Raw genomic sequence first — 72,089 nt, forward strand, 5'->3', positions numbered from 1 at the left:
TCTTTTAAGAGCATATTGCTACACTTGTTTAGAGGAGAGGTCTACCCTCTGGAAGCTGGGTCCAAGGTGGGTGGAGGACAGCAAGACCCCAACCAAGCTGTAATGCTGGAAGTGGGGACTACAGTGCTGATGGTGTCTGGTGCGGTGCTTGTGGTGCTCGGTAAGCACTAGGAAGCATCGATTGGCGGAGGCACCCAGTTGGGGTACCAGGAGATCCGCCACATGCCACTAATGAGATATTTGCACATCCCAATAGTTAAATAAAAGTTTGCTGTGGGAGGAGCTTTTATTGTCCTAAAGATTTCATTTTTTAAAAATTTTATTTACATAACATGCCTTTGTAGGCACAGCCTGAACATCATGTAAATGAAACTTATATAGTACTTAGACTAGTGTACTATTGAAGGTATGTCTGGGTGCACATCCACCTATTATGGCATATGTATGCAGATGCCTGGGACTTGCTTAGAGCATTTTGGGTTACTGTTATCATATACGAAGAAATGCTATGGAGGTAAGTGCGTTTTATACTTGACTCCACAGCACTACTCACCATAGTAAATGTGAGCCTTCCTGAGAAGTTACAGTCACACTTTAAAGTATCTTTGTGGTTTCTTCATTAATATATATTGTGCTTTAACCCGACACTTGCTTAGTTAAACAGTGTATTTTTTATGATGGAGAAAGATATATGTGGTGAAAGATTGTTTAATACAAAACAACTCATGCATCATTTTCCCACAACCTGTTGTTATGAGAGTTTTAAGTATCTGCACCATGAGCCGACCACAGCTCAGCACAGAAACTGCCTTCAGGGGAAAACCTCATGTTAATATCTCTACATCTTCTCTACTTTGAGTTTCTATGGTGACCACCATACTCTACAAACCACTGTGCAGTTTCCTGTCTGTGAGCAATAACAACTCCATAATACTCTTACTGTTTAATTCCAATGTATCAGGCAATTTCAGCTACCAAGGCTTCAGCACAACACTTGAACTCTTCAAAAAAGTTTACATTTTAATTTTTGGGATGAAAATGTTTTGTAAAAAATTGTTTCAAGTTTACAATCGGCAGAAATATTGACAGTAGTGGAGCGATAGAAACATGCGACTGATGGGAAAGGCACTAGTTTGTCTGAGGCACTTGTGGTGCATAGACAGGCGATAAGTACTCGAGCTTAATTTGACAGTGCAAGTTCATTATTTATATTATATTATAGATTTTTCCCCCCATATTTTTTCTTTTTAGACAAGTGTCAATGCACACATAAATTAAGGGCATAATAGAGAGCAGGTAATAGGTAATATCGTGTTAATGAACGGTATTTGTGCTATGGAGATTGGATGCCACTTTAGGAATAGGTTGAAATTAAGATTTAGCATTGGAGGGTTTGGACACCCTTCCACATTGCATTATGGGCACTGAAATGCCAGTAATGTAAATACCTATGGCATAGTACTGGGGATCAGCTCTATTGTACAGCTCTATAGGTAATAAGAATCTCCTTTAGCAAGGAGAATCCTATACAGCTATGAAGCTAAATGAAGAAAATTAGGATGAGACTCTCAGAAGAACAGTACTTCATACAGTATCTGCAAGTCAAAACAGCTCAACCACCCTTATGCATCATGCTTTAAAAGTAAAAAGGGTCATCAAAATGCACTGTTCTTACCAGTCATATTTAGTGGTAATCAGACAAGTAATATGAACAATACGGCTCACAAATTAATCTTTATTTTTGGAAGCAAAATAAATCAGATTTAAAATGAAGCTAAAATATGAATTACACAAAAAAAAAAAAAAAAAATCAAGAAATATTCCCAATATGACAGGTCAGAGAAAGAAATAAAATATGTGTTTTATTTACTTTCAGCTAATATATTATTTCCTACTTATGTTGGCACATTATTTGTTCAACTGCTTGGAAAGAAAAGGCAGATAGATTTTAATAACATATAAACGATATTGTAAAGCTAAAAGAATATAACAAGTTATGATTTTGCTAGAGATTCTATTTTGGTATATTGACTTGGAATTTGTTCTGATATACAAATTAAAAAAATATTTAAACAAAAATATCAGCCAATTATTTTTTCACATGAAAACCCAGTGCTATTTATGAAGTATTTAGCCTTTAAATATAATATATAGTAGCAGATTAAGCTTTTCTGTAGGTTCGTGGTGAAAATGATCTATATAGATGGACAATATGGCTGATGTTCAATGCCCTGAGTTTAGGAACCTGCAAAGAAAGAAAAGTGAGATTAGCATTCAATCTAGAAATGTCTGCAAAAAACAAGTTTGCAAACAAGTACACATTCTATGATTAATGGAATTAAAAGAAAGGTGATCAAAAAGTCATTGTATCATAACAAAAGTTCTGCTCTAAGAAGTCGAACGTTACTGCTGCAAGTTTTTAGATTCAGCTGTAAACTGTTTGCAGCTATATACATGTAATAAGAGCATCCCACTGTTTGGTTAAAAGGAATTTATAATCCTGAAAATAACATTTTTGCAGTTGTAAAAATGTAAGATTAAAAAATATTACTCACCCCCTCCTTAGTGCTGAGTCTCACATGCCACAGCCTCCAGTTCAGCCTCCAGTGATGTCACCATCCGAGCTGACATCACCTGCGATATCCTCCAATCCATTACTTCTCATAGAGAAACAATGTACTGGAGATGTGCATGCTCCTCCAATCAAAGGCTGCTATCAGAAGCATTTGATCCCTATACCGTTTTACTTGGTTTATAGGAGAAAGCCCTTCTAGCAGCTTTTGGGATGACAGGCGCTAGAGGTGGATTTCTAAAATGTTTTAATGTTTTACATTGCAGGGTTAACGTGACAGGACCACTGCACATGCACCACTTCAGTCACATGACGTGGTCTGGGTGACTATAATGTCCCTTTAGCTTATTCAGCACCACAGCAATTCACATTGCTATGTCGGTACACCTGAGAATTGCTAATACAGAAGTACCTGTATATTCATTAATATAAAGAAATCACTTATACATACATTTTGTTTTGGGGATATCACAAAATACACTTCTTTGTATACTTAAAGGCTTTATGTAAAATAATTCTCATACTAGTTATGAAATATAATTAATAAAAATTGAAAGTAAAAAAAAAAAGCCTTATCAGTTTTTGAACAGGCACTCCCAACCAACAAAGTAAAAGCAGAATGTGAATCAGGTAGTATGTGAATGTTGAGGATGTGAGTGCAGAGTGCATGATGTGAGCGCTATGTACTGGGTATGAGTGCAGTATGCATCATGTAAATTCTGCATATACATTGTGAATGCAGTGTGTAAGGTATGAACACTGCGAGTTGGATTTGAATTCTGCGTGTAGCGTTGAGCGCAGAGTAGGAATATCCACCAGTTGGTACACCTGGTATGACACAATCAGAAGCTGAAGCAAATTTCTGACCAAAAATAAAATTCTGTTTTGTAGTTCCAAAAGAGGCACTGTGGTAGAGAAGACCCCACAGGCAGCTGCCTCTTCTGTCTACTGGCTACTGAGTTTTATCACTGTGATCCGTTACTGAAAAATACATTAATATGTGTGCGTACATTATTGTGAGTTTTATCACTGTGATCCGTTACTGAAAAATACATTAATATGTGTGTGTACATTATTGTGAGTTTTATCACTGTGATCCGTTACTGAAAAATACATTAATATGTGTGTGTACATTATTGTGAGTTTTATCACTGTGATACGTTACTGAAGAATACATTAATATGTGTGTGTACATTATTGTGAGTTTTATCACTGTGATACGTTACTGAAGAATACATTAATATGTGTGTGTACATTATTGTGAGTTTTATATTATTGTGGAGCTCCATAATGCATTTACAAACATTCATTTTGTTGTAAGTTTTATTAGTGTGGAGCTCAGTGAGTTATTCATACACCCCGTGCATGAAGTTCTAATAAAACCCAACATTGTGCGTGCCTGGAAAAGAGATCCACGAAGATGAAAATAAATCATCGTTACTGAAATTGCTGCAGGAAGAGGTCACAAAGTCTAGCCAGACTATTCTCTAACTGCATTATATCCATGACATTCCAGGAATCTTGAAGTGAATTGAAAGTTTATGGAAAAGTACAATAATGAATCTTATACTCCTCACCTTACTTAAAACAAAACCATTATGGGCGGCAGACACTTACCTTACATGATGAAGAACTTTGCACTCAGAAGCAGATTAAAAGCCACCGTTTTGGCAAACAGGACTCTCATCCCCAGGACAGTCACACTCCGCAAGTTAACTCTTTCACTTCCTTGTGCTGGAAGACAGAAAAGTCGTGAGTTGTTTGCACACCGGATAGAGAGCTGATGGAAATTGAAAACTAAATTTTAAAGTTTATGTAAGATAGTTAGATAGTTTAGCTGGAAAAAAATCCCTTTTTTAACTTGGCTATTTCAGTTAGTTTATACAATCTGATTTTCAGTTTGTCACAACTCTTTGTGTAGTGAATTAACACTCCTGTGTCCTGTAGATTTAATACAACGGCTCTCAAATCAGCTCAGTTAAATATTGCTATTTTATAGTGACTTGTTTTTTTGTTAAAGGAACACTCCAAGCATAATAACCACTACAGCGCACCATAGTAACTTTCTTTAACAAATCTGTGTCTGTATGTATATATATATAGAGAGAGAGAGACAGAGAAAGAGAGAGACAATAGGTAGGTAGGCAGGTAGATAGATAGATAGATAGATAGAGATAGATTTACATTCTTCAAGCTTTTTGTGACATGCATTATGTTCACACATTTTTTGTTACATTCTTCTGCACTTAATAGACTCTTTATCGTTTACATTTCTGGAAAAAAAAATAGATTTTGCTTCACTAACCAGGAAGTTCCACAGTTTGTTGGTCGCATTGCTTCTGTTCTGTGCCACCTGCATCAACATTTTTGTCAAAATGTACTTCTTCTGACAAATACAAAAAAAATAAGAAATTACAAATAAACAAAAATAATCCCCACACAACCAAAACCAATAAAACAATGCCATACAGTTAACCTATAAAATAGCAGCAGCAAAGGGTGAATACATTGCAGTCAGTAAACTGGAGGAAATAAGGTACTGGATATTGAATAAAAGGCTATTTCATGTTTAAACATATGCTGCCAATAATGAAATAAATCTAAATAAATTATGAATTATTTTATTATTCTAAAAATCACTAAATCTCACTGTAGAACTAATGGTGCAAAGAGTCTGTGCACGGCACCCCCAAGTTGGTGTCAACCCGTTTTTGAGTGGTTTGATAAAAACTGGGGCTCTTCCATTGACTACAGCATGACTCCTCTACTTCTCCCATAAGGCACAAGTGAGCCCTTTAAAATTTGGATAGCTATAGAAATCGGATAGCCAAGCAGCAGTCAAGAGACTTGGCTTTAGACTACAAGAGAGCCCCCATTTTTGAAAACTGCATCAAAATGCTGCCCCCTGTTTATTTTCAAACCACCCCAAAATGTTTTGGCACAAGCTATTGGTATGCTGCAAACTGTAGTTATGTGGCTTAGATTGCCATTTTAATTAGCAATAATATAATAATAATATCTTTTTTATAAATGTGTAATAACAAAATTGGAATTTATCACTTAACATAGAGTTACTAAACTTTTCCCCAGCTACTGTTGGACTTCAGCAACACATATCATAAACACATATCATCTGGAAGAGTAATGGGGGAGCTGCAGTTGAACATCTTTTTTTGCGTGTTAAAACACTAGACTTAAAATATATGAAGAAATTTGTGAAAGTTCAATTTTTTTAATATAAGCAAAAGTAGAAACCTCATTGACTATACATTAAAGCATATATACGGTAGATCTGTCTATTACATATATACATATATATATTTTTGGGGTATAATTATTTCTGTATTTTTTTACATGAAATAATGGACTTATAATATATTGGGCCATTAACATATAAGTAACAATAAATCAGTTTACTACGCCATTGTTCATATTCCACAAATGGAAGGACGTTTACATTCGTCATAATACCTTCTTTATTATGCCTATTATATTTCTAAAGCAACTGTAGAGTAATTCGTACATTGTCAATTTCAAATTTCATCATCTTATTTTTGCAAAACTATTTTATCATCTTCCTCAGTTTATGATTGTATGTGAACTAGCAGCTGCAATTGAGATACCTTTTTGGTTCGAAACACCATCCTGTTCTGTCACCCATCTGCCTTGGTGCTTTGCATGGCACTGTACATCCTCTGCTCCCAACCCTTCAACATAAACTGAGCTGTATCTTCCCTCTGGAGAGAGGACTGCATTGGTCTTCACTGGTCCAAAGCTTTTCTGGCTGGAATTCATATAGATTTCCACATCCTTGGGATAAAAGTCTTTTGCCAGACAGGCAGTAATGGAGCCAACAGTCTGAGGTTTCAGCACAAACACAGCGGGTGGAGAAGGCTGATTGTCACCTAGTGCAGGCAGAAAAGTGTGATAGCTGTATAATTGTATTTATGATCATAGTTAAAATCAGAACTTAGAGCAAGTTCATGTTCCATTTTCTTCCTTACTATTTAACAGTAAAGGTATAAATAATCATTTACATTCATCTTCATAGTTGGTAGCAGGAATAATTAATCATTACAACTCACAGATTACAGGAGAATAATTTGCTTTCTACATACTCTTGTGTCAGTGATCAAAATAAAACATAAAACCAAAATAAAACATCACATGACGCACACAGCTTTTCTATTGCAATATGTTTTTAGAGTAATGAGCTAGGGTTGGGGCTAGTGGCCCTCAGTCAGATCAAGTCTCTGTACTTTCTGTAATCCCAAGACTGTTATGCGACTGTCTGCCGTTGTCCCCAGTGTCCATCAATTTTTATCAAAGCACATTATTGTTGTTCAAATACAACCTACAATAAACAGAATTGCAATGTCAAATATGAGGTATAAGCAAAGGGTTTCATGTGTGCCCATGCACACATTACCAAGGGACATTTTCATATCATTGTTATGTTTAGTTTACTATTGGAACTTTTATGTGACTGTTTTTTTTGGGGGGGGGAGTGGTGGAGGAACAAATAAAACATGACTGTCTTTATATAACCGGGCAGTCACTAGGCAATAGATGATTCTTTTAGTTTTTTTCATTACTACATTTTTAAGTAAAGTTTATAAATAAACTTTCTCTGGGTGCACACCTTAATGTAATATGCTGTACACTTCGATGGGGTTAATTCAAAATCTGAATGGCTAAAAAACCCAAACTGTGACTTTAGCTGATTTATAAAAAAAATTCAAATCAGTTATTTTAGCCTACATTTTCTGATTTCAGTTCTCTAACATTCAATATTTAGCGAATACATTGTTGCTAATATTGTCACTTGAACTTACAGTCTCAACTGAAATGATCCCTAAGATAAATGAGCTTTGTAGAACTCGGAAACTGGTTTTAGTTTAGTTATCTTTGTCATCTGTTTTTAGTTTAGTTATCTTAGTTATCTGTTTTTAGTGTGGTAACATTTTGAATACTGTTTGTTTACAAGTTGAAAATATTCCGCAATAAAGTTATTCCTACGAAAACTAACTTTTCTGAAATTGAGATTGTTATACTTTTGGTTTATGAGATTTTATCAATATTAATTGGATGACTTATTTAGATTACAAACAAATAGTGAAAAATACAGAGAGCCGTGTTAATGAAACGTCTGTTATTTGACAGACAAAGACAAACCGGTACAGTAGATTCCAAATTATTTTTTCTATAGTAGCCGTGATATCCTCTGTATAAATATATTCCAGTGTTGAACATATTTTCCTATTCACAGTCTCATGCATTCTAGCTCCACGGCCCTAGAGTCAGTACAGCAATGTTTATAATGTTTGGCTCACCTGCTTCCACCGTCAGTTTACTGCCTGATCCAAACACCAGCGATCTTGTGTATGTTGCACCAACATGCACAGTGACTCACTGCTTTGTAAAAAAAAACAACAACTGACTTATCTGATTCCACAACTAGCAAGTAAAACACCAGAGCCATGTTTATTTTTCTTTTTAGAAACGTCTTATCTTTTTTTTTTTCTGGTCGGTCAATTATATATTTTATATGTCACATTATGTTATTACAGTGACAGAATCCCAAAGAATTTCAGCACCAAACAGTAAAAGGTTTAAAGTGTTTTTTGTTTATTGGTTTTGTGAAACACGAGTGAGACATGGATGCCTGAGAGTGCAATGGAGATAACCAAGCAGTAACTATATCAGTTATTTTATATCCTGTAAATACAGTAAGTCACATGGAAGCTTTGTGTGGTTATGAAAAGTTCTATTCCTTCCTGAAGATCAGACAGTTATATGTCAGGAAACTGGGGTTATTGTGCAGGAAGTTGCTTACCTTAAACAGTCTTATGTTCCCCTGATACCAATAAAAACAACACATTTTCAGGTGCCTTCTGATGAAAAAAAAAACTATTTGGTGTGTATGCCATGTTAGATTTAACCCAACCTGTCCTGATTTATTTCACCTCTTAATCGCAATATTAAATGTTAGGTTTTATTTTTAGAAATACCTAGCCTAATTGGTTGATATTTGCCACTCCACCAGCGATACAGGTATTATTCCTCGCTCTCTCCTGGCAGTTCTCTTTTTTCTCATTTAAGGTGAGTTGTACTAGCTTTTTAACACTATAAGGTCAGAAATACATGTTTGTGTTCCCGACTCTCTATTGTTCCTTTAAGGAAAATAAGAATATAATGGCCTATATTAAATGAACGAATGTCTTAAAAAACAAATTTTCAAATATCAACCACAAATTTTCAAACACCAACCTTCTGTAATTATTGTTTTTAGGCCATCATCATGGGTTGACAGACTGTATACTGATACAGGGCCCAGCTGTGATCTGTGGCATATACGCTATGAAGTCTGTTTTTGAAGATATATATGTCCCCCCCTAGCATTGGTGGACATTGCAGGCCACATTCCTCCATAGCGGCACAACACTGGGAGATAGTCAAATCACTCCCTCCTGGTGTGAGAAAGCCCGGCAGTGCTTACCTAAGAGATTATTTGCTGAAACCAAGCGTGGTATCTGTGCATGTGCAGTCTTTCTATGTTTATGGCATGGCGTCTGTGTATGTAAATGTGTGTCAGTATGTATCTGTGTATGTGTATCTGTATGTGTGCAGCAGCTTGTCTTTGTGTGGAACTGTGTATATGTGTGTTACTGTATATGTGTGTATCTGTGTGTAGCAGTGTGTATCTGTGTGTGTTTATTGTGGCAGTGTGCATCTGTACTTGGAGTGTGTGTCTGAAAGGCATATTTCTGTGTGTTTGTGGGAATGTATTTGTGTATGAGTGCACATTTGTGCCTGTTAGTTTGCTTTTGGGGTCCCAGACAGGGGTTTTGTAATGGACCCCAAGTGTACTGATGTTTTACCTATGGACAATAATATAACAAATAACAGGAAGCAAGGTGAATGGTTAGAGTTAGGATCCACCTAGGGGGGTCTGCCTTGACATTGGCAGGTGGGCTCATCCTCTCATGGCCATTGGAGGCAACTAAAAAACCTCCATTTGTTTAAAAATACATAGGGATTAAGGAGAGAGCGCAGGTAACTTGTTTTTCTTTGGTTTACTATATATACTTATATATTACTATATAATGGGGCTGATGTGTACTGTAGTCATTTGCAGCCGCCCAGTGATGGGAGTGAGTGCAGGACTTATCTTTCTGCATTTGTACCCATTTTTTGTATCACTCAGCCTTGTTACAATGCAGCCTCCCATCCCATGTGTTCCCTATTAAGGGTTAATAATGTATAGGGGTGTATATAAAAAATACCCCTTTCTGTCTCAGTAGAGATTTTTGCCAGAGGCTCATGGAAGCAAGGTGAATAGTTAGAGTTAGGACCCACCTAGGGTAGTCTGCCTTGACGTTGGCAGGTGGGCTCATCCTCTCATGGCCATTGGAGGTAACTAAAAAATCTCCATTTGTTTAAAAATACATAGGGATTAAGGAGAGAACGCAGGTAACTTGTTTTTCTTTGGTTTTTACAATATAACAAATAATATGACAAACCTCCCAGTGGTCCTTTATTCATTCGGACTGTACCAGTTTTGTGGTCTATTCAAACTGTTCTAGGTTTGTTCCATGGTTTTTCTAATTTGGAGGAAACCAGGGAAATGCCCCCAGAAAGCACTGTACAAGCACATTAATAGATACACTTGTATATTGTGCTATGTAGAGTAATCTCAAAGCGAACCCCATGTATAAAAGAACTAAACTTAGTTTCATCATTGCATAGTTATCACTCTTTCTTTGCTGTACAGCAACCAAAATGGTTCAAGCACATATTGAAATAAAACATTGTTGTTTATGCTAAATAGAGATTTAACAGATGTAATGTTAACAGTGAGGACGGGACTATCAAAAGTAAAGTTACTGTATCTGTTTATGGATATTGGGATTAGACACCTCAAACATTTTCAGTGCAATAATCTCAATATAATGTATATTATATATTTTACTATTCCATTGTGTTTTGTTTGACACTTTTTATATAGGCAATTCAATACAATTTAAAATTAATGCTATTAAAGCTATGAATGTTATAAAAGTGTAAAAATGAAAAACTAAAACAATTATAAAAAATACAGAAGGATCTACCTGACATCTAACATCTTGCACGTGACTTTATTCCATTTTATTTTTTTTAAATATGAGTTAGGTCATGGAACCGATGCACGCACGTGATGGTTGTCTCATAGGAAGGTACTGTGTGTTGGAGTCCATGCACCCTCTCATGAAAGTACACTAATATGTGATTCACGTACAGTAGAACGCTTGCAGTAGTGTAGAAATACTATTGTATGTTTGTCTATTTCAAATATTGACTTTGAGCTTATTGTAAATTATCCTGATGCTACATTTGCTGCATACAGTAAAACCAAAGTAAAACATTTACAAACATGACTTATTTCGTTAACAAAAATGCTTTAAACTGAAGAAATATAAATGTTTTTATTAAATGAGTTATGTTTTATATAATTTTTTTCTGCATCAATCAGTAAGTATTCAATAAACTAGAAATTGTGTAGAGCAGACAAGTGAAGTGTAAATGTATCAAAACGTTTAAACTATAAAAATATGTGAGATTAATTTTCTCAATATATGTTGTCTTTGAAAAGTTGCAATTCTCTTGTCATTTATCTGCATTCCTATTTTAACTACTAAAACCCAAATAGTCAGTTCTAGTTCCCATCTCATGGTATTTACCATGTATTTAATAGAACAGGCATATAAATAACGTTATTCATGCAAATACAAAAAATATACAGTATGTATACAAATATAGCTTTGCTTATAACCTTATCAGTTGTAAATATTACTCAAACAAAACTCACTTACTTGGTAGGACTTGAAGATATGTTCCGCTTCCAAAAATGAGTGGATCACAGTCTAACCCTTGTGACGAAATATTGCTTTTATCACTTTAATTTTAAAGCCATCAATGAAAGAACATAATGAGAATCCACTGAGTTTATCTTGGAATGAAGATGAAGTCAATCTATGACATTGGAAATAAAACTCAAATAGGTTTCATATATATAATAAAAACATTATATAAATTAGACCAATTATGTTTGAGTTGTGAGCTTTGTGCTTTCTGTAAAATATAGGATGGTGAATTAAGATGGATTGGTATTAGGATTAATTTGAGAATATAAATATTGCAGTTAAAAGATGCATTTGAGGTTTTTTTTTCATATTTTCATTAGATAAAATATTGCAGGTTTTTGCACTGGTTTCAATAAAATATGTATCACCGTGTGCTCCCAATCACTGTGAAATACATCTGGTCAAATACACTAGTTCCATAGAAGCCTGAGAAAGGATGTGGATAGGCACAGGTGGGAGCATAAATGTATTTGAAATATAAGATTTTGCTGTATATGAAACGATGAAACCACTTTAAACACAATATATATATATATATATATATATATATATTTATTTATTTGTAAACATGTGTATATGTATGTGTATGTATATATATATATATATATATATATATATATATATATTTATATAAATATATATTGTGTTTAAAGTTTCGTACACAGCAACATCTTTTATTTCAAATATATTGCCTATCCACATCATTTCTTGGGCTTCAATGTATATAGTATGTGTATATATTAATTACATTATACATAGTTTCTGAATTAAGTCATTAGAGATTTACATTTCGACTTACTAGGTGGCATAGATATCTACGCCGTTGCTGAATAAATTTAATTTGGAAATAAGCTTAAAGAATTTATATATTTACTTTGACATATTGTAGACTGACTTCTGAGATCTTAGGATGTAATCTGCTCAGCTCTCTTAAACTACTGGATTTGTTCATCTTAAACTTAAATAGCTTTTTTTTTTTTTTTACAAAAAAGTGGATTTCTCCAAAGTGGCCTCTTCTCTATCACATGAACTGCAGGTGGGCACGTAATACCAAAGGTGACTCAGGAGATGCCCAGTATCCTGGAGCCCAAAGGGGTTAATCCTGTAATTCCCCCCTTTAATAAACTGTGACCCTCATAAAAGGCTCAAGAGGCGCCAGGTCTCATGAGACCTATAAATTAATTGTCCCCATAAGGAAACTGTAGTGAGGCTATTGAGTAATAGCAAGTTCAAGTTGTGCTCATGGTGATCACTCATATACTGTTCTTCATGAAGGCGCCCCAAGGCTAGACAAGGTTTATAAGCATAGCGATCACTGGGGATGGCTGTCCACATGAAATGCTTGCCTTCAGGAACCAGCTCTTGTTTTGTGAGTGTAGTTCCATTTTTATACAATTTTTTTTTACTGGGTTTTTATTGAGTTGTTTTTTCTGTTTCCATATATTACATGTGAGACATCCATATAAGAGCTGACATTGGCTATATCTCCATTCCCGAAAAGGATCTGACTGTCCATCCACCCTATATCCTCTGCAAGGATTATATTACCATAAGCCGTCGCATGAGAGCCAAAATATAGCTCCTTCCTTGTGAGTGTATTTCTAATTGCTTTACTTTTTACCTTTGGTTTTACAATATCAATATATCTTTTACAATATGCAATATAATTTAATAGCATTTGTAACCCCTAGTAACACAGAGCCGACACATAACAAGCTGAATCTTTAGGCTCCATCCCATGTGTTTTTTTTTTACTATATTAGTCAGCTGTTGTTTCACTATCTACACTATTGGCATATTTTCCATTTATTTGAGGATCCCCCAAGTGGAGTGCCTTCAACAGAGAGGTATGGTGGAACTTTTCAGATACCAACTGCTTCTGTTTTTAGAGCCAGATTTAAATGGCTCTGGAAAGTGTGAGTGTACACCTTTAAATTTACAGATTTTATTCCACTAATAATACAGTATACACTATGTTTTGTATTTCTCTTTTCTGCTTTTTTTGAGATCTGGAAATATTTGGACACTAATACAAGGTTTGTTATTTCAACTGTTTACCACAATAAATTAAAGTTACAGTTAAATAATGAATATGGGCTTAAAGTGCAGTCTTTCAGCTTTAATTTGAGGACATTCACATTCAAATTGGAGGATATTATGTAGCCCCCTTGTTTTAAAGGGAACAAAAGTAATTGGGCAATTGACTCAAAAGCTGTTTCGTGGACAGTTGTGGGCAATTTCTTCATTATTTCTTCACAAATTAAGCAGGTTAAAGGTCTAGAGTTCATTCCAGGTGTGGCATTCACAATTGGAAGCTTTTGCTGTGGTCAAAGAAGCCCTCAATGCAAGTGAAACTGGACATCCATGGAAAACAACATTGATGGTTGATCGTAGGATCCTTTCCAAGGTAAATAAAAAACACTTCACAATATGCAGCCAAGTGAAGAACACTCTCCGGGAGGTAGGCATATCATTATCCAAGCCTGCCATGAAGAGAAGCTTTCACAAGAGCAAATACAGAGAATTCACCACAAGGCAAACCATTCAGAAACATCAATAATAGAAAGGTTGGATTCAAATTTGTCAAAAAACATCTAAAAAAGCCAGCCCAGTTCTGGAACAGCATTCTTTGGAAAGATCAACCTGTACCAGAATGATGGGAAGAAAAAAGTATGGACAAGGTAAGGAACTTCATGATCTGAAGCATACCACATCATCTGTCAAACAGAAAGAGTGTGATGGCATGGGCACTGGGTCACTAGTGTTACTGCTTATTGATGACGAGACAGAAGCAGCTGTATGAATGCTGAAGTGTATAGGGATATATTGTCTGCTCAGATTCAGCCAAATTCAGTGAAGGTGAATTTATTTTACAGAAGGACAATGACCCAAAACATACTGAAAAAGCAATCCTGGTCGAGCATGCATTTCACTTGCTGAAGACAAAACTTAAAGGGAAACTCCAGTGCCAGGAAAATAATCAGTTTTCCTGGCACTGCAGGTTCCCTCTCCCTCCCACCCCAATCCCCGGTTGCTGAAGGTGTGAGAACCCCTTCAGTAACTTACCTGAGGCAGCGACAATGTCCCTCGTCGCTGCTTCCTCCTCCGCGCCGCTCCTCCTTCTGACTCCGTCGGCCGGTGGGCGAGACTGATCCCGCCCACCAGCCGAGGAGACCTACCGCGCATGCGGATTAGCGCTCCCCATAGGAAAGCATTGAAAATGAATTTCAATGCTTTCCTATGGGGAAATGAGCGACCCTGGAGGCCTTACACAGCATGAGGACGTCCAGCGACGCTCTAGCACAGGTCTATGAAGGAGGAAGTTCCCTCTAGTGGCTGTCTAGTAGACTAGTAGACAGCCACTAGAGGTGGAGTTAACCCTGCAAGGTAATTATTGCAGTTTATAAAAAACTGCAATAATTACACTTGCAGGGTTAAGAGTAGTGGGAGTTGGCACCCAGACCACTCCAATGGGCAGAAGTGGTCTGGGTGCCTGGAGTGTCCCTTTAAGGCAGAAAGACCCACGAACAAACAACAACTGAAAACAGCTGCAGTAAAGGCCTGGCAAAGCATCTCAAAGGGGAAAATCTAGCTGTGGTGATGTCCAAGCATTCCACATTTGCCTGCAAAATAGTCTCAATAAAAAAATTAAGATTTTAATTATGATTGTGTTTTTATCCAATTACATTCGAGCCCTTGAAATAAGGGGACTGTGTATGAAAATGGTTGCAATTCCTAAATGTTTTATACAATAATTTTGCTCAACCCTTTCAACTCTAACTGACAGACGCACGCAGTCACTGACCAACACACACACATTCACTGACTGACACAGACACACATTCACTGACAAACACACACACATTCACTCACAGACACACACACACATTAACTTAGACACACACACTTACAGACACACACACATACACACTTACAGACACACACACACTTAGACACACACACACATTCACTCACAGACACACATTTCCACCAACACTCACAATTTTTTTTTTTTTAATTTTATTTTAAATCCACCCAGCCTTCCAGCTGGAGTGAATTACTTACCTGCCGTCCAGTGGGCAGGGGGCGGACAGGCTGAGTAGACGGCGAGGGAGCTTTAATCTCCCTGCTCAGCTCCCTCACGCACCGCTTAGTGATGCCGGGAGCTGGAGTGACGTCAACCTGGGCCTATGGCCATTGCGGCTCACAGGGCATTAGCAAAAGTACAAACATTTATTGAGATACAGCATAAAAATCCTTTGCTCTACAGGCATCAAAAGAGAAGGATTTATGTAGCTTGTGTCAGAAAAAATATATAATTAAATTGTGGTTTAAAGAGCGGCATGGACAAGCACCTTAGCCGTATCAGGTGTTAAATAGGGTCAGATGCTGCTATGTTTTTGAGATGGAAGCGGCAGGATTTGGCGATTGATTGGATGAAGTAGATGATGAAGTTGAGGGATGAAGTAGAGGTCGGAGTCAATGAAAACACCTAGGCCGCGAGCCTGCGAGGTAGAGCAGATAGTAGTGCCATTGATTTGGAGAGAAACTGACAAGAGAGTAGTTTATCTACTGAAGTGCCCATGTGGATAAAAAGTGCACATGTGGATAAATTTACGTGGGTGAAACCAACCAGTAAATGCAAGACAGATTTTCCAAACATAAGTCCACCATAGTATGGGTCCTTTAGACTTAACTATTCCTGCTCCCTACTACAATTTAAAATAATTGAACATATACTTGAAACTAAAAGAGGGGGAGACAAAGTAAAGAGGTTGAAATTGCAGGAGGCCTTTTTGATTAGGGAATTGGATGCACTGTCCCCAAAAGGCCTTAAGCAGGAATATTATTTGTCAGATTTCATGCGATTTGGTGCTGTATGTTTTTTTTTAATCTTGATTGTTTTTATTATTTTTTAATTATTTAAAATTATTTATTATTTTTTAATTATTTTTAAACCAACCGCAATTTTTTTTTCAAGTACATCAATTCTAAAAAAACAAAAAATGAAAGTGTAGGTACACTGGAAACAGAGTTGGGTTTATTAGCTAATAAAGACCAGAAAAAGCTGAAATTTTAAAGAACTATTTTTCTTCAGTATATATTAATGAGGATGCTATGGCAAGAGATATGCAAATGATTGCTGCAAAAAACTTGCAAATAACTTGTGATTGGATAACTCGAGACAAGGTGCTACAGCTATTAAAGAAAATTTATGTAAATAAAGCTCCGGGGCCTGACGGTATTCACCCACGAGTACTTAAGGAGCTAAGTGAGGATATAAGTAAACCTCTGTATTTAATTTTTCAAGATTCTTTTGTTTCAGGTGTTGTACCGGAGGATTGGAGGAAGGCAGATGTTGTTCCTATATTTAAAAAGGGTTCAAAATCATTGCCTGGAAATTATAGACCTGTGAGCTTAACTTCTGTAACTGGGAAAATATTTGAAAGGCTATTAAGGGATAATATTCAGGAATTCATTGGGAAGAACTTTGTTATTAGCAATAATCAGCATGGTTTTATGAAACATAGGTCATGTCAAACTAACCTAATTGCATTCTACGAAGAAGTAAGTAGAAGTATAGATCAGGGTGTTGCAGTGGATGTGATCTACTTGGATTTTGCCAAGGCATTTGATACGGTTCCTCACAATAGATTAGTCTTCAAACTAAAATAAATTGGTCTACATGAATATTCTTGTTATTGGGTAGAACATTGGCTTAAGGATAGAGTACAATGAGTTGTAATTAATGGTAAATTTTCAGGCTGGACAAAAGTGGTAAGTGGTGTCCATCAGGGTTCTGTTTTTGGACCACTTCTATTTAACATATTTATAAATGATCTTGAAATAGGCATTGAAAGCCACGTATCAGTGTTTGCAGATGACACAAAACTTTGTAAAGTAATAAAATGTGAGCAGGATATTGCTTTGCTGCAGAGAGATTTGGATAGATTGGGGGACTGGGCACTAAAATGGCAGATTAAATTTAACGTAGAGAAATGCAACGTTATGCACTTCGGGGTTAAGAATGCACAAGCAACTTACACACTAAATGGTAGTGAATTAGGGATAACCACACACGAGAAGGATTTGGGAATTGTTATAGACAACAAATTAGGCAGCAATATGCAATGTCATTCTGCAGTTGCTAAGGCCAGTAAGGTTTTGTCATGTATAAATAGGGGCATACATTCTCGGGATGAAAATATAATTTTGCCTCTTTCTAAATCGCTGGTAAGACCACACCTTGAATATGCTGTGCAATTTTGGGCGCCTGTTCTAAAGAAAGATATCATGGCTCTAGAAAAAGTCCAGAGACGAGCTACAAAATTGATAAAAGGAATGGAGCATTTTAGTTATGAAGAAAGGTTAAAAAAATTTAATCTGTTTAGTTTGGAAAAACGGCGCCTGAGAGGGGAAATGATAACTTTATACAAATATATTCGGGGCCAGTACAAACCTTTATCTGGAAATCTATTCATAAACAGAGCAATACATAGGACACGAGGTCACACATTTAGGCTGGAATAAAGGAGATTTCATCTAAGGCAAAGAAAAGTTTTTTTTACAGTAAGAGCAATAAGGATATGGAATTCTCTGCCTGAAGAGGTGGTTTTGTCAGAGTCACTACAGATGTTTAAACTGCAATTGGATAAATACTTACAAAAACATAACATACAGGGATATCATTTCTAATTAGTGGGGTAATAGCTGCTTGATCCAAGGAGACATCTGAGTGCTATTTTGGGGTCAAGAAGGAATTTTTTCCTAGTTTGTGGCAAAATTGGAAGCGCTTCAGACTAGGTTTTTTGCCTTCTTTTGGATCAACAGTAACAACATATGTGAGGAAGGCTGAACTTGATGAATGCAAGTCTCTTTTCAGCTATGTAACTATGTAACTATGTAACTAAATGTGGATCAACTATATGTATAGGATGGAATGGTTTGCATGCATTTTATACATTTCTAGATTTTTGTTTTCAATGTAAGTAAGTGAAAGTCACTCTTTGTGGCTCTTTATTGATTTTGTACTTCTTTAATAAGTTCTCTTTTGCTAATTAATTTTCTCCAATATAAAATTATATATATATATATATATATATATATATATATATATATATATATATATATATGTTTTTTACAGATTTCGCATATAGCTATGATATATAACAGATATACACTGCATCAATTGGACTCCACACTTGACTGTACAGGCACTTTAATGTCTGCAGGCTACAGTGGTGCTCTGCATGAAAACTTGTTGCAACATAGACACTTTATTTTTTAGCACTTTAATATATAATTTCTTGAGTCTATTACTTGACACTGTTGTTATATTAGTTTTATTACTCTGGCTCTTATGAACCTTTTTTTGATGGCTGAATGATGTGCTTGTATTATATTTTTATTGCACAATATTTCCATGATCCTATCTCTATGATACAACCCAAAACCCTTTATGAGCCAATCTTGTACATTTTTGATAACCTTCTTTTTTAGCAAATCAATTTTTACTAATCTGTTTCTCGATTATTATTTTTCCAGATTTCACATATAGCCATGGAATCTAATAGATTGACACTGCATGAATTGAACTCCTCACTTAACTGTACTGGCACATTAAATAATTTTAATTTCTGGCTGCACGGGGGACATAAAAACTTGTTGCAACACAGGCACTTTATTTTTCAGCACTTTTAGCACTTTAATACATAATGTTTTTAGTCTAATACCTGGCACTTCCGTAAGATGAGTTTTATTACTCTGTCTTTTATGGCCCTTTTATTTTCTTGATAGTTGAATGATGTGCTTGTATTATATATTTTTTTATTTGCTCAGTATTTCCATGATCCAATTTCTATGTGGTTGAATTTGAATTTCCTCTAAATGTTAAAATACTAGGTTAGTGTTTTGAAATGTATTGTCACATATGTTTTCACTTTATCAATTTACTCTTAATTGTTATTTGGGATGGTATTTATATGGGTGTTTACACTGCTTTAGTCAGACTTGATAGGGGCTCAGAGAAGAGTCTCCACTTTCTTGTTTCTGTGTGTGTTTCAGTATTTCTGTTAGTATATGTCTGTGTGTGTCAGTATATCATTCAGTGTATGTGTCTATGTGTGTCAGTATGTCTGTGTGTGTCAGTATATCATTCAGTGTATGTGTCTATGTGTGTCATTATGTCTGTGTGTGTCAGTATGTCTGAATGTGTGTCAATATGTCTGCCAGTATATATTTGTGTAATAAACAAAGAAAATCCAGCGCACGCCATTATCCCCTAAACAGCAATTTCAGTGCTGACAGATTTAGTTTGTTTTTTTAAGGTTTTTTTTTTTAAAACATCTAATCCAGGCAAAAAATAACGGGGGTTTAGTTGCCTTATATGACCATACATTGCATAAGCCAGCCACAACGTCAATGAACCCCATCTTTGGCAGCTCCTACACTACCAGCCTAGTGTCTGCTTCATGAGCTACTTACTTGGGGGAAAAAAATCCGTCTAGATTTCTCTGCAGTACAAGGCTAAATAGGATGAGGTACCTGTGACAGCATCAGGGAGGGGTTTCAACGCCAAGGAGTTGGCTAGACTATCAAATATATATACGAGAAAACAGGGGGCTTGCTACACTCACCTGAATATGCATAAATAGGGTGCTGCTGGGAGCCAATTAATATAATAAATTATATTATTATTATATTAATTGGCTCCCAGCAGCACCCTATTTATGCATATTCAGGTGGTGTGAGAGCATGCTGGGGCATTACTGTAATATTCCCTCTGCTCCCTGATCCCTATTATCTCCCCCATAACTATAAATCAGAAAGAAAGACCTACCCGAGAAGGAGAAAACCTTAATATGGCTGCTCCTTTTATGGTGTGGCATGTCTCTGGAGCTCTATTTGTGGTAATTGCTGATGTCTGCTGCAGCACCCACGCATATAGGGACCTCTTCCTCATTGCCACAGCATTCAGAAGTGGATTGGCTGGAGTAGGGCCAGGTGTATGTGTGAGCCGTGGCACACTGAAATGCAGCAGGCACCATCTTAACTTAGGCCCCGTGCACAAGTGTTTTTTTAACCCCTCCAATGACATTCCTTGTATTAAATGACCCCCAATTTGGACTAAAAATGTTTAGAATTGGAAAAATACAGTACTTTCTTCAAGTCGTACTGTTTCATACCTGAATGAGCACTGTGAGAGACCAAAGTGGCCAACTGATACCCTCAGCCAATCAAAGCCACTCACTGCACCTCAAGCTAATGTTTCCCCAGGCTAGGGGTGAACGAGTTGCTGGGAACTCTTGTATAGCATTATAGCATTAAAAATGGTTCAACATTAAATGATAGGATGGCGCTAGGTGACTCCAAACAATTTAGCCACTTTTATTAGATAATGCAGTTACAGTACCTAAAGTGTCTCCAAGTCTTCATTACTGAGACTGAAAATGCCAGAACTTTTGACATATATCTGCATGATATAATACCACAGAAAAATTGGAACTCTTGAGTAAGCATTCTTTAATGCTTCCCATTTGTAACAGCCTCTGCTCTTTTTGGGCCCTGCCATACTCGTATTGACAGTAGACCTTTTTGACACAGACCGCTTCACTTTGCCTCCTTCTTTAACCCCTTAAGGACACATGACATGTCTGACATGTCATGATTCCCTTTTATTCCAGAAGTTTGGTCCTTAAGGGGTTAATGCCACAATGCTCACTTCATTTTATGATGCCTTGGTGGACTGCATCCATCCATCGACATCGGTTACGGACGTTTTGACATCATAATTGAGCAAGTTAATGAAACCGGTTTAAGGCCACACAACTCACTCCTCTCTGCCTTTTCATGATCTCTGTTAGCTAAGAATGCATTTTGATATTGGTGTTCTTTTTCTGGTTTTGACTCAGTTCTGTTGTTGACTATTCCACAACCTGTGCCTGTTTACTTGTAGTTTGTCTTTAGAAAGTATTCTATACTGTTATAATTTAAGCCTGGCCACTCTAAGGACCAGTGATACATTTTCATATTATAGTATAGCATACTCTTTGCATGTTGGGATGTGCCTGCTTTGACACTATGGAGGCTTCAACAAAAATTGGAAGACTAGAGTAAAATACCAAGGAAGTATAAACTTTCTTGCTATAGGTCTGATATTAATCACATTTTGAGAAACCCAATCATATATGGAGAGTCCATGGGCTTTTAATGAGGGCTCACATGGCTTAAAATCTAGCACCAGGGAATGAAGAGCTAGACTTGTATCCAGATCAAGCTGAATAAACTCAAGGATTTTTTGTCTTGAGACAGGGCTGGTGCAAGGATTTTTGTCTATACAGTCAGAGAATGTCTCTTTAATTTTAGGGTTGTGATTGGGGTTGTGATCTGGAGTGGAAATGTTATGAGAAATATTAGTTGAACTTCTAAAGTGTAGTTGAGAACAAGAACCATGACTGATTTCTAAACATAATTATTGCAGTTTACAGACACATTACCGTGAGTATTATTGCTATGGAGCTCATAACACTCAAAAATACCAACAAGATGCAGCTCCTAGAAAAGAGGGATGCTAGGTTAGGAAAGAGGGACAGAGGGATTGATTTTAAACGGAATATTATATGATTAATATTTCTCTTAAAATACTTTTTTCACATTAGTGTTTAGTATCTATTCATTAGGTTTTTGCATTGGTTTTATTAAATCTTGTATCGCTGTGTGTGTAACTGGTATCACTGTGAAATACATCTGTTCAAATACTAGTTCCAGAAAAGCTTGAGAAAGGATGTGGATAGGCACCGGGGTGGGGTCATAAATGTCTTTGAAACAAAAGATGATACTTGTATGAAACCACTTTAAAAAGGTGGAATTCAAATTTAGAATCTGTACTTGTCAATGTTATTATAAATAGGATGGATTATGAAATATTTATTCAGTTGCTAACATTGATATTATCACTGATATTCTATATCAGTCTTATATAAATTGATATTATTGATAATATTTTAATGCAGCATTAAAAAATATAACTTTTTGGCCAGAAACCACAAAAAGTTCATAGTGATTAACATTATATTAACAGATTTGTGACTCAAAAGGGTTACTTGGAATAACAATTCCCATGTTCCTCCTAAGGTGTTTCCGACACCGAACCTAGTGTTTGGAATCTGTGCAAGGACAGTAGTGGATGTTGGCACAGTATTATGAAAGCCAAAGTTCAAGATTAAATTTGAGCGTTTGAGTGTTTAATCCCTGCTGACTCTTTCTACAGTGCCACTGTTAGCTAGGACCTCTTTTGCTTTCTCCAACACACCAAGCCATACCTATGACTTCTGCTATTTCTGGTTCCTCTATTTCCAATACATGGAGCAATGTATTTGTGAGTGTGGTAAACCTAGAAAAATATGGTGGTGACCCTGACAATTGTAGAGGGTTTTACCTCACATGAGTATTCACTTTAAATTTATCTCCTCAGGCTTTCCCTACTAACCGTACTAAAGTTGGATTTCAAATATAACCAAACAGTGAACTAAGTGGAATCAATCCACCACATGACTGAGCAGCTAACTTAAATGGTTACATATTATTTAGGAAGGATAAAACAAACAGGAAAGTTGGTGGAGTATGTTTGTATGTCAGCCATGAGTCAAAGCCATATCTTAAGCAAGTGGAATGTGACACGGAAAATGTGGAGGCTTTATGGGTAAATATCTGCTTGGGGCAAAAGAAGGGAAATTAATTATTGGTTGGGATATGTTATAAACGATCTAATATTTATATTGATGAGAATGAACAGCTGTTAGAGCAAATTGGGATAGCAGCACACATGGGTAAGACATTAATAATAGTAGATTTTAATTACCCGGATATAAATTAGGATTGAGGGACTAGTACTTCAGCAAGGGTAATTAGGTTTTTGAACGTGTTAAATTACAACTTCATGTCACAACTGGTACAAGCAATACCAGAATGCTTGTCTGGATCTGGTTATGTTAAAAAAATGTTGATCTTTTAACCAACATTCAAGTAAGGGACCACTTGGGAAAATAGTGATCAAAATATGGTGCCTTTTGAAATAAACTCAAAATGCAAAAGAACACGGAGTATGCTAAAACAAAAGTATAATTTTAAACAGGCTAATTTCAATAAGACAATAGCAGTTTTACATATATTGACGGGCATAAACTCTTTAGTGAAAAGAAACACTGAGGATAAATGCAATATCTTGCAAACAAATATTAGAAATGTACATTGTTCAGTATGCACCATTGGGTAATAAATATAAAGGAAACAAATTAAAAACCAATGTGGCTTAGTGGTAAAGTAAACCAAGAGATTAAAAATAAGAAAAGGGGGTGAGGGCCTGACTGGCATAGTGGAGAGACGTGTATTGATAGAGCTTCTCTCTTCTATTGACATAAAAACTGATTTTAGCCTCATTAAACTTGATTTGGATGACAAACGGAAACTTATCAGCTTCTTGACCCAGCTGAACATCCCTGCAGGGTTTAAAGATTTGGCAATTGCTCATCTATTGCATGACTTCAAACATGCATCCTAGAGCGCACCGGGCGGGAGTTGCCCAATGGCATGTAACATTATACCAGTGTCTCATTACCCTCCCCCCCAAGCACATGTGATCCCAGTTAACCCGTGGGAGGCTGCCCCGTCCGAACTGTAATGTGGAGTGAAATCACATTGACTGGTGCAAAATCCGGTGACTCACCTATGATGGCATACACCATGTGGACCCCTAACAGCACAAGGGAAAAGCAGGATATCTTGTCCAGGCTGGAAAGAATATTTGATGAATTCTAAAGAAAGGTAGAGAGTAGGATGCAGCACCCTACACCAGGTCAGTCGGACAACTACTCACCACAGAAGCCGATTCATGACCTTCAGCAGGAGACCGTAGATTCAGCAATGCACAAGGCCCCACTATGGTGATGAGGCAGGAAGCACACATCGCTCCAACACAGGGAGACACACAAGAGTGTTCCATGGTGGTCCAACGCTGGGACTCATGATAAATGGCACAGCTCGCCGACACACATCGAGGTTTAGAAGCCAGTCTTTCTTTCCAAAGTTGCAAGACTCTGCCATGCCTCTGGCTGTCATTGGATGATCTAGAATCCCAGGCCACATTAAGCAGAGCTTTTGGCCCTTCATCCTATCACCTCACTATTGAGTATCTGATGAAACTCCCGTGACACTGCTCATTACTCAAGTAAGCATCCTTTTATTATTTCTCTAATTTTTTGCATTATCTCTGGCCTGTTTCTGACTACATGTTACCAACATGAGATCTCCCAGGGACATCTTTCTGTTCATTGTTATGCTGATACATGCCTGCTTCCTTACAAAATTTGTGCAATTTACTAATCATATTCATGCTGAAATTTGGTTAATTCTGTTTTTAAGCCATGTCGTGATGTATATAGTTATTTTCCTGCACAACAATAATAGAGAATTAGAAAAGTAATAATAAAAAAATGGCATTTAAAGCATTTAAAACAGACAAATTAGAGTCATTCTATATAAGATAAGAGGAAGCCAATAATGTATGCAAAAAAAGCCATAAGAGTAGTTAAAGTAGAGAAATTGATAGCCAAACAGAACAAAACTGACTCCCAAACATTTTTTAAGTACAGAAATTCTACAAAAGCAAAAAAAGAAAAGTGTAGATACATTGAATACAGAGATGGGTGTGTTAGTTAATGAAGATCAAGAAATGGCAAACATTTTAAACAACAATTTTTTATCAGTATTCATTAAGGAGGATCCTATGGCAAAAGTTATGCAAATGATTGCTGCAAAAGAAACATGCAGACAAATTTTGATTGGATGACTTTAGGCAAAGTGCTACAGCAGCTAAAGAAAGTTAATGTAAGCAAAGCTCTGGGCATGACAGTATTCACCCATAAGTACTTAAGGAGCAAGGTGTGGAAATAAGTGAACCTCTGTATTTAATCTTTCAATATTCTTTCCTTTCACAAATTCTACCGGAGGATTGGAGGAAGGCAGATGTGGTTTCAATATTCAGAAAGGGATCACAATCTTTGCCTGGAAATTAAAAACCTGTGAACTTAACGTCTGTGGCTGGGAATTTAAAAAAAAAGATTATTAATGGATAATATTCAGGAATTCATTGGGAATAATATTGTTATTAGCAATAATCAGCATGGTTTTATGAAACATAGGTCATGTTAAACGAGCTGCATTCTACCAAGAAGTAAGTAGAAGCATAGATCAGGCTGTTGCAGTGGATGTAATATACATGGATTTTCTCAAGGTTTTTGATGCGGTTCCTCAAACTAAGAGAAATTGTTCTACATGAAAATTCTTGTTCTTGGGTAGAACGTTGACTTAACCCCTTAAGGACACATGACATGTGTGACATGTCATGATTCCCTTTTATTCCAGAAGTTTGGTCCTTAAGGGGTTAAAGATACAGTACACTAGAAAAAGTGCAGAGGTGGGCCTCAAAAGTGATAAAAGAAATGGGACATTTTAGTTATAAAGAAAGGTTAACAAATTTAAATCTCTTTAGTTTGGAAAAATGGCGCCGCAGAGGCGATACGATAGCATTATATAAGTATATTCAGGGCCAATAGAAACCATTGTCTGGAAATCTAAGCATAAACAGGGCTATACATAGGACACAAGGTAACACATTTAGACTGGAAGAAAGGAGATTTAATCTAAGGCATAAGAAAGGGTTTTTTTACAGCAAGAACAATAAGGATGTGGAATTCTCTGCCCCCAAAAAGCTGGTTTTACCAGAGTCTAAACAGATGTTTAAACAGCAATTAGATAAATGCTTGCAAAAACATAACCTACAGGGATATCATTTTTAATTAGTCGAGTAATATCTTCTTGATCCATGGAAATATCTCAATGCTATTCTGGTTTTTGTTTTTTTACCTAGTTTGTTGCACAATTGGAAGCTCTTCAGAATGTTTTTTTTTGTCTTCTTTTGGATCAACAGAAAAAGCATATGTGAGTCTGAACTTGATGGACACATGTCTCTTTTCAGCGATGTAACTATGTATCCATGAGCAGTCATATTGCAATGTTAGAGCACTATTTATTAAGTGTTCTTGCATAGCAAGACCACTTAATGTTATCTCACATATATATTATTAAGTGTTCTTGCATAGCAAGACCACTTTATGTTATCTCACATATACCGTATTTATTCGAGTATAACGCGCATTTTTTTTTAACCGATTTTAATTTAAAATTAAGGGTGCGCGTTATACTCGAATAAATATACCTTCCAGGACCGCCGGGCTCATTACAAGCCCGGCGGTCCTGGGGGGGTGGGCAGCAAACGTTTACTCACCTCCGTGCAGCTCCTCCAGCTTCCCAGTGTAAATCTTGAGAGACCCGCGGCCAGCTCTGACGCTCTGACGTCGTCAGAGCTGGCCGCGGGTCTCGCGAGATTTACACTGGGAAGCTGGAGGAGCTGCACGGAGGTGAGTAAACGCTTGCTGCCCACCCCCCCAGGACCGCCGGGCTTTTAATGAGCCCGGCGGTCGGTATTATTTATTCGAGTATAACAAGCACCCTAGTTTTAGATTAAAAATCGGTATAACATTTTATACCGATTTTTAATCGAAAATTAGGGGTGCGCGTTATACACGTGTGCGCGTTATACTCGAATAAATACGGTATATTATTAAGTGTTCTTGCATAGCAAGACCACTTAATGTTATCTCACATATATATTATTAAGTGTTCTTGCATAGCAAGACCACTTAATGTTATCTCACATATATATTATTAAGTGTTCTTGCATAGCAAGACCACTTAATGTTATCTCACATATATATTATTCTTATTAAGTGTTCTTGCATAGCAAGACCACTTAATGTTATCTCACATATATATTATTATTAAGTGTTCTTGCATAGGAAGACCACTTACTGTTATCTCACATATATATTATTATTATTATTATAGCCAAATTTGCCACCCTAACTCCTCCCACAGTTTTTACACTACATAGACAAAAATTTACCAAAACGTGCAGATTGTTGCCGATCGGATTGCTATTACTTTGTGGAACGTTTCGCCGAATGGTTCACGGAATATCGTCGTTCTTGTGGCGAAATTTGTCCCATAGGAATGAATGGCAAAGCTAGAGTGGGAGCTGGCAAAAGCTGAAAAATCAGGACATGATTTCTAAACTGCCACCACTCCCTCATTTTCAGGCCCACCTACACAAATCTTATATCAAAACGTTCAGCTATCCCTGCTGCCACTAAAAATGTCCACGGCTAAGCCATAGTCCTGATAGTTTTCGCAATATGACAATTTGTTTGCAACTCACGCAGTCCATTGACATTCATTGAAACTCCACTCTGCAAAGCTCACATTTGAAGGGCAATTTCTAAACTGCGACTGTGCCTTCATTGTTAATACCTCAGAGACATACTGCATCAAAATGTAGGTCTGGGTCTTGTGGTTCTCACAATATAAAGCTCTTCACTGTAGGATATATAGTTTTTAAAATACGACCATTTGAAGATGGCAACCGCAAAAATACTCTGACCTGTGCCAGGCTGCAGCATCAAGTGATATCATAGACAAAGCCTTTTACAACTGCTAATGTTTTTATAACTGTATGTTTTAATGTAACTGTGAAGCACTTTGGGCAACAACATTGCAATTAAATGTGCTATATAAATAAATAATAACAGTTACTCGGCCCACTCCAGTTGTAGACTACTGGTGGAGGCAAGAACACTTCACAATTTCCCCAGAAATTGTAGCTTTTCTAGTTATTATTCTTATTCTTATTCTTATTATAGCCAAATTTGCCACCCTAACTCCTCCCACAGTTTTTACACTACATAGACAAAAATATACCAAAACGTGCAGATTGTTCCCGATCGGATTGCTATTACTTTGTGGAACATTTTGGCGAATGGTTCTCGGAATATCGTCGTTCTTGTGGCGAAATTTGTCCCATAGGAATGAATGGCAAAGCTAGAGTGGGAGATGGCAAAAGCTGAAAAATCAGGACATGATTTCTAAACTGCCACCACTCCCTCATTTTCAGGCCCACCTACACAAATCTTATATCAAAACGTTCAGCAATCCCTGCTGCCACTAAAAATGTTGACAGCTAAGCCATAGTCCTTATAGTTTTCACAATATGACCATTTGTTTGCAACTCACGCAGTCCATTGACATTCATTGAAACTCCACTCTGCAAAGCTCACATTTGAAGGGCAATTTCTAAACTGCGACTGTGCCTTCATTCAGTGGCGTACATACCAGGGTCGCAGGGGTCGCGGCTGCGACCGGGCCCGGCCCACCAGGGGGCCCAGCCGCCCCTGCGACCCGGTATGTACGCTCTGGGCCAGCCTCTTCTCCTGGGGGGCCCAGGAGCCGGCCACCTCCGGGCCCCCCGAGGCTGGCCCTGCTTACACCCGGCGGCCGGCTGGTGCGCGAGGGAGCACTCTCCCCTGAGTGCTTCCTCTTCAGCTCCCTCGCGCACCGCACTGATACCGGAGCCGGAAGATGACGTCATCTTCCGGCGCCGGTATCAGTACGCGGCGTGCGAGGGAGCTGAAGAGGAAGCACTCAGGGGAGAGTGCTCCCTCGCGCGCCCGCAGGACCAGCCAGCCCGCCGGGTGACCGGCCCCCCCAGGAGCCCAGCAGCACCACTGGACCCCAGGGAATCCCCTCAGCACTCCAAAAGGTAAGGAGGCTGGGGGGATTAAATAAAAAAAAAGTGTGTGTGAGTGTAAGTGTGTGTGTGAGTGTAAGTGTGTGTGTGAGTGTAAGTGTGTGTGTGAGTGTAAGTGTGTGAGTGTAAGTGTGTGTGTGTGTGAGTGTAAGTGTGTGTGAGTGTGTGTGTGTGTGTGTGAGTGTGTGTTAGTGAGTCTGTTTGATGTCTGTTAGTGAGTGTGTGTTTGTCAGTGAGAGTGTATGTTTTGTAAGTGAGTGTAAGTCCAGCACCACTGGACCCCAGGGAATCCCCTCAGCACTCCAAAAGGTAAGGAGGCTGGGGGGATTAAATAAAAAAAAAGTGTGTGTGAGTGTAAGTGTGTGTGTGTGAGTGTAAGTGTGTGTGTGAGTGTAAGTGTGTGTGTGAGTGTAAGTGTGTGTGTGAGTGTAAGTGTGTGTGTGTGAGTGTGTGTGTGTGAGAGTGTGTGAGTGAGTGTGTGTGTGTGTGTGTGTGTGAGTGTGTGTGCGTGAGTGTGTGTGTGTGAGTGTGTGTGTGAGTGTGTGTGTGTGTGAGTGTGTGTGTGAGTGAGTGTGTGTGTGTGTGAGTGTGTGTGTGTGAGTGTGTGTGTGTGTGTGTGAGTGTGTGTTAGTGAGTCTGTTTGATGTCTGTTAGTGAGTGTGTGTTTGTCAGTGAGAGTGTATGTTTTGTAAGTGAGTGTGTATGTATGTCTGTTAGTGAGTGTGTCTTTATCAGTAAATGTGTGTATGCATTTGTTCGTGAGAGTGTGTGTGTGTGTGTGTCTTCAGCACTTACCTTTCTCCAGCGCCGGACTCCCATGGCGCTGGGGATCCCTCCGCCTCTCAGCTCCGAATGCGCATGCACGGCAAGAGCCGCGCACGCATTCAAACCGCCCATAGGAAAGCATTACTCAATGCTTTCCTATGGACGTTCAGTGTCTTAAAATGGCGGAAGCGCCTCTAGCGGCTGTCAGTGAGACAGCCACTAGAGGCTGGATTAACCCTCAGTGAAACATAACAGTTTCTCTGAAACTGCTATGCTTTCAGCTGCAGGGTTAAAACTAGAGGGACCTGACACCCAGACCACTTCATTGAGCTGATGTGATCTGGGTGTCTGTAGTGGTCCTTTTAGTGTGTGTGCGCATCTGCATGCAGTGGCGTACATACCGCGGTCACAACCCCTGCGACCAGGTGCCCGCCGCCATGTGTTGCTGCCCCAGCCCGCGCAGAGTAAGCGCGAGGGGGGGGGGCCCACGGATCAATTTTCGCACCGGGGCCCCATGGGTCATGTGTACGCCACTGCCTTCATTGTTAATATCTCAGAGACATACTATAGAACAAAATGTAGGTCTGGGTCTTGTGATTCTCACAATATAAAGCTCTTCACTGTAGGATTTATAGTTTTTAAAATACGACCGTTTGAAGATGGTAACCGCAAAAATACTCTGACCTGTGCAAGGCTGCAGCAGCAAGTGATGTCATAGACAGGGCTTTTTGCACCTGCTCATGGTTTGTATAACTGTATGTTTTAATGTAACTGTGAAGCACTTTGGGCAACAACGTTGCAATTAAATGTGCTATATAAATGATAACGGTTACTCCGCCCACTCCAGTTGTAGACTACTGGTGGAGGCAAGAACACTTCACACAATTTCCCCAGAAATTGCAGCTTTTCTAGTTCTTATTCTTATTATAGCCAAATTTGCCACCCTAACTCCTCCCACAGTTTTTACACTACATAGACAAAAATATACCAAAACGTGCAGATTGTTACCGATCGGATTGCTATTACTTTGTGGAACGTTTCGGCGAATGGTTCACGGAATATCGTCGTTCTTGTGGTGAAATTTGTCCCATAGGAATGAATGGCAAAGCTAGAGTGGGAGCTGGCAAAAGCTGAAAAATCAGGACATGATTTCTAAACTGCCACCACTCCCTCATTTTCAGGCCCACCTACACAAATATTATATCAAAACGTTCAGCTATCCCTGCTGCCACTAGAAATGCCCACGGCTAAGCCATAGTCCTGATAGTTTTCACAATATGACCATTTGTTTGCAACTCACGCCTTCCATTGACATTCATTGAAACTCCACTCTGCAAAGCTCACATTTGAAGGGCAATTTCTAAACTGCGACTGTGCCTTCATTGTTAATATCTCAGAGACATAATATACATCAAAATGTAGGTCTGGGTCTTGTGATTCTCACAATATAAAGCTCTTCGCTGTAGGATTTATAGTTTTACAAATATGACCGTTTGAAGATGGCAACCGCAAAAATACTCTGACCTGTGCCAGGCTGCAGCAGCAAGTGATGCCATAGACAACGCCTTTTACACCTGCTAATGTTTTTATAACTGTATGTTTTAATGTAACTGTGAAGCACTTTGGGCAACAACATTGCAATTAAATGTGCTATATAAATAAATAATAACAGTTACTCTGCCCACTCCAGTTGTAGACTACTGGTGGAGGCAAGAACACTTCACAATTTCCCCAGAAATTGTAGCTTTTCTAGTTATTCTTATTATAGCCAAATTTACCACCCTAACTCCTCCCACAGTTTTTACACTACATAGACAGTAATATACCGAAACGTGCGGATTGTTCCCGATTGGTATGCTATTATTTTGTGGAACGTTTCTCCGAATGGTTCACGGAATATCGTCGTTCTTGTGGCGAAATTGGTCCCATAGGAATGAATGGCAAAATGTTCAAAGCTGGCAAAAGCTGAAAAATCAGGACATGATTTCTAAACTGCCACCACTCCCTCATTTTCAAGCCCACCTACACAAATCTTATATCAAAACGTTCAGCTATCCCTGCTGCCACTAAACATGTCCACGGCTAAGCCATAGTCCTGATAGTTTTCACAATATGACCATTTGTTTGCAACTCACGCCGTCCATTCACATTCATTGAAACTCCACTCTACCCAGCTAAAATTTGAAGGGCAATATCTACACTGCGACTGTGCCTTCATTTCTAAAATGTCAGAGACATACTATGCATCAAAATGTAAGTCTGGGTCTTGTAATTCTCACAATATAAAGCTCTTCGCTGTAGGATGTATAGTTTTTAAAATACGACCATTTGAAGATGGCAACCGCCAAAATACTCTGACCTGTGCCAGGCTGGAGCAGCAAGTGATGTCCTTTTGAACACCTGCTAATGTTTTTATAAATGTATGTTTTAACATAGGCGTGCGCACGGGGTGTGCCAGGTGTGCCTGGGCACACCCTAATCCCCGCGGCCCGCCTATGGAGTGAGACCGGCAGGGGAGATCTCAGGATCCTCCCTGTCGGCTCATGCAGAACCAGCGCTATCCGAGCACCGGCTCTGCTCTCAGCCTCCCTCCCCACCGACCCACAGGCAGGGAGGGAGGCAGGAGAAGACCCGGGGAGCTCTTGCCAGCAGCTCCGCTGGGTTCCTCTCGCGAGATCTGAGCGTTGCCGCGGCAACGCTCGAATCTCGCGTGAGTGAACTCTAGCCTTGCAGGCTAGAGTTCACTCACCGCTGGACCACCAGGGAAGGCAGCAAGGAACAAGAATCCCCCCTCCATACATAAAGTAAGAAGAGACACACAGCACCCACACACATACAGCACCCACAGACACACAGACATACACAGCACCTACACACACACAGCACCCACACACACCCCCACAGCACCTACACACATACACAGCACCCACACACATACCGCACACATGCACCTACACACATACAGCACCCACACACATACAGCACCCACACACATACACAGCACCCACACACATACACAGCACCCACACACATACAGCACCCACACACACACAGCACCCACAGACACACAGCACCCATACACAGCACAGACCCACAGACATACACAGCACCTACACACATACAGCACCCACACACATACAGCACAGCCCCACAGATATACACAACACCTACACACATACAGCACCCACAGACACACAGCACCCACACACATACAGCACCCACACACATACAGCACCTACAAACATACACAGCACCCACACACATACACAGCACCCACACACATACACAGCACCTACACACATACAGTACCCACACACATACACAGCACCCACACACATACACAGCACCAACACACATACAGCACCTACACACATACAGCACCCACACACATACACAGCACCCACACACATACACAGCACCTACACACATACAGCACCCGCAGACATATACAGTACCTACACACATACAGCACCTACACACATACAGCACCCACACACATACAGCACCGACACACATACACAGCACCAACATACATTCAGCATCCACTCACACATACAGCACCCACACACACAGCACCCTCACAAACAGCACCCTCACAAACACACAGCACCCTCACACACAGCACACAAACAGCACCCTCACACACACACAGCACACTAACAGTACCCTCACAAACACAAACAGGACCCTAACAAACACACACAGCACACTACCAGTACCCTCACACACAAACAGCACCCTCACACAGAGTACATTAACAGCACCCTCACAAGCGCACACACACACAAACAGCACCCTCACACACAGTACATTAACAGCACCCTCACAAGCGCACACACACACAAACAGCACCCTCACACACAGTACATTAACAGCACCCTCACAAGCGCGCACACACAAACACCCTCACCCACATAGCACACTACCAGCACCCTCACACACACATCACACTAACAGCACCCTCACACAGCACACACACACACACAGCAGTGTATGTGTGTGTGTATATATATATACACATACATACAAATATATACACGGCGTGTGCTTGTGCTTTAGGGTGCACACCCTAATGCAATAGGCTGCGCACGCCTATGTCTTTTAATGTAACTGTGAAGCACTTTGGGAAACAACATTGCAATTAAATGTGCTATATAAATAAATAATAGTTACTCCGCCCACTCCAGCTGTAGACTAATGGTGGAGGCAAGAACACTTCACACAATTTCCCCACTATTTATTTATAACAGGTGCTCAAGTTCTCTAAATTCCGTTTGTCTGGATTTCCTGTCAGGAGTTTGTCTCTGTGTAACTGAGATCTGTTGCATTTAATAACATACTGGATTGCTGCACAGGATATACTTGTAAGGAGAGAAGGTGAGAATATGCACTGTGCTTCTCTAGCACAGTAATAAATAGCAGTATCTCCAAAATTAACATTGTTTATTTGCAGGTATCCCATCCCGTTTGCATTATTAGTTGTCATTCTGATATTTTCCACAAATGCTCTTTGTGATTGAGAAGAAGGCCGGATATATCCTATATACTGAAGCGCTTTCCCTGGAACATGCTTGAGCCATGCCAGAAAAAAATCAGTAAACACATATCCAGAAGCTTCACATGAAATCTGTATGTCTCCTCCATACATGCCAGCGAGAAAACTGGGCTGTGACAACTGAACGTCAGACTTGACACCTGTAAGTCAAAGAGATAGTGAGTGACTGGTGCTAATACTTTCCTAACTGAATCTGATTCCAGTCTTAAAACCCTCTTACCCAAAAGGAAGAACAGAATCCATGTGCAGTATAAAAGCATGCTCCTTCTTGTTCTACTACAATATATATTTATTGGGACTGTTTTTAGATTCTTTATATATTATACTGCAAAAGGTCATGTGACCAGGTTTCACACATTGTCACCAACCATACGCTGAGAGACACACTTCCTCTATGACAGTTTGAAGACATATACCAACATTTAGAAGGTCCTTTACAATTACAGATACATATCTATCATTTCTTAAATGTTAAAATAAAATCTAAACAGTGTTTTACCTTATGATACAGATACACACACTGACACACATGCAGATATGTAGGCACAAAGAAACACTGCCACAGATGCAAAGACACACAGAAACAAACATTGACACACATGCAGATACACAGACACACAGAAACAAATGAAATGTTGACACACATCTAGATACAAACACAAAGTTGCAAATACTGATACACATCTAGAAACAGATAGATACAATGACACAAACTGATACAAAGACACACACTGTCACACATATAAATACACAGACAGATACAAACACTGATGTTAAACTTGATTTGTGTGTTTTTTTTACATGCATGACAATTTTCATTCTTCAATAATTTTTGACTACTCAGACGAAGATGCACCCCCCCCAAAAAAATGCGTTTTCTACTGTGTGTCTCTTAACCCTCCTTTCAAATTTCTTATCCCCTTTTGTGTTTCTTATCTCATCTATTGAATGTCTTACTCCTTTTTGTGTTTCTTACCACCCATTTTGTGTCTATTGTCCCCCATTTTTCCCTTTTGTGTCATACATCCTCCTTGTGTGTATCTTACTACCCCCAGCCCCTTTGTGTTTCTCTTTCTCCCATCCACCCGCTTTGTTTTTCATTGTTCCTTCCCCTGGTCCTTTTTGTGTAATTGTCCCCTTTTACAGCCCCTGTCTGTGTCATATCACCCTTTCCAGACCCTCTCTGAGTTGTTGTCCCCATTCCCTGCCCCTCTGTGTGTCACTTGTTCCCTGGCCAAGCCCCTCTGTGTGTCACTGTGACCTTTGCAGCCCCTCAGTGTGTGTCATTGACACCTTCACAGTCCTCTCTGTATCATTTTTCCCTTCTCAGCCCCTCTGTGTCTCTGCACCACCAGCCAATCCCTTTCTCCTTTTCCCAGTTCCTCTGTGTGTCATTTCCCTTTCCCAGCTCCTCTGCGTTTTTTTTCATCTGCCCCAGCACCTCTTTGTGTCTCTTCCCCACAGCTCCTCCTTGTGTTTCATTCCCCCCTAGCTCCACCATGTGGCTCATTGCCCCCTACCTCCTTCATGTGTCTCATCCCCCCAGCCCCTACATGTGTCTCATTCTCCCCCAGCACCTCCATGTGTCTCATTCCTCCTCCAGCCCCTTCATGTGTCTGAAAGCTAGGGTACCTACAAGGAAAGAATGCCTTTACAATCACTGTTAGTTCATATTAAATAACTATATTATTGTCCTCATCAATATCAAAATTCTCCCAATGCATTATTTTCCACGTTACCTCTCTATATATTGTTAGAAATAACCCTAGTAATTTCCTGTGTACATATACTTTTTGTTAATATTTATTTAGACCCATAATAAACAATATAGCTAATTGTGTTGCTTTGATTCTCCTATCGGGCACGCATCATTATGAACTCTACAAAGTAATTTCATATAGTGGATCGCTACCCACAAGGAGATATTTTAAACCCCTTATTGATTAAATAGTACTAAAAATATCTGTAATGAAATTTGTGGGTCAGTCTACAAATATAAATGAAGGCAAGAATCATTGCCAATGTTTAGTTCTGAGTACTGTTAAAATTAATTGTGCAATCACTTCTCATATTCTCATATTCTAGATCAGGGGTTGGCAACCTTTTAGCAGCACTGTGCCGAAATTGGATTGTGATGTCCCGTAGCGTGTCGGTCCTATTTTTTTAAATTGAGGTGTATATGTTGCCGTATTCTGCTTGTTATTTATACTGTAATTGCTTTGTATTTGTGCATATATGAGATATTATATTGTATATGTTCATGAGTAGTTTGTGGTATCGTGTATGATACCTATGAATGTGGGCTGTGTATGGGGGCTGCTTGTGGAATTGTGTGTGTGGATATGTCACATTGTGTGTTTGGAAGTGTTTGTATGTGTGGGGCTGATTGGGGGTATTGCATGTGAGAGGCTGCATGTGAGGTTGTGTGCATGTATGTGGATTATTAGCGAGTTACGTTTGTGCGGATTGTGTGTATGTTTGTTTGTGTGCTTGTGGCGAAACCGACCTCGCCACTGGGCATTGGAGAATATTGATTGCCAGCTTCCTCCCCTGCGACTATGGCCCCTGGGAGATTGTACCCTTTTAAACCAGCATTTGGGCTTATGGACTTTTATTGGACTGTGTATGGCCCTTTAAGAACCGTCTGTGGGCACATTGTGACTTTGGTGAACAGTGCCCTTTTAAGACTATGGCCCCTGGAAGATATTGCCTGTTAAAGACTAGTTTAGCAGATGGGATTTTAAAAGACTCTTGCTGCCCCTTTAAATTGTATTGGAGCTGTTCTGCAGCTTTAAATTGGCACTTCGGATGCAGCCGAAGTGCCGAAGTAGTCGAAGTGGCCGCCATTCGACAAACGAACACTTGGCGGCGGCCATCTTTGTTCATTCGAATGAGGTCAGTGGTATGTGTAGCCAAATCCATGGAACTGAAATCGGTTACACATTTCAACGAACACCGCTTACCCTTACCTTCTCCTACACTCTGTTTTCAGCTGCAGAGACTAAGTCCCGTTCGGCAGTTTGAACTCACTGCTATACTAAGCTAAATGCACGAACAGCCCCGTTCGTGCATTCAAATGGGAATTAGTAATTTTTATGAAGATTGGACGTATATTTTTAAAGTTATAGTACATGTATAAAAACTGTATTTTTCCTGCTTGGGATAATTAGGTTAACCATTGTGTACCATAATTATATCACAGGCTGAGGGGAGGATTTTGTGTATAATTGCTGGCAGTGTTTTCTGTAATGTACGTATGTTATTGGTTGTTCTGTAAAACCCTGTGGGCAGTACTATGTGTGTAGATTGTGAATAAAAGAGGCTGTATGTGCCAGTACAGTCAGTTCTGCTTGAGCCTCAAAATGAAGTGTCGTCTCGTTATTGGGGGAATTGGATTGTATGCCGATTGCCAGGAGTGTATGCTTTTCCTGTTCAGCTGTTTACAGCATTCATATGCTTGAGAGCATTTGTATGCTTCTTCGGTTCGGTGGTTGTGGTGTCTGCTGGAGTGCTTGGAGCCCTCAAGAAGTGCTAGGAGCATCCTTCAATGGAGGTACCCAGTCGGGGTGCCAGTTGATCCGTTACAGTGCTGTTTGTATTATTTGTATGAGGGGAGGGTTATTCTGCATTTCTGTGTAGATCTAGCAGTGTGGGTGGCCTCCCTGGGTTCCCGTGGGGACCAGGCTGACCATGTACAGGTCAAGACAGGAGCTGCAACAGCAGTGTGCTACTACAGTGTGGATTCCCATTCACAAGTGCTGGGAGGAGATCACTTCCTCTACATGCTGCAATGCATAAATTGAGGATTGTCCTTCACCACCTTTTTGTATTAGCAGATATCTGAAGTTTATCTGGGACTCCTGATAGGACAGAGTCTGTTTTGGCTCTAGAAGCCATGAGTGCCGTGCAGAGACACCTCGAGTGCCGTGCATGGCACTCGTGCCATAGGTTGCCTACTCCTGTTCTAGATAATAATTAAAGTTTATAGATATGTGTGGAATACTAATGTAAATTATATGTTTTTCACACCTTTCAGAAATACCAAATTACCAGCAGTAATATAAAATTTCTGTAATTTATTCAATTGCATACTACAGTTACTTTATTATATTTTATATTTTCTAGATTTCTTTCACATCCCTAACGTAGATGAAATGAACACTTTTTTTTTTATATATAATGATACATTCTTAGCTATTGAGACCCTTTTTCAAATAAGGCCAAAACAGTTAAAGCTTAAAATGAAAGATTATTATTATAAATACATAAAAAAAAAATTAAATCCTTACTTTATTAATAGAAATTATTTTACCGCAATCCAAAAGAACTTTTTTTCATGTCATGGATTAATTTATTACTATAAACTAGTTTAATTAATACTTAGTGTTTAGAAGTCATATAGAACATTCCAAAAATCTATTTCATTCGCTGTTAACTGTTTTAGAAGTTTTCTAAAAGATGTATACATACGTATGAAGGATAATGTTCACACTTCCTGAGAAGATGGGAAAGGAAAGAAGGGAAGAGAACAAGTAGATGGGGAAAAAAAAAACAACAACCATAACCTCCTCTATTTTTTCTCCCACTCCCGCACCTCACACCTATATAAATTACAACAACAAAAACAGAACCAAAGAAATTAATATCCAAACATAATTAATATCTAAATATTTGGTTAGGGTCCTATTCTGAATTAAGACTGTTCAGTATTCTGGTTTGTAACATGAACATTCAATACATTCCACTCTTACATAAAATTTTCTGTTACCTCAATTCATTTTTGAATGCCATGAAATGTAAAGAAGTACAGGTCCCCACCTATGCAGGATCTAAAATGTGTTGATACTGTAGTGATCTGCTGCCCCTTAATGACATAATTGGATTGCTGCAGACGATATGAGAATATGCACTGTGCTTCTCTAGCACAGTAATAAATAGCAGTATTTTCAAAAGTAACATGACTGCTGATACTTCCGTAATGTATATACCCACCCTACCACCAATAAATAAAACAACACCATGTTAGTGGGTAAGGGCAACGGCCACAGCTTTATTTTCCATTAACCAGCAAAACCACCACTGTCAGCTGCTGGTTTTACCCAGCAGACAGATAACATAACTTTATAACCAGAGCCTCTTCAGCCTGTCATTTGTGATCCACCAAATCAGGCTGTGACTCCCCAAGCCCTTCTGGGCAGTGTCTTTTCATAACTTGCTGGCGCAGGAAAACCCGGCAGCTGTGACAAAAGAAGAAAACAAATGAACAAACGCACAAACAAACAATTCAATAATAACATCCTACCATCCCACCTAAAGGGGAGGGTGGACGGGGAAAAAGCACCACCAGGATTCCCCGGCTGTGCTACAGTGGACTGGTGAGTTCTCCCAGAATTCATGGCACCTTGCATCTGTCTCATTCTTTGTAACAATTCTGTTACCATGCCAACTACTCCGGCCAGCAGCCATGTTCCCCCTTCCTTAGGCAGTCCGGGGGTTTGCCTTGACTGCTGATACCTCCATAATGTATATACCACATTGTCCCCTCCCACCAATAAATAATGCAACACCATGTTAGTGGGTAAGGGCAACGGCCACAGCTTTAATTTCCATTAACCAGCAAAACCACCACCGTCTGCTGCTGGTTTTACCCAGCAGACAGATAACATAACTTTATAACCAGAGCCTCTTCAGCTTGTCATTCGTGATCTACCAAATTAGGTTGAGACTCCCCAAGCACGTCCGGGCAGTGTCCTTTCATAACTTGCTGGCGCAGGAAAACCCAGCAGCTGTGACAAAAGAAGAAAACAAATAAACAAACACACAAACAAACAATCCAATAATAACATCCTACCATCCCACCTACAGGGGAGGGGGCGGGGAAAAAAGCACCACCAGGATCCCTCGGGTGTGCTACAGTGGACTGGTGAGTTCTCCCTGAACTCCCGACACCTAGCTCCTGTCTCCTACTTTGTAACAATTCTGTTACCATGACAACTACTCCGGCCTGCAGTCATGTTCCCCTCTCCGCAGACAGTCCAGGGGTTGGCCTTTCTTTATTTGCAGGTTACCGTCCTGTTTGCATTATCAGTTCTCATTATGGTATTTTCTGTAGATGGATGAAATACTTGAGACCTAGGATTAATATATCCTATGTACTGAGGCTCTTTCCCTGGAACATGCTTGAGCCATGCCAGAATGCAATTGGTAAACACATATCCAGAAGTTTCACATGATATCTGTATGTGTCCTCCATACATGCCAGTTAGTGAATTGGGCTGTGACAACTGAATGTTGGACCTGACACCTGTAAGTCAGAGAAGAGATAGTGAGTGACTGGTGATGATACCTTCCTAAATGAATGAGGCTGGATTAGAGGCTGGATTAACCCCAAATGTAAACATAGCAGTTTCTCTGAATCTGTTATGTTTATATGTGAAGGGTTAAAAACCTGAGGGACCTGGCACCAAGACCACTTCATTGAGCTGAAGTGGTCTGGGTGACTATAGTGTCCCTTTAATGATTCTGTTGTGTTTAGTGGCAAGCTGAGGTGCATCTCATAGCACTTATTCTCTAAGGCCAATGTTTTAAGCAGGAACACTGCACACACATGCCACCATAACTACCTGATATCACTGGAGTGGTCATAGTGGTTGGAGTAACTCCTGCAGTGGTTAAAGCAGGATAAAAGAATCCCATGCCGTGGGTCTCTGGCCTAGGTAGCAAATAGGGAATGCATAATACTCATGTCACTTCTTCCGATGATTCCTCATTCCTGTATAAAAGGACAGTTATTCATACAGTAATTTCAACCGTGCCTTTTGTATGTTATGCATACATAAGATTAAAAAGTGCCACTTCCAATCTTTCATTTTTTAAATGTTTTAGGAACTGGATGGGATTTTCCTAGCCTTCATGAAATCTATATTTGTATAATGTATTGATATATACATTGTACATTGATTTAAAAAATAATAACCTGCCTTCCTGGTAGACATTTGTTTTTGGGATAAGTTTTATGTTTAAATTGGGAGCTTCTCTAATTCATGTGGCCTGGCTGGAAACTCAATTTTTTATGAAACCTTAATAAAAAGGGGGTTAAAGAGGTGCTGGGAGCAGGAGAGTATTTGATATTATAAAGAAAACACACTGAATGCTATGGTAGTGCTCCCTGAAAAGACGAGAGACTACCTAGCAAGCTGGTAGGATGACAAATCGGTATTATTGTGAGCCTGATCTATCTAGAGATTAGGAGTCCAGTGGATAGGGGCGAACTAGGGGAACAAAAATAGGGAAGACCAGCAATACAAGGTGCTGGAAATAGTGGATGTAGTGCAAGAAAGTATCTCAAACTCAACAGTGTTACAGTGAAACTTTATTGACTGCTTATAAAGAGAGATACACTTGTCACTATGTATCCACAGTTACTTCTGTATCCTATAAATGATAATCCCTGGGATGCAAATGAATAATCAGTTCAGAATGCTATTTCCAGGGAAGTATATGACAGTAAACCCCTAGACAGTATAGTCCCTAAAAGATATAAATTCGTGCAGTCTATGCATATGGTAATAAGAAGCACAATATTCAATAGGGAGAGAAAAGAGAAAAAACGTTTAGCCAATACTGATGCACAGTAATAAGTAAAAAAGAAAAAATGTCTACTGACAAACACAGGTAGCGATGAAGATAATTTATACAGAGAAAAAAATCTCTTAAGGTAAAACAATTAAATCGCTAGACTGCTGGGATTCCCTTTGCTTTAAATATGGTCCCTTAAACTTATATAAATCGTGCAGTCTTATACATGTAAACAATGCGAGGCACAATTATCAACAGGGAAAAGAAGAAAGAGAAAACGTTTGACAATACTGATGCACAGTAGTAAAGTAACAGGGAAAATGTCTACTAACAGGCAAAGGCAGTAGTGGTCATGAGGTATAGCGAGAGAAAGTCTCTCTTAGTAACACAAGTCAATCACTAAACTGCTTCAATTCCCTTAGCTTCTGCTAATAAACACCTTCGTGGGTGTTCTAACGCTAAATGGCTAAACTAGATACTGTTCCTATCCGTGGTATCGGACTCCAAACAAAAAATTAAATGATCAAAAGGAAAGGTTAACAACAATTAAACATAACGAAAAAAATGTGCAGAGAGGGGTTTCCCTTGGTGCATATTGAGTGGTGCACGGTGAGAGGCAAAGTGCAGTGAGTGGGAATACCCCCTGTCTAAACCCGACGCGCGTTTCGGAGTCTGAAAACTCCTTCGTCAGGGGTGAAAGTTGCCGCCAGAACCCCCCCGGTATTTAAATGCATAATGGCCAATCACAGAGAAGGTGGTGTATTCGTCGTCAGTGACGTAAAATTTTGACGTAAGCTTCATGTGGGTGGAGACTCATCGGCTGCTACGTCAATTGATTGGCACAGTACCTCGGTCAGTGGGGATAGCTAAATGATATCGGTCCACTAGTGTATTACCGATTGGAAGATTAATCGAATAAAGGTTTGGTTCTTACTGGTAAGCCATTAGAATATATAGCGATCAGGAAATATCCCCAAAGAATGTAATACAATTACTACATCCTAAATATATTATATGGAAGATGGAAACATACAGTATAATACAGTTAATTATGTATGTTTTTGGATTATGGAGTGTCCTCTCATAATCTTATATGTGGTGTATATGGAGCAATCACTGGAAAGTAAAGATAATAATTTATGGGGGAAATCTCCCTTAGTTCGTCAGTGAAGAATCCATAATACACTAAAAACAGAAACCATAAAATAGAATGGTATTGATTAGATGGGGAGGGAGGCAGAAGGGGAGGAGATGGACGGTAACTACGGGACAAGTTAATGTCCCACAGATCAAATCATAATACAATAGTGTATGAAAAAAATTAAACAAAATCCCGTGAATTGATCAAAAATTTTTTATAATAAATAAAAATTATAATTAAGATAGATGAAATAGGCTATTTACAAATATACAGGATAAATAAGTATTTTGTCTGAAGAGACTTCTAGATAAAGGGGGAGTATGAAAAGCCCTCATTAAGACCTTTAGGAGACAGAGTTTTTAGGCGATAGATCCAATAGCATTCTCGTCTTTTTAGACGTTGGTCCCAGTTGCCTTTCCTCTGGTCCTGTTTGATTAATTCTATGCCTTGGAATTTGAGGGCATTGATGTCTCCATTGTGAACTGTTTTCACATGCCTGGAGACAGATGTTTCTATGTTTCTAGTTGTTTTGACTGAGTTTATGTGTTCTAGGATGCGTTTCTTAAATGGTCTGAAAGTTTTTCCCACGTACATCGCCTGGCATTGGCAGGTGATGAGATATATCACACCCTTCGAATTACAATTGAAGAAGGAGAGTGAGGAGAAATTTTCGGTATTAGAGCTATTGCTGAAATTTTTTGAGTTGGTGTTAATGTACCTACAGGCTTTGCACCTACCACATTTGTAGGTGCCTTTAATTTTTTGTGACAGCCAGTGAGTAGGTGGTTTATTCATTTGGAAGTGGCTATGTACCAAAATATCTTTCAAATTATTACCTCTTCTGGCTGTCAAGGAAGCATGAGAAGGGAGGACATCTCTAAGGTGTGTATCCTGTTTCAGGAGAGGCCAGAAGCGATTCATAATGGTTCTGACCTGGTCCCAGCCGGCATCGAAAGTGGCAATACACCTAAGTTGTTTCTGTTCACCATCTTTTGATATTGAGGGGACAGCTCCTTTCTCTCTTAATAGATCTTCCTGTTCAGTTAAGAGAGCCCTATGATATGCCCTCTTGAGGCATTTATTGGGGTACCCTTTGGACCTGAACATTTGTCGCAGGTCTCTTGCTTGTGTTTTAAAATCTTCTAAGTCGGAACAGTTACGTCTCAGGCGTAAATACTGGCCCGTGGGTATTCCCCGTTTCTGTTGAATTGGGTGGTGGCTTTTCCAATTTAGAAGATTATTTGTCGCTGTACTCTTTCTGAACAGGTTAGTTTTGATGACCCCTTGTTGTAGTGGGGATACCATGAGGTCAAGGAAACTTAGGGATGGAGTGCCTATTTCTGCGGTAAATTTAAGATTCAATTCATTAGTGTTAAGGCTATGTGTGAATTGCCTAAACTGATCCCCTGACCCAGTCCATATAATTATAATGTCATCTATGTATCTTTTCCAGAGATGTATGTACTGGGTCAGGGGATTTAATGGGGGAGATGCGAATACCACTTTCTCCTCCCACCAACCCAGGTGCAGGTTGGCATATGAGGGCGCGCAAGATGTCCCCATAGCAGTCCCCTGCACCTGGTGGTAGTATACCCCATCGAAGAGGAAGAAGTTATGTGTTAGCACAAACCTTAGGAGGTCCAATACCAAATCGCTGTGTCTGTCTAGGGGTGCCCCTCTCGTCCTCAGAAAATGCTCTGTATGTTTTATCCCTATTGGGTGAGGTATTGAGCTATATAGAGACTCCACGTCCAAGCTGCAGATGATAGCATTGTGTGGTAATTGAGTTTGAGTCAGGACTGCTAAGGTTTGTTTTGTGTCTCTTAAATATGACGGTAGCTGTGCAACCAGCGGTTTCATAATGTGGTCTAAATAGACGCTAACATTTTGGGTCAAATTGTTGTTGCCAGAGACAATGGGTCTGCCTGTCAGGATCTTCTGTTGCTTGTGGATCTTAGGTAGACTATAGAAAGTCGAGATGCGAGGGTTGTTGATTGCCATGTAATTATATTCATACTTAGAGATTAATTTGTCATCGAAGCCTTGTTGTAAAATGCTTCTTAATTTGTCTTCAAACATTTTGGAAGGGTCTTGTTTCAAGATTTTGTAGGTCGTTTGATCCGAGAGTAGTTTTTTGTTCATCTCTACGTATTTTGGAGTATCCAATATAACTATATTGCCTCCTTTATCGGAAGGCTTTATAGTTATTTGCTGATTATCCTTTAGTGTGTTCAATGCTTTATATTCCAATGCTGTTAGGTTTGAGTTTGGTTTGTAACTTATATCGTTAAATGGGATTTTTTCAATCTCCTCGCAAACCAACTCAACAAAAGTCTCTACATACTTTGAGTCTCCTAATTTCGGACAGTAATGGCTTTTGTTTTTGAGATTGGTCAAAGGGTATTTTGGTCCTACAGTATTATCACTTTCTTCTAATAAGTCTGCTAGGATCATAGCCATGCGATAATCTTTGAGGTCTAAACCTAAGTTTTTGGCTTTCTTTTCTTCACTTAGGAGAAAATTTTTGTGTAAGATGAGCTTTCTAGCGAAGAGATGAATGTCCTTAACCCAAGTGAATTTATCAAAGCGTGGTATGGGAATAAAGGACAGACCTTTTGTCAACAAATCTAATTCTGGTTGTGTAGGAATATATTCGGATAGGTTGACAATCTGTCTATTCTTTAGAACCTGTTCTTCCTGGTGTACTGTCTTTTTTGTCGTGGTCTCAGGACAGGGCGATTTTCCCCTTGTTGGTGGTCTAAAAAAGTGACACCTCTCTTTAGAATTCCTCTATTGTTCTCCCCAGAGGTGGAGGGGGTTGCTACCGCGTCAGTATCAGACCCACTGGACTCATATTCCGAGGTTGATACCTGATCACTGTCGACCCTTCTCTTTTTGTTGAACTTTTTATAGACGTTACCAGTTTTAAAGTCCTTATGGTCCCTTAAGAATTTTTTATGTTTTCTTTGTTTTATAATGCTTTGATACTTCTCAAGGTTATTTTGTAATTTATTTTCACTTGGGCTAAATGCTGGATCTGTTTTGTGGTGTTGGATTTTCTCCACTTCACTCTCAATCTTTTTTTCAATCTCTATTAATTTCTTATTCTCGAATTTGCATATAATCTGCATAAAGCGTATAGAGCACTGCCCCGCAGCTTCCTCCCACTCTTTGATGAATTCTTCTTCATCAATGTGTGAACTAGGTGTAGTCGGTATTCTAAGTCCCCTTGGTATCAAACTCTTTTTTAAGTAATTCTCTAAGGACGCTATCTCCCAACTTGACCTTATTTGTTGCTTATATAGCTGTGTAAGTGAATTGAAACCTGATGTCATAGAGTAATTTAGATCGTCTGGTTGTAAGTCAGATTCAGAAAAGATCAGCTCTGCATCTTGGCACCATTTAGTAGCATTCGATTTGTTGGCTAAAAAGCCTGCCATAAATCAACAGTTTAAACAAAACGGTGAAAGAAAAAGGAAAGGAAGTCTCTGCTCTGACCACAAAGATGGGTCTTGAACCCTTTAATAGTAACCAAATATAAAGAACAAAAAAGTTTTCCCTTTAACCCTAGATCAACAAAGTTAAATCTGTGGTTAGGGAAATGGGTCAGAGTGGGTGGTACCAGCTCCACCTAATGGGCATGAACCCTTAATTGTAGATATGATAAAGAAAACACACTGAATGCTATGGTAGTGCTCCCTGAAAAGACGAGAGACTACCTAGCAAGCTGGTAGGATGACAAATCGGTATTATTGTGAGCCTGATCTATCTAGAGATTAGGAGTCCAGTGGATAGGGGCGAACTAGGGGAACAAAAATAGGGAAGACCAGCAATACAAGGTGCTGGAAATAGTGGATGTAGTGCAAGAAAGTATCTCAAACTCAACAGTGTTACAGTGAAACTTTATTGACTGCTTATAAAGAGAGATACACTTGTCACTATGTATCCACAGTTACTTCTGTATCCTATAAATGATAATCCCTGGGATGCAAATGAATAATCAGTTCAGAATGCTATTTCCAGGGAAGTATATGACAGTAAACCCCTAGACAGTATAGTCCCTAAAAGATATAAATTCGTGCAGTCTATGCATATGGTAATAAGAAGCACAATATTCAATAGGGAGAGAAAAGAGAAAAAACGTTTAGCCAATACTGATGCACACATCTTTACTTTCTCCATAATCATAAAAAAGAAAAAATGTCTACTGACAAACACAGGTAGCGATGAAGATAATTTATACAGAGAAAAAATCTCTTAAGGTAAAACAATTAAATCGCTAGACTGCTGGGATTCCCTTTGCTTTAAATATGGTCCCTTAAACTTATATAAATCGTGCAGTCTTATACATGTAAACAATGCGAGGCACAATTATCAACAGGGAAAAGAAGAAAGAGAAAACGTTTGACAATACTGATGCACAGTAGTAAAGTAACAGGGAAAATGTCTACTAACAGGCAAAGGCAGTAGTGGTCATGAGGTATAGCGAGAGAAAGTCTCTCTTAGTAACACAAGTCAATCACTAAACTGCTTCAATTCCCTTAGCTTCTGCTAATAAACACCTTCGTGGGTGTTCTAACGCTAAATGGCTAAACTAGATACTGTTCCTATCCGTGGTATCGGACTCCAAACAAAAAATTAAATGATCAAAAGGAAAGGTTAACAACAATTAAACATAACGAAAAAAATGTGCAGAGAGGGGTTTCCCTTGGTGCATATTGAGTGGTGCACGGTGAGAGGCAAAGTGCAGTGAGTGGGAATACCCCCTGTCTAAACCCGACGCGCGTTTCGGAGTCTGAAAACTCCTTCGTCAGGGGTGAAAGTTGCCGCCAGAACCCCCCCGGTATTTAAATGCATAATGGCCAATCACAGAGAAGGTGGTGTATTCGTCGTCAGTGACGTAAAATTTTGACGTAAGCTTCATGTGGGTGTAGACTCATCGGCTGCTACGTCAATTGATTGGCACAGTCCCTCGGTCAGTGGGGATAGCTAAATGATATCGGTCCACTAGTTTATTACCGATTGGAAGATTAATCGAATAAAGGTTTGGTTCTTACTGGTAAGCCATTAGAATATATAGCGATCAGGAAATATCCCCAAAGAATGTAATACAATTACTACATCCTAAATATATTATATGGAAGATGGAAACATACAGTATAATACAGTTAATTATGTATGTTTTTGGATTATGGAGTGTCCTCTCATAATCTTATATGTGGTGTATATGGAGCAATCACTGGAAAGTAAAGATAATAATTTATGGGGGAAATCTCCCTTAGTTCGTCAGTGAAGAATCCATAATACACTAAAAAAGAAACCATAAAATAGAATGGTATTGATTAGATGGGGAGGGAGGCAGAAGGGGAGGAGATGGACGGTAACTACGGGACAAGTTAATGTCCCACAGATCAAATCATAATACAATAGTGTATGAAAAAAATTAAACAAAATCCCGTGAATTGATCAAAAAAATGTTATAATAAATAAAAATTATAATTAAGATAGATGAAATAGGCTATTTACAAATATACAGGATAAATAAGTATTTTGTCTGAAGAGACTTCTAGATAAAGGGGGTGTATGAAAAGCCCTCATTAAGACCTTTAGGAGACAGAGTTTTTAGGCGATAGATCCAATAGCATTCTCGTCTTTTTAGACGTTGGTCCCAGTTGCCTTTCCTCTGGTCCTGTTTGATTAATTCTATGCCTTGGAATTTGAGGGCATTGATGTCTCCAAACGGGGAATACCCACGGGCCAGTATTTACGCCTGAGACGTAACTGTTCCGACTTAGAAGATTTTAAAACACAAGCAAGAGACCTGCGACAAATGTTCAGGTCCAAAGGGTACCCCAATAAATGCCTCAAGAGGGCATATCATAGGGCTCTCTTAACTGAACAGGAAGATCTATTAAGAGAGAAAGGAGCTGTCCCCTCAATATCAAAAGATGGTGAACAGAAACAACTTAGGTGTATTGCCACTTTCGATGCCGGCTGGGACCAGGTCAGAACCATTATGAATCGCTTCTGGCCTCTCCTGAAACAGGATACACACCTTAGAGATGTCCTCCCTTCTCATGCTTCCTTGACAGCCAGAAGAGGTAATAATTTGAAAGATATTTTGGTACATAGCCACTTCCAAATGAATAAACCACCTACTCACTGGCTGTCACAAAAAATTAAAGGCACCTACAAATGTGGTAGGTGCAAAGCCTGTAGGTACATTAACACCAACTCAAAAAATTTCAGCAATAGCTCTAATACCGAAAATTTCTCCTCACCCTCCTTCTTCAATTGTAATTCGAAGGGTGTGATATATCTCATCACCTGCCAATGCCAGGCGATGTACGTGGGAAAAACTTTCAGACCATTTAAGAAACGCATCCTAGAACACATAAACTCAGTCAAAACAACTAGAAACATAGAAACATCTGTCTCCAGGCATGTGAAAACAGTTCACAATGGAGACATCAATGCCCTCAAATTCCAAGGCATAGAATTAATCAAACAGGACCAGAGGAAAGGCAACTGGGACCAACGTCTAAAAAGACGAGAATGCTATTGGATCTATCGCCTAAAAACTCTGTCTCCTAAAGGTCTTAATGAGGGCTTTTCATACTCCCCCTTTATCTAGAAGTCTCTTCAGACAAAATACTTATTTATCCTGTATATTTGTAAATAGCCTATTTCATCTATCTTAATTATAATTTTTATTTATTATAAAAAATTTTTGATCAATTCACGGGATTTTGTTTAATTTTTTTCATACACTATTGTATTATGATTTGATCTGTGGGACATTAACTTGTCCCGTAGTTACCGTCCATCTCCTCCCCTTCTGCCTCCCTCCCCATCTAATCAATACCATTCTATTTTATGGTTTCTTTTTTAGTGTATTATGGATTCTTCACTGACGAACTAAGGGAGATTTCCCCCATAAATTATTATCTTTACTTTCCAGTGATTGCTCCATATACACCACATATAAGATTATGAGAGGACACTCCATAATCCAAAAACATACATAATTAACTGTATTATACTGTATGTTTCCATCTTCCATATAATATATTTAGGATGTAGTAATTGTATTACATTCTTTGGGGATATTTCCTGATCGCTATATATTCTAATGGCTTACCAGTAAGAACCAAACCTTTATTCGATTAATCTTCCAATCGGTAATACACTAGTGGACCGATATCATTTAGCTATCCCCACTGACCGAGGGACTGTGCCAATCAATTGACGTAGCAGCCGATGAGTCTCCACCCACATGAAGCTTACGTCAAAATTTTACGTCACTGACGACGAATACACCACCTTCTCTGTGATTGGCCATTATGCATTTAAATACCGGGGGGGTTCTGGCGGCAACTTTCACCCCTGACGAAGGAGTTTTCAGACTCCGAAACGCGCGTCGGGTTTAGACAGGGGGTATTCCCACTCACTGCACTTTGCCTCTCACCGTGCACCACTCAATATGCACCAAGGGAAACCCCTCTCTGCACATTTTTTTCGTTATGTTTAATTGTTATTAACCTTTCCTTTTGATCATTTAATTTTTTGTTTGGAGTCCGATACCACGGATAGGAACAGTATCTAGTTTAGCCATTTAGCGTTAGAACACCCACGAAGGTGTTTATTAGCAGAAGCTAAGGGAATTGAAGCAGTTTAGTGATTGACTTGTGTTACTAAGAGAGACTTTCTCTCGCTATACCTCATGACCACTACTGCCTTTGCCTGTTAGTAGACATTTTCCCTGTTACTTTACTACTGTGCATCAGTATTGTCAAACGTTTTCTCTTTCTTCTTTTCCCTGTTGATAATTGTGCCTCGCATTGTTTACATGTATAAGACTGCACGATTTATATAAGTTTAAGGGACCATATTTAAAGCAAAGGGAATCCCAGCAGTCTAGCGATTTAATTGTTTTACCTTAAGAGATTTTTTCTCTGTATAAATTATCTTCATCGCTACCTGTGTTTGTCAGTAGACATTTTTTCTTTTTTACTTATTACTGTGCATCAGTATTGGCTAAACATTTTTTCTCTTTTCTCTCCCTATTGAATATTGTGCTTCTTATTACCATATGCATAGACTGCACGAATTTATATCTTTTAGGGACTATACTGTCTAGGGGTTTACTGTCATATACTTCCCTGGAAATAGCATTCTGAACTGATTATTTATTTGCATCCCAGGGATTATCATTTATAGGATACAGAAGTAACTGTGGATACATAGTGACAAGTGTATCTCTCTTTATAAGCAGTCAATAAAGTTTCACTGTAACACTGTTGAGTTTGAGATACTTTCTTGCACTACATCCACTATTTCCAGCACCTTGTATTGCTGGTCTTCCCTATTTTTGTTCCCCTAGTTCGCCCCTATCCACTGGACTCCTAATCTCTAGATAGATCAGGCTCACAATAATACCGATTTGTCATCCTACCAGCTTGCTAGGTAGTCTCTCGTCTTTTCAGGGAGCACTACCATAGCATTCAGTGTGTTTTCTTTATCATATCTACAATTAAGGGTTCATGCCCATTAGGTGGAGCTGGTACCACCCACTCTGACCCATTTCCCTAACCACAGATTTAACTTTGTTGATCTAGGGTTAAAGGGAAAACTTTTTTGTTCTTTATATTTGGAGTATTTGATATTGTAAGCAATTCTGTAGTGCAGAGAGAGCTTATTGTATTAAACAATGCAAGTATTTTACACTGTGCCACTCTTGAAGCACAGTAATAAATACCATGATCTGTCAGAGCAGAGCTTTTGATATGTAGGGTGAACAAATTAGCTTTAACATTCCCGACAACAATATCGCGAAAGCCTGGTCCATACACATCTCCTTCTCTGTAAACAAAAATAATTTGTCCTTTGCTGTCCTTTTTGTACCAGAACATATAGTAGCGCTCCATTTCCCCCCCTTCCATGCTACAATTCAAAGTTACTCCATGTCCTTTCTGTACTATTGAGATGCTATCACCTTGCATCAGTTGGAGTGCAGAATTCTCACCTAAAAATAAAGCAAACAGAAAAAATAATGCTGTTAGAAATGCTCTCAAGATGCAGGAATTAAAGGCTAAGGCAACGAACTTCCAAAGTGGACATTCAGTCCTTCATCCTTACATGCTTATTCACTAAACGCCAAATCATAGTGAATTTAATCTGACTGAAATCTTCATCTACATAGTCACAGCCTGTCTACTTTAGCCTCAGATTTGCCATTTGTAACCGACATGCTAAATTGCAGTATTTAGTCCTGGTGACCCAAATAAGTCCCAGAATATTCACTGGGGAGTAATACAATTAAAGTTCAATTAGTATTATGTCTAATAAAGCAGTTAGTCTAGTGTTTCTAACCACCACAAAAAAAAAATGGATCAATGGTTTAACCTATTTGCATACAATTAGTTCCAGGTAGAATTGTATGCATTAAGATGTGATGTATATTTGTAGCCGAGTTGCACACATTGTTAAACATATATAGTAGTGCAGCATTTTTAATACTTCATATTTTTTTTATTCTGCTCTGGGTAGAGAACAAACCATCATGTATCATGTTCAATGATTTTTTTAATTAAATAATATTACATTTAAATTGCATTTTTAAACATAATTGTATACATACAGAAATATAATCGCTTGCATACGATTCCTAACTAAATAAAATGGATAAACATCATCCAATTTGAACATGAGAACAGAAAAATGTAACAAATGTTTAATTGTTATTAATTATGGTAACATCCAATCTATGATGGTGTAAAGGCTTTAGGGTCCTGGATTTCTTTACTGTGAGTATAGATGAAAACTATTTTTGGTATCTAAGCGTACAGGTGCGGTTGTTCAGATACTGACCAATTTCCACTGCACCTCTGTGTCTATGTTGGCACCCCATGATGCACCAGGTGCGCTAATGTGCGCTCTAGCACATGCACAGGAAAGCCATACGACATATATTTAAACACACAATATATTTTAATACTTTATTTAGTAAAATTTATTTAATTTTTAAAAGTATATTTAAAAGTATTAAATCATTTCAAAACCTTATCCACAAATATTGGGACTTAAATTAGCTAGTTAGTTATTGTTTTGCAAATATATCAGAAGTGACAGTTCAGCTTTTATTCAGATTTTTTTTTTCATGTTAATTTGAATAGTGAATGATGTAATACTCACCCCAAAAATTGACAAGTATCATAAGCAGTGAGTGATAAGAAGCCCTCATTGTTAGCGCAAAGTATCAGCCTCCGGTCGAAGGTAAATTGTGTATATAAAAATGTATCTTGTGATCAAAATCAGTGGGCACTCAGCTAGATGCATAAATAGGAGGAAGAGGCAGTCCATAGCCAGACACCTGCAACTTTGCAATATGAGTGGATTTTAGTGGTAAACATATCATATAACGTTTTTTCCTCTGAATTTTCATTATACTGTAAAAAAAAAAAAAAATTATTTAGCCTCACAGAATGCCACTATTCGGGTACTATTATGGGATCTACATCTTAATTTGTCTCAAATAGACCAAAATCATTCAGTGGAGTTGGAGATTTACTCCAACTCGATTATTTTGGTTTAAAACCAAACCACATATCTCGGTTTAGGAAAAAGCCTGTAAGAGTTAATTGTGTTTAGGTGTATTTTTTTATTATTTAATATTTATTGCTACAATGCTTTTGCTGAGATCTTGCCCTCCCATACCACAAATTTAAGTGAAGAACCGAGCAAGCATGAAATGACAGTTAATGGTATGTGTGAAATGATCATTGAGATTATGCTGTTACCTATTTTACATTTTATATTAATACTGGCAAAACAATGAAGGGGCTTTAATTATTGCTTTCTGAAAAAGTGACTTGGAAGGAAATAATATATTCCCATTTGCATAAATATATATTTATGTTCATGTATAAAATATGAGTGGTGTGATCATTTCAGTATTATTTTGTTAAGTAGTTCGTTAGACACATTTCTAATTATATAATTAGAGATGAAAAAAAATAGGTCTGATAAGTGGATGCTTATTTTGGAATTAAACATATTTAAGGACATCTGTTTTATCTAGATTGTGTTAAATAGTTATTTATTTATCTTTTCTACATTTTAGTAAAAATGTTTTTAAACAATTTAGTAGATATACTTCCATTTATTTATTTATTGCTGCATTTTTCAATTGGTGGTATATCTAAAAACAGCTTGAAAAAGCTGCAGATCTGCTTTCATTATAAGATAGGGAAATGACCAATCAAAGGCAACTTGCGGATTTGATTTTGAACCCAAGTTCTCCAGACTGCGAGCCAGGGAGTCCACAGAAACGCAGTGCACGCAAATCTGAAGTGGGCTATATGGACGCACGTGAGCGAATGTTTGCCAATAGGTACATTTATAGTTGGAGGAGTAGGCAGGCACACTCTGCGGATCTAACATAATTGGGAATGTTTCTGCCATTAGTTCTAAAAGTGCCAATTCCAAATAGAAATTAGAACTGTTATAATAAAATACATTTATATGAGATGCTCCTGACACATAGAGCACTTTGGCAAGCTGAAGTGCTATGTGTGTCTGTAGTATCCCAGGAAATTTAATTAAACAGAGATGGCCCAAGCTACAACTTTTTTACAAACGTTCTTCTCTCATCCTCTTGCCCCTTTGTCATCCCTGTGTCTCCTCCCATGAAGCACCATTCTTCAGAATCCTGTTGTCTCCTATTATCAGATCTCTTCACCTTGACCTTCCCTAATAATTCCTCCATTTCTCCTAGTTATTTATATTTCTTATATTTGCATCTTCCTATATAAGGTGCTTATGTGGTAACAAGGACACTAACACAATGGTCTAGTGTCTGGCTTTTTGCTGGGGATGAAGTGTTGCTTGTCAAGACATAGATATATACACAGCAGTAGTTTATACAAGGTGATTATGTACACCTGTGCCCTCTCAGTGATTGTGGGCATCAAGACACAGTAATATATAGCAGTATCTCTCAGCTCTGTGCTCAATATTGTCAGTGGAAACGACTTGTGATGCCTGTTAAGTGCAGCAGAGAGCCTGCCTCTGAACCTTGGCTCCAGATCTTCTGGTGGTGTCTCGTCATGCAGTAAAAAATAGATGAGATTATTATGATCCTGGATATGCCACATTATGGTCGGGTACCCGCTAGTGTATGTACAATCAAAAGTCACCAGTTCTCTTTCTTTTTTCACCAGGTCAGCTGTGGCTTGAGTCACCAGTTGACCTTCTGTGAGCTCTTAAAAACAAAACATGATTTTAGCACTAATACTCCCCTTTTACCATCAAAATTCTTCTGAATTCCCAATATGATACTTACTGCAGAAACACATCACTGACAGAAGCAAAAGCTAGACACCACACATTGTGCAGATTGACACAAAACCAGTAAAGGTATGAAGGAAACATTAGCACCAGCACTCGGTGGTGTATCTAATTCAATGAAAACCTGGTCTGCTAGTTTCTGACCTTGAGATGCTCTGGGCCCCCCTTTGGGTGTGACTTTGTCTGAGCTGTCTATTAAATATACATAAAATACTAAATTGAGGGGGCGGGGCTGGACTGTCGAGCTGAAAGGAAGCCATCTCATGCAGCTCCGGTCCTGAGCCTGAATAAACACTAATTTACAGCTAGTAAACTGACCAGCTGGCCCTCAACGTAGTATATTTGAACAGGGGAACACACAAGCATTAAAAAGAGACCAGTCTGGGGCTGAAGACCACACAAATATGAGGATTCTGGAGCTTCAGGCCTTCTGGAGAGCATGAGCCTGCAGCTTATAGCTGAAGCTGGACACGCTCAGCTAGTGTCTCATGAGACATTAGAACATGGAGGTAACTGTCATCCCCAATATGCAAAGACGACCGGAGAGATCACGCTGCAGCCCCGCTTCTCCCAGGGGGGGGGGGGGGGGGGGGGTCATCCCGGTCACTTGTGTTTTGGTTTTAAGTTACAAGTTTCCACTTATGAGTTACTGGCCCCCAGCTCTCACTTGCTGGACTCAGGATACAGCTTTGATCAAATGTGCCAAGTCACTGCATGGGAAGCAGCGTTTACACTGCAGAAGCTCTCTTTTTGCCCTACCTGGGACCAGATGAGATGACTCTCAATGCACTTACTTAGGCGTCTGCCCATGCATCGCACATGTGCCTCGGAGGGATGGCCGACAAGTTATTGCAGCACAAGGACCAGGTGGTCTCGGGGTAGACAGCAGCGACCCATACCCCTAGGCGATCCGGAGACCTGGTGGGTGTTGCTCCCTGTTGCTGTGAGCCCGCCCGGGCTGGACTGTAGGGGTCTGCGGCGGACCAGTGGCCACGGGGCCGTGTGACCCACGCTTTGGAGGAGTTGCCGGCGACAGAGAGAGCTGACAAGGGTGCCCTGTTTGGCCATCCAAGACTCTGCCGGGACAGTGGGGGTGCAGAGGCTGCCCAGCCGGTGGACTCTAGGAGAGGGGAGTCTCATAGACTGGGGGGACCCTCGAGTGCCCGCTGTGCCGGGAAGCCACTGGGGTCGGGTGGCAGTAATGAAGTTGGCGCCCCTGGGGTTCAGCTGTTGATGCACTGGGTTTGGCTCTACATAAGTTTTATACCATTCCCTAATCTCCTCTGAGAATGGAGACAGGATGACACATCAGCACGCAGAGATAGCCTTCACTTATGGCAGTCAGAAATATAGATACACTCTTATGCAGGGATCGTTTTTATTTATTATGCAGAGATAACCTTTACTTAGGGCAGACAGCTATTTTTTGGTAATTAACCCTTCTCCCCTACTCCCCCCCCCCTTTTTTATTTTGTATATGTATATGGAAGGCAGGGCCTGAAGTTGTGGGAGGGGCTTGGTTCCCCTTCTTAAGGAGATCCAGCCCTTCACTCACTACCGTCTCAGGTCTAGAGATTTGTCCCACCCACCACTCCTCCTTTTAATCATTTCTTGAGGTAGGCCCTCTTTTATTTTCAGGCCTACTGCGTCGTCAGTTACGGCACACCCCAACTGACTGTTTAGGTCTTGTTTGTTTAGGTTACTAAATCTACGGCTTTATGCCTTGACCACAAATGTATATATATATATAAAAAATAATGAAATATAGTGGATATACTAACCTGGTCCTACTACTCCGGTTCAGCTCGCACGGTGGTCCTAACTTCCCGGTGTATCCGCATATCGGCTTATCTGCATAAGCGCCCGGCGACCGGTGCCGTTTTTTGACAACAAACCATAAGTCACGGCTGCCGTCGTGCGGCAGTCGCGGTTGCTCCGCGTCATCTTGGGATACCCCTATACAATACGGAGCTTATCCATTTCGTCACAATTTTGATTATTTTGGCGGGCGGTCGGGATAGCACGTACGCTGGGCAAACTTACGAACTATTTCTCGGCATGATTTCGTTTAAATCCTATCTCGATCATACGTACATATAACCTGGCTAAAGGAATGTTCATTTGTGATGCCAATACACTCGTTATTCATTCATTAAACGGCCCATTAAAACTTTCATTGTTGGGTTTAGGTGGGTTAGGTCGGCCCCTTGTGGTCATACTAATTATATTGTGCAAATGTAAAGCATATATTTTGTTACATATAGTATTAAGTATTTAATGCAGATATGGTTACTGCCCTCTGCACCTGAATTCAGACCAATTACATGTAGGTCTGGCATGATACATTCCGTATTCTAGATACTGCATAGCAATCAATATGATGCATTTTTTTTTTTTTAATGTTGCACATAAAATTTCTAAAACACGTTCAGTTACACATATCATTTTATCATGTTATAAACTAGCCACTTGAGGTTTTGCATAGCCGGTGGACTTAGGTGTAACTTCTGCATTTATAGGCTAGACCATCCGTGCAACCTTTGGGTTTTTGGTTCCAGTTTCCTATTTAGGATAAATCTACCTGGTAGGTATCTTGGGTACAGGAGGGAATTTAGAGGTACATATCGATAAACCACTAAATAGTTATTAAATTAAATTTAATTTTAAACTCACTATTAATCTTGTAGGACCTACAGATCACCTGTATTACCTTATCCGGCTAAATACTTGGCTCAACAGGTACGTCCTTTTTCCACATGATTCCCGTCCCCGTCTATTTTCATAAGCTAGTTATACACTGGCATTGAAGCATAGAAGCCTCTAGGTACGTTCTTCCTGGCCTTCTACGCCTTACGTTAGTGGTCCCGCGAGGCCAACACCCATCCTCAAAACGGAGGTACGACATCCCCTCGGGCCAAATCATAGTTAGCCGCCTCGCATGGTTGCATAGAGAGGGCCTCACCTGTCACTTCCATTCTGTCTTTTTTCTGGTTATTGTCACAGAGGGGCCAATCCCCGCCATAATGTCAATGGCCTCATACCCCAATCGGGCCAATTCATAGGTAGAGCCTCTCACAACCGCTTGGCAACTAGCAGGGCCTCACCTGTCACCTATCATCTTAATTGTTTTGCTGCTTGGCACTAGTTAAAGCAGCCAGTGAAATTTTACCCTAGGTAAAACTTCTAATTTATTTTATAGCATGTCACAACTACCAGAAGGCAGGGAAGAACTGTCTATACCTAGCACACCGGCTAGATCAGTCACTCCATCTCAAGGAGGCGACAATGCAAGCCCTTCATCTCTCCGCTCCTGGACTGTTCCTCGGATCACCGCCGAATTGAGAAAAAGGAATATTCCATTCCCAGCTACGGCTAGGAAAGCCGAATTGTATAGACTTTTGAACACGCAAACTGATAATACAGGGGCTGATGAAGGGTCTAGTAGCGGTCAGTCTTCTGATCTGCACGCGGTATTATCCTCGGTCTTGACCTCTTTAGGTCGTATTACCGATAAACTGGATAAAATGGACATAGATAGCCGACAGCAGTCGCAAACGGCTCTGGCAAATAGTGACACGGCGGTTGTCCCCAGCCCTTCTCCTGGTAATGTTCCAACGGGTACTAGAGATCCTCATATTATTAACCCGGCACACTTGGTGCCTGCTAATTTGAGAAAGGACATCTTGGAGGGGAAGGATGTAAATTTGGTATCACTACTCATTGCCTCCCAAGATGTCCTGGAAAATAAGACATATGCTTATGGTGACATATCAGTGGTACTTAAATCTAGGGACCCCAGACTGAATCGTAAGCTGTCAATCCCAGAATTTGTCTTGGCTTTTGGGACCTACAAGTAGTATGCTCAGTGCATCCCCATAGGAGGGAGGAATTGGATCTGTACCTACACAAGCTGGTGGATTTGGGGCACAAGTACGTTGGTACGGCTTTTTACGACTACCACCGTGCTTTCGCCGCAAAAGGCGTCGGCGGCTCTATCCCAGTTTAGTTATCAAGTAGACTGGAGTGTGCTGGATATGGAGCTCTTTTGTCGACACTTTGCGGGCCTCAAGACACCAGCTTGCGCCATTTGTGCTTCCAATTCGCACACGGCAAATCTATGTCCCAATACCCCAGAGGTAAATACTTTCTACCCCCTATCAGTGTGACACCGGCCGGGAGACCAGCCAAGGTCCTTAAAGATAAACTGGGCCGCAATATTACATTTCTGGGGAAGTCGCAAGTTTGCAACAATTTTAATACAGGCACTTGCGGGTTCAGTGCCTGTAGGCTGCTTCATGTTTGTTCCTTATGTTTCCGGGCTCACTCTAAAGCAATGTGCCCAAATAAATTATACCCCAAGCAGTACTTATCGTCTATTGATGTCTCACTGCTGAGAGAGTTATTATGTGATCACCCATCTCAACACTTAGTGGAATTTTTGGTGTCAGGTTTCACGTCAGAATTTCACACAGGTATTATCCACATGCCTACTGGGGTCTTAGAATGCAAAAACTTGCAAACAGCCATAGCAGATCCTGATGCTATTGACCGACTTATACAGAAAGAGATTGACCAAGGGTTTGTAATTGACCCTTTTGATTCTCCACCTTTTGCTGTATGGAGAACTAACCCCATAGGTCTGGTCACGGGTAAATCCTCAAACAAGCAAAGGTTGATTCTTGACCTCTCTGCTCCCCATGCATCATCTACACCAAGTCTAAACTCACTTATTCCGTCAGAAGAGTTTTCGCTGCAATACGTAACTATAGATAATGCCATCACGGCCATCCTCTCAGCAGGAGTGGGCGCTTGGCTTAGTAAGACGGACATAGTAAATGCATTTAAGCTACTCCCTATTCATCCATCCCTGTGGCATTTACATGGTGTTAAATGGCAAGAGTTATATTATTTTTTCATACATCTCACATTCGGTTCCAAGAGCAGCCCACATATTTTTGATATGTTTACCGAGACGTTGTGTTGGATATTGCTTAACACCTGTAGATGCCCCACCATTATTCATTATCTGGATGACTTTCTTTCCATAGAAAGTAACCTCTTACCTCCCAGTAGCCTCCTGGCTACGACACGACTTTTTACACAACTAGGAGTCCCGATTTCACCTACTAAGACTGAAGGTCCCGATACGGTCATCAACTTCTTGGGGGTTGTGCTTGATTCTGTACACATGCAGGCTAGTCTCCCCAAGGAAAAGATCGAACGCATACTGGCCGCCATTGACCTTTACTTAACCGAACAGTTATGCAGCAAAAATGAGTTGCAATCCCTGTTGGGTTCCCTTAATTTTGCCATAAAAATTATTCCTCAAGGGTGGGCTTTTATATCCCGCCTGCTCAGTTTATTTCCTCGTTTTCAGACCGATTCCTCCCGTATAACTTTAGATGTGCATGCCACCGCTGACTTACGCATGTGGAGGGAGTTTTTACTGCACTGGAACGGAAAGAGCATTTTCGTACCAGTATTATCAGATGAGTCTGTTTCTATTTCCGGTTTTGACGCTATTTTTGGCAATGAATGGATGTGGGGCAACTGGCCAAAGGAAATTGCTGAGATTCCAGAATTCAAGGACACGTCTGCTTTATTTGAACTTCATCCCATTGTAGCAGCCGCGGTTAAATGGGGAGCTGTCTGGTCAGGGAAGTCGGTGCGGTGCTTCTCGGACAACATGGCAACATGCCATATTGTTAACAAGGGACGTTCCTCTTCCCTGGCCATCATGCGATTTATTAGGCATCTCACATGGCAAGCAGCGAAATACAGTTTTTTCCTTAATTGCATACATGTTCCTGGGGTTCTCAATGCTGCCGCTGACCATTTATCCCGATCACGTGTTCAGGAGTTCCGGGCGGCCCTACCCACAGCGGCCTTAATACCCACTCCAGTACCACAGTGGCAGGAGATGGTGTTGGATTAAACAGATTACTCGCTCACGGATATCACCTCTCACAATTAGGGCTTTCTGTTAACACTAGAAAGGTTTATGGCAGGGCTTTTCATATGTTTAATAAATTTGTGATGGAACACAAAATTTCTGACAAATTTGCCATGAGCACAATGATTGCGTTTATTTCTTTTTGCCATCTTCACTTAAAACTATCCTTCAACACCATTAAATTATATATCACTGGTATTCAACACCACATCCTCACCACATGGCCTGATAAACAACGTTTCCTGTCCTCTTATCAAGTAAAGTCCGTACTGAAAGGTATCAAGGACTCCACCCCGGCACCTACACCGTCCAGATTACCTATACACGATCTCCTATTTCAGTCACTGTCGAATCTTTTATACCTTTTGAGACTTGCACAAACCAGGTCATTAAAACAGCCATGTACTTGGCATTCTATGGGCTCCTTCGGCCCAAAAAGTTTACCACCACTAATTATAACACCCCAAACTTTCTCACAAGAGCTAACCTAGTTAAAACACACAACCACTATTCACTGTTCCTACACCATACAAAAACCAGTGTGAAGGGACAGACGGTCACTATTCCCTATTACCCTAGTGACAATAAATGGTGCCCTGTGGTAGTCTTCGACGAGTACCTTTCTTCCATCTCAATGACACCACATCAACCACTACTGGCATTATACGGTAAGACTGACGATCAGTAAGTTCATGCTCTACGTATGAACATTGTTAGTACGCTTGGGATTAAACCCGGCCAAATATTCTGGTCATTCATTTCGAATAGGAGCAGCCATTACCGCTTCAAAAAAGAATATCCCGGCACATATCATTAAAATTATGGGCCGCTGGAAGTCCACAGCTTACACCCGATACATTCCCCAGCCAGTTTAAGAAGTACGCCTAGCATTCAAGAATATGATTATGTAATAATATTATTCTGTATTGTAGGCTGAATAAACTGGTTACATCTTTTTGCCCTCTTTTATTTTCAGGCCTACTGCGTCGTCAGTTACGGCACACCCCAACTGACTGTTCAGGTCTTGTTTGTTTAGGTTACTAAATCTACGGCTTTATGCCTTGACCACAAATGTATATATATATAAAAAATAATGAAAACAAAGGCTTGCACTCACTGTCTTTTTCTTTTGTAAAAGTTTTCTTTCTTTATTCCATTTCTTGTTAAAACATAATCTTAGTCATAATCAACGTTTCAGCCATCGTCCGTGGCTTTCATCAGGATCAGGTCAGCCTGAACTGATCCTGATGAAAGCCACGGACGATGGATCAGTTCAGGCTGAACTGATCCTGATGAAAGCCACGGACGATGGCTGAAACGTTGATTATGACTAAGATTATGTTTTAACAAGAAATGGAATAAAGAAAGAAAACTTTTACAAAAGAAAAGGACCGTGAGTGTAGCCTTTGTTTTCATTATTTTTTCTACAATTTTTGGCTGTGGCTGGAATGCACCCGGCATTTGGAAATATCTGAAAGTGTGTGTGCAGGGAAGAAAAGGAAAAGTGTATATATATATATATATATATATTTTTTTTTTTTTTATATATGTATAAAACCTGGCTGTACGTGCTGGGACCACGGTCACTGGAGCCCATGAGAGGACTCTACTAGGGACCTTCATGATGGGCCCTATCCCACAGTCCCCCCTAATCTGCGGGGGCACCCCTTCCCCCCTTTTTTTTTCTTTTCCCCCTTCCCTTTTTTTGTATCTTATTATATTTTAGCTGCCCTGACCCGTTGCGGGAGATATACACATCACATCCCTGACATAGTATAAGCTGTAGAATTTTAACATCAGCGGAGAATGGGGTAGTACATACAGCTGAGATCATTTCATTATTTTTGTCATACAGTAAACTACTTTCTTTGGCTAGCTTGTTTGCTCAGCTTTATGTTATTACTGTTTAGTCAAATATTCTTAACTATGCATTAAATCAGTATGCAGGCAATGAAAGACCGCATGGTCTGAATAACACAGAAAAAAAGTGCCATAAGTGGCTATCATAGCTTATACAATGACTAATTATTATTATTGTCTAGCAAAAGAACCATAACTAGACTCTGACTTATAGGGAAAGACTGTGATGGAACTTACAACTTCATTAATATCAGAACCGTGTGACATATATGGTTATTACATTAATATATCGCCCTGATACTGACGTGATAATCAGACTTAAATTAATACAACGCCTTGACATTGACGTGATATGAAGACATATCTAGATTAAACCTCATGTTGCTGATTTATGCTATTTTTATTATGCTGTTAAGTAAGATGTTATATTTTGCAGCTCTCTCGCTACATTATCTTTGATGCATATATCCTGATGTATGCACTGATGAAACTAATAAACCTTGAATGAAAAAAAATATACTAAATTGAATAAAGATAGAAAATGAGAGGAAGAGGAAGTCAATAGCCAGGCACCTAAAACCTCATGCTGTAATTTAGATTGTACATGGATAAGGTGAATTGAAATGTAATCTTACAATACTCTAGTTAGCACATTACTATAATTACAGAGAAATGGGGTATACACTCCTTCTATTTATAATGACTACCTTTACTAAATAAAATAAAACCTATCTGTAGAACATGTAATGAAAAGTATCTCTTCACATCTTTCTTAACATTGCAATAGTACTCATTAATTGAATTAATATTGCCATCTAGAAATGTTTAATGGAATACCCATGCCCACCTTATATTCCTATTAACAAGGGTTAAATGTTAACACCAGACACCCAAGTTGTCTACAAATGCTGGTTTTGTCTTGCTGAGAAATCATACCACTTTTCAAACAATAGGTATTTTCTGGGGAGTGTTGCATTGTACATTGTACTGAATATACTCATTGACCTTCTAAAGAGGACTCTATAGGTACCCAGACCACTTCATCTTAATGAACGTTTTAATCCTGCAGCTGAAAACATTGCCGTTCCGCTGGGATGTTTTCATTGCAGGGTTAACCTGTCATATTGGCAGCCACAAGAGGTGCTTCTGCCAGAATAGTGAAGTAAACATCCACTATCTCAATCAGATGGTGTCATAGAGAACATCTGATTGGTGCAGTGCAGTGTTTTGCCGCACATGTCCACTAGCCTCCCAATGCTTTCCTATTGGAAATCATTGATGGATTGGATCTCAGCCAGCGAGGGGGAGACTAGCACTGCAAGGGAGAAAAGGTAGAACTCACTTTTTTAACTCTGGTAGTGGGTGAGCGGTTACCTGGATGATGACAAGGGCACTATAGAATTAGGGATACACATTTGAGATTCCTATCGCTATAGCGTTCCTTTAATTGTTATAGAGACTATAAAAATGAGTTGATTAATAATTTCTGCTCCCATAGGAATATTGAGAACATCAGGACACGTATTGGTATGTTCACATATCTTTTTCTATATTAATGCAAATTGTTTGCTATTGTGTGATTTTGAACAAGACCCAGAGGAGTTGAAACATCAATAATTTTTTATGTAAAACTCTTTGTTACATTAATACAACACCTATTTTCTGTGAGTGCACCTCTTTTGTCTATTCTCTCTCTGTATATACAAATATAAAATGGAATGATAGATGGATGGATGGATGGATAGATAGATTAACAATTCCCTGAATAGTCTAAGAAAGGCTAGGACGAATAATAACTGTGAATTACATACGTTACTTTAGAAATACAATGTAAAGATAGTAATTATTTATCTGAATCTCCTAACCCTTTAGGTTTAACTAAAATAACAATGATTGATGATTTTATTTGTAACCTCTAATATGAGATCCTGTTTCCAGATTTAAAACGTAATTTCTTACACTGGTATTTTTAGTCCGTGGCCTGCTTTAAGCCCTGTCTTACAGCTAAAGGAGTTAATGAACAGCTGAGACCTTGCTCTGCACACGGTGCCATACTCCAAGGCACAGTAGTAAGTCGCAGTATCTGACCACTGACTCCTTCTGATAAAAAGATTGAAAGTCTTTTGCTCGGTATCATGGTGGCCAGAAAAACGCTGTGCAAACTCCTCATTGAGGGTTTTGGATTCATCGTGGAGAATAAGCTGGAGAGATTGATGGGGTTTCTGCTGGTACCATATAAGCACATACTTTGTTCCGCTGTAGCTGCAGCCTAGCACTATGTCGTCTCCTTTCTTGACTGTGATTTCAGAGACGTTCTGGATCACTTGATTTCCTAACACAGAGCCTGCAAGTAAAGATGCCACATGTACTGTGTGTTAAAAGACAATGTGATAGCAATGTCACAGATCTATAGCACGTAAGTAAATAACAGGAACGACATGTATACTTGTAATCATGATGGTTGCAAAGACTTCAAAATACATTTTTAAGAAAACACAGTCACACAGCTGGGGTCGTGATCAAGCTGCTTTGTACTTTCCACAGGTGTATGTCAGAAGCTGGGCTCAGAATTTCCCCTTGTTATTTTCTAGTGGTTTTATGGTTCACTTGTCCACACCCAGAAATAGCACATGTGACACTGAGAGCTGCCCCTTTCATTGAGTTTTTTTCACCCTCAATATTATCTACATCACAGGACCATATCCACACACCAATGCTATATAATGAAATATATCAATTGCACATACCAGCGTAAGCATATATTGTAGAAGAAGTCCTAATGATATATGATATATCATTATATAAAATCATTCAGATTATATGCTTCTTGGGGCTTAGCAAGATATGCATTCATTTTCTGAAAAATGCAATAATCATGGAACAGTCACACTTTGGGCTCCTATCCTGCTATATAATTGGTCTCTCTCCCACATTTTATAAATGTTATCAAAAATCTCTAATTGCTCATTTGTGCAGTGCCCTTAAACGGACAACTGTCATTATTTCTTATTTTAAACCAACCTGCTTCTGCTTATGTGGCGAAACCAACCTCGCCACTGGGCATTGGAGAAGCCTGTTTGCCCGCTTCCTGCCTGCTGACTATGGCCCCTGGGAGATTTTGCCCTTTAACCCCTTAAGGACCAAACTTCTGGAATAAAAGGGAATCATGACATGTCACACATTAAACTGTCACACATTAAACACGTCTGCATTAAACTGTATCTTCCAAACTACTGAACGGATCTGGGTGAATTTTGGATATGTGGTTCACCCAGATCCCCCCTGGGGTTATTGCATGTTTTGGGGTCCCTGTGATATGTTTTTTAAAACTGTATTTCTCTGCCTGTGATAATTATATTACCCATTGTGTTCAGTAATCATATCACAGGCAGAGGGGAGGATTTTGTGTGGGAGTGTCTGTGTGTATTGTACTAATTGATTGGTTGTATTTCAAAACCCTGTGGGTGGTACTATGTTTGTGGATTGTGAATAAAAGAGGCTGTATGTGCCAGTACAGTCAGTTCTGCTTGACCTCAAAACGAAGTGTTGTCTCGTTATTGGGGGAATTGGATTGTATGCTGATTGCCAGTAGTGTAAGCTGATTGTATGCTTTTCCTGTTCAGCTGTTTACAGCATTCATATGCTTAAGAGCATTCGTATGCTTCTCCGGTTCGGTGGTTGTGGTGTCTGCTGCAGTGCTTGGAGTCCTCAGGAAGCGCTAGGAGCATCCTTCAACGGAGGTACCCAGTCGGGGTGCCAGTCGATCCGTTACAGCTTACTAATGTGACTGTTACTATGGTTAGCAAATAGCAGCTGTTTACCAACTACACAATGTCACCAGTAGTGACAGGGAGTTACTGACTGCTGCTACTTAAAGCCAGTTGCAGCCATGGCGGTAGCTTCCTCCTGGGGATGGTCTACTATGGCCTCACAATGAGGATGTGGTGATAGCCTAATGAAGACTTGGTGAGAGGTTTTTAGCAAAGAGAACCTCCCTGGAAAGATAAGCAAGGGAGGACATGACTGATGACAGGGATAAGGGAATGGTCCTGGGAGGATGCAATGTTGCAACCTAGGTACATCATAAGAAGGGGTAAATGGGGGGAGGGGGTACTCACCAGTTCCCTGTCAGAGGCGTAGTGGTGCTAGCTTTTCTGCCCGCCCGCCCTAGCAATTCACGTGTGGATGTTTGTATTGTTAATTGGGTGCTGTTGTTTCTTCTTTGTTTTGTCACAGCTCGCGGTAGTCCTGGCCAGTGCAGTTACATTGGAAGAAAGTACCCAAGCGGCTTGGGGAGTCGCAGCCTGCTGAGAGCTGATGGTGGGGGCAGGCTGCTCCGGACTCGTGGTTCATTTTGGATAAAGCCGTCTGTTGGTAAACACCCCAACAGCTGACAGAGTTGGGATGCTGGCAAGAATTTGTTAATAAAGCTGTGGCCGTTGTCCTTGCCCATATCAACTGTGTCTTTATTGGGCAACAGGTGGTTGGAGTTATTCTGGTCAGCAGTCATGGCTCTTAGCTTAAATGGGCGACTGGGCAGACGGCTCTGTTCCAGTGGTTGTATCTGTTCCAACACGGGGATCACTGGGAGCGAGCTGGTGCTGGAAAGGTTAAATTGTTAACGGTTAATTATGCTAATTACAGTCTGGAAGTTATTTAGGGTTATGTTAACCCTGTAATAAAAAAACATTGTCATTACCTAATGTTATAAAGTTCAACATATATATTTAATTTTAATTGCAGGCAGTGACTGTTTTAATATTAAAATTGGGTGTTGCCTTTTGTACCCACTACATCTGTGCCTTGTGGTTTGATTTATAGTAGACACAGCCTAATAGTCGAGGCTACATCTGTCTAAATAAGGGGAAGTATTTGAGAGTGTGTATATATACATATAGGGCTGGCAACCTTTAACCTTTGTGGCAAGTATACACAAATTGCCTTATTTTTCTTCCCATGAAATTCATGTTGCATCACCCTGTCCCAACAGCGTATCTCGATTTTGGGAGGTATCACAGCCCAAGTAGAAACTCACACAGTTGTGGGCTAGCAAATGCCCTGTACAAACTATAACTGCTGCCTTACGCCTGCTGAAGTTTCCAAACTGAAATCCCTCTTGCTCTTTTAATCTGTATGAGGCTGCAGCCCACAAGCCCTCAATGATAGCTGTGAGGATGGGGGAATTATTGCTTTCATGCTCCTATTTGCCTGCCCTCCAATGTATGAAACAGGTACATTGCCTATTAGAGGGTTAGTGGTATAATAAATCCCATATGTAGAAAAATAATCGGACCCATATTTTCCACTTCCACTTGAAATTCAAAAGTCCCTGGTGCATGCTCCACAATTCAAAGTGTTAAGGGACACTATAGTCACCAGAACAACTACAGCTAGTTGTTCTGGTGAGTATGACTCCCTTCAGTCATTTTCATGCAAACACAGCCTTTTCATAGAAAAGGCAGTGTTTACATTGCCCCTAGGGACACCTCCAAGTGGCCACTCCTTAGATGGCTACTGGAAGGGCTTCCTGGCTCAGGGCTGCACAGTAAGCAGCCTGCCGTTTAGCGTCCCCACGCTCTGCATGGAGACGCTGAATTTTTCTCATAGAGATGCATTGATTCAATGCATCTCTATGAGGAGGTCCTGATTGGCCAACACAGCATTTGGCCCCACCCCTGTGCCGCTTTTAGCCAATCCAATGCTTTGGATTGGCTAAAAATCGGCCATTTCAATCATGTCACAAACGTTGCTGGAAATAAGGTGAGTTTTATACTTTTATAGCGGGGTTAAGGGGGGTGGGGGAAGCCACCTAAATGGTGGGTTAAATACTATAGGGTCAGGAATACATGTTTGTGTTTCTGACCCTATAGTGATCCTTAAATGAATGAGAAAAAAATGCTAGTTTTTTCACATTTTCTTTTTACTGTGTTTTTTAAGTATATTTCATTAACTATATTTATATTTATTTATTTGCAAAAAATTAGCCATCACATTATTGGTTGAAGATTGCCACCATTTGGGTGCAGCTAGTATTGCACACACAGATTCATCTCATTTTGCTTACATTTTTTCCAACTTCCATTTAATGTCTTAAACCTAAGAAGCCACCTCCCAGTTTCACAGTTTATGCTGATTATGTTCATATGATTTAAGGATCCCACCTACTGTTAAAGAGCAGCTATTTTTTTCATGACCGGTGTATAGTCGCCATATGGGCTGTCGGAACCTTGGACAAAACACCCCACACACCTAACCCAATAACACGCTGACACTATGGTATATGGGTGTCATGCCCCAGCTACCGGTAATTCCTGTCTCTTCTGGGTTGACGGAGTTTAGCCACACCCCCTCTCTGACGCGGTCTCACCACGGTACATAATGCGACCGCGCCAGATACAAGACGCTGGATTAATGAACAGTGTTACTGCGAAATCAAACCGGCTAAAAGTTTTCTCTGCAAACCTACCTGTGTACCGAACCGAACTGGAACTCGAACTAACCTCCTTCTCCTCTCCTCGACCACGGCTCGTATTTGGACTTCTCTCATCCTGTCTCATAAAGAACCTCCCCGGAGGAGAACTGCGAAACCTGAATTCCACCCTCTGGAAGCTAAGTTAATCATTTCATCTGTGATAAGAACTTCTTTCTCTAAAGACTGCTGAGCATTCCTTCCATAGTCTGCTCTGAAGTTTCAAATCATATCTGCTTCAGCCTGCTCTCAAGCCATTAAGCATTCAGGCAACAGATGCTCCCTGACCTGCTTGATTTAAACCTTAAACGAATCTCTGCTGCTACAACTTCATTATAGCTTTCCTCATTAACCTTAAACTTGCAAACTCCAAATGTGCTAGATTGCATGTATATAGGAAGCTGCTTACTCCAATTAAACTAACAGCGAAGTATTTAAAGATACAGTACCTGTAAATTCCTACAGCGAAGTAATTAAAGATACAGTACCTGTATTTTCCTATATTGAATAGACATTTCCTATTTTATTCCCTAATTTTCTAATCATCAAATTAATTCCTAAGAAATCTGCAGTTGCGCTCCATCTCAATCTATGTAAACGTGACAATGGGAAAAATTGTCCACAGCTTTATTAAACAAATATGATAATATAACGATAGTAATGCTTAATCATAACAATCATAATAATGATAGCAATAAATTGACATATAAATTAACATATAAACATGGGTCATTGCCCCCACCTTCCGCCCCTCGCATCCGTATCCTTCTTTTTAATAAAGGGCAATGACCCCAACATAACTAATACATATATATAAATAACAGTTTCCAACCTCTCCAACTTGAACCAAATAAGTGCCAACCATAAGTAACCACGGCAGGGGTATACCTGGATACCCCTACCCCACCAGGTTCTGAGCCACCTCCAGGACTCGAAACCTACCAACCACCAGTGACCACAATTCTCCATGTTCCTCACGTTCCTCATAGGGAGCCTATGTCCTCTCTCTCAGCTCCCTATCCCGCCGCTGTGACAAAACGGGATAACCCCCATAGAACATAAATACAGGGAGGGCGGCCGGGACAAACTACACCAGGTAGGAATTAAAAGTGCACATTGCAAAATGGCTACTTATTTAAATAGCCAAACCCCCAAATCCCACAACCCACCAGTCCTGTCTGTTCCTCCTAAGCCAGCCTCATAACCCCTGTCATGGCCCTGTTCCGCTTAAGCTGTGCTTTGGCTATATGGGGCTACATGATCACAAAATAATTGTGATTCCAAACCTGTATTATCTTAGATAATGAACTATATGTTAGAAATATTATGTAATGCATACTTTTGTCCCTTTATATGATTCAGCAGGGAAGAGCGTTCCCATTACACGCACTCATTCAGATGTATCTTTGATGGCAAATTTATTCACTAAGCTTTTGCTGTCAGCAGATTGAGAGGTGTGTAAACAAGCAGCATTTTTAAATCCAAATTTACCATGTATTGAAGCAAAGAATGAAACAAAAATCATGAGGAAAGGGCATATTCAAGAAGAATACAAAGATCATCTTGATATATTAGATATAGTTAATATTTATTGCAGATCCTAGGTGCTCCACGCCTGCCTATTCGGTCACCTGCTGCCTCTCAAATGTTAATGTAAAAATCTTTTATGTTAAATAACCTATCACCTGGTTTTCAACCAGTTCTCTTGGCAATAGGTATCATTAATTATTCTGCACTCACAATGGAATACATTGCTTTCTTCACTTCCACCAGACAATAGTAAACCCAAACTGCAGTACTTACACAGCCAAACTAGTAATCTGAGCATACATTTAAGGTGGCTATATATATATATATATATATATATATATATATATATATATATATATATATATATGTATGGAAATTACTGGTGTGCATCACCTGCATATCTCAAGTTGGACTTTGAGAAGTCCTTCTTGGGTATAGAAAATTGAGAAATCATGCTTCCACAACTATCCCAGAGTTTTATACTTCATGTGACACCCCCCTCCCAAAAATGACCGCTTTCACTCTGCATTCCTGCAGATGCTCGTAACAATTAGCACTGTTTTAAACACAGTTAAAATTAAAAAAAATATATATATATCAGTGACAGAAAGCAGCCATGGACTGTGTTTTTTACATATTGTATGTAGATAAAGGTAAATAGATTCATATTAAAAGGAACTGTCTGCCACAGACAAACCAGCTGTACATTTTGTTTTC

General features: G+C 39.5%; 1 protein-coding gene and 2 gene segments (V, D, J or C); all 3 read right to left on the minus strand.

Annotated features, from left to right (window-relative positions):
- Window positions 1–1,979: 1,979 nt before the first annotated feature.
- LOC134612131 (immunoglobulin epsilon heavy chain-like) lies at window positions 1,980–34,761 on the minus strand. The gene is made up of 8 exons (XM_063456508.1): window positions 34,714–34,761; window positions 34,301–34,633; window positions 11,844–11,901; window positions 11,425–11,507; window positions 6,196–6,477; window positions 4,878–4,958; window positions 4,190–4,306; window positions 1,980–2,245 (listed from the first exon to the last, which is right to left on the minus strand). Exons 1-7 carry the CDS (start codon window positions 34,751–34,753, stop codon window positions 4,191–4,193), a joined length of 993 nt encoding a protein of 330 aa, XP_063312578.1. The 5' UTR covers window positions 34,754–34,761; the 3' UTR covers window positions 1,980–2,245; window position 4,190.
- Window positions 34,762–51,812: 17,051 nt separating this feature from the next.
- Window positions 51,813–53,571, minus strand: LOC134612133 (T cell receptor delta variable 2-like). The segment is given in 2 exon segments: window positions 51,813–52,237; window positions 53,407–53,571. Coding segments are annotated over 2 exon segments (474 nt in total).
- An 11,757-nt stretch (window positions 53,572–65,328) lies between these two features.
- LOC134612134 (T cell receptor alpha variable 8-3-like) lies at window positions 65,329–65,922 on the minus strand. The segment is given in 2 exon segments: window positions 65,329–65,717; window positions 65,820–65,922. Coding segments are annotated over 2 exon segments (426 nt in total).
- Window positions 65,923–72,089: the final 6,167 nt, after the last annotated feature.

Source organism: Pelobates fuscus, chromosome 5, assembly GCF_036172605.1.
Source record: "Pelobates fuscus isolate aPelFus1 chromosome 5, aPelFus1.pri, whole genome shotgun sequence".
NCBI classification, from domain to species: Eukaryota; Metazoa; Chordata; class Amphibia; order Anura; family Pelobatidae; genus Pelobates; species Pelobates fuscus.

What these genes read in the sequence shown, in the direction of transcription:
- LOC134612131 (XM_063456508.1), bottom strand. Translation starts at nt 34,753, where the DNA reads ATGCTTTTATACTGCACATGGATTCTGTTCTTCCTTTTGG. An exon ending in ACAGTGATTGGGAGCACACG is followed by an intron (nt 11,508 to 11,843) that starts GTGATACATATT and finishes TTAAAATTAAAG; the next exon opens with TGATAAAAGCAATATTTCGT. An exon ending in ACAAACTGTGGAACTTCCTG is followed by an intron (nt 4,307 to 4,877) that starts GTTAGTGAAGCA and finishes TCTGTCTTCCAG; the next exon opens with CACAAGGAAGTGAAAGAGTT.